This window comes from Poromitra crassiceps (genome assembly GCF_964638095.1).
Source record: "Poromitra crassiceps genome assembly, chromosome: 21".
NCBI lineage: Eukaryota > Metazoa > Chordata > Actinopteri > Beryciformes > Melamphaidae > Poromitra > Poromitra crassiceps.
In genome coordinates, this window is record NC_139638.1 from 2,551 (window position 1) to 74,639 (window position 72,089).

Consider the following 72,089-nt stretch of genomic DNA (forward strand, 5'->3'; position numbering starts at 1 on the left):
TAAACACTAAAGAGAGTAGAAGCAGCTCTAGAGGGACCACTTTTAATTACACCTGGGATACAATAGCTGGTATAATATAAGGTTTAATTTTTATTAAACAATAATGTGTTATGGGGAGGTGGATTGGATCGTTGGACAGGATACAGAAGGGTGCCATGCAATTCTGGATGGCATTTAGGCGTTGTAGGTATTATGCAATAAAACCACTTTTATGCATACAATCCACTACTAAATAATGATCAAGGTACAATAGTAATATTTATAAAACCCATGAGATCATAAAGCCATGAGAGGCCATAAGAAGAGTACTTTAAAAGGGAAAAAAACTACATAGCCTAATTTATTTCCAATGCGACACACTGGATGTTGGAGGTGCCACATTGCACATGGACACTCAGTTCATGGAGGTGACACTATCTGTGTAACAGTCAATACACCTAAAAAAAGCCAAGACAGGCCAGGATAGTGTATAGGAGTATTTTTCAATCATAAAAATAATTTTTTTTGTCACTACAGCAGTAGTGGGGCGAACATATTCGCCCTGCAATAGTCACCTTGGGGTGTCACATTGCACATGTGCACCAAATTCACTGAGGTGACATTATCTGTGTACAAGTCAATACACTTATAAAAACCAGGGACAGGCCGGGACAGTGCTTAGGAATATTTTTCAATCATAAAAATATTTTTTATTGTCACTATAACAGTAGGGAGAACGGATTTACCTTACAAAGGGTCACTTTGAGTGACATGTCGAGGCTTGCCCGAAGCCACGCCCAGTGGATGCTGCTATCCACTCGTCAGTGTGTTCCAAGACTCTGAACAGAGCACACGGCTGCTGCGATCTTTCTGAAAGCTCAATAGAGAGACACTCTTAGCTCAAGTTTAGAGATTTGTCAACCCTGTAGACATCTGAAGAAGGTTAAATATAACCGAAACGTTATGTTAGTGTTGACATTGTTATATATTAAAGCAGTATAGCAGCGGAAAACGTTGTTCAAGAAGCTAATATTAGCAGCGGGAAGCGCTGCTCAGGTGGCTGTTGAACAACGTTGGCTTTGCTTAGTTTGAGATAACGGACTAATTTAAACACCATTTAGTGTCATATAAAGCAGTTAGTTAGTCTCCTCTACTCGTCAAGGAGGGGGAGCAGGCCATAAATTATAATTAAATTCGGTGCAAAGTTGATATTAGAAGCAATTGGCGCAGCAGGCCAATACTTCTCTGAAAAAAGTGAATTTGAGACACTGTGAGAGTCTAAAATTAACGGACTAATTTAAACACGAATTGACAGGCTATATAGCACTCAGTTAGTCTTTTAAACTCACTTAAGATAAGAAGCAGAACAAAAACTACACTTGCACACTTTGTAAAGTGGATTTTACAGCAAGTTGTAGCAATTAGCTTTAAACACAAAGCTAACCAGCTTAAACAAAAGCTAGCATGGCAGAGTGTGCTTGGTCTGATGTCCAGGAGGAAGGCACACAGGTGCCAAGTCGTGGCACTCGCTTCAGAGGCAGTGCACTGAGATATCGAGAGCAAAGACCAGGAACACCTCCAACTCGTACTGTAGTGTACAGAGATCCTTTAGATCCACTAGATCAATCAAACAAATTAGGCCACAGGCCATTGATTGACCTGCCCAGACGGTTCCCGTCCAGTAATAGACTGGGCACAAAAGACATGTTAGGTGTAGAAGCATGTCGTGAAAAATATGGCTTATACAAGGCCCTAGACCGTCAGGAAAAGTCTCACAGACCAGCCAACAAAACAATAACAATTATGGAAGAGGGAGACTTGCACAGTGAAGAAACAGGAGGGTGTAGTGACAATGACATTTTGAACACACCACCTGGTACAGTGGAGACCTCTGACGTCAGTCCACATTCAGCAGACCCTGAATGGGATTTCAACGATCACACAGAGTGGCCCTTACCCAGTGAGGGACCACAGTCCTACCAGGAGACTCTCACACAAACAAGTGGAGAGTGCTACTCAGACCCAGACGATCAAACCTATTATGAGGACAACATTGAAAGACAAAGGGGAAAAGATGCTCAGATTAACAAACAGATTCAGGAACTTTTCATGACAGAAGATACTGACTTTAATAATAAATTAAAGGCGTTCTATAGAGTCATTAGAACTGCACATCACTACACTAATGTCATGAAGGAATTAGTTCCAGTGGGGATCAGGAAAATGACAACAACCTTGATCGATACGATCAAGCCCACTGCCCCATCTACTGAGCTCAAAAAACGCATTGAAACAAATGCTAGAAGGTGGGAGGAATCCACAATGGAGTGTCTACGCAGCCATTACCTAATAGAGCTGCAGAAAGAGATCCGAAATCTGCCAGACATGCTACCTTCAGAGTGGCACATGCCATTCAGAATAACATCCAAGTGGGCAAGAAGGAACCTGGGTGCCAGACTGCAGGAGACCACCTTACATAAGGTACAGGCCTTGTTTCGGACCAAATATGAGAGTGACACAACCAATTCAGAGGGGACACAAACGTCACAAGACAGCCACGTCACTGTGCCCCCACAAGAGGTTAGGACACAGACGGGTGAGGAGGACCCCGGTACTGTGCTACCAGAAGAATGTGAGTCGCAGACGGGTGAGGAGGACCCCGGTACTGCATCAACAGGAGAATGTAAGACACAGACGGGTGAGGAGGACCCCGGTACTGTGCTAGAATGTAAGATACAGGCGGGTGAGGATGACCCCGGTACTGCAATAACAGGAGAATGTAGGATACAGACGGGTGAGGAAGACCCCGGTACTGTGCTAGCAGAAGAATGTGAGACACAGACGGCAGCAGAAGGCCCCGTCGTAGTGCAACCACAAGAAGAAATGACAGACATGTCATTGATCAATCGTGCTGTGATGGTTGGCACACCACAGATTGACCTGGACACACCCCCAGGGCAGGGTGCAACAGAATTAGACCAAATCAAGACCATCTTAGAGTCAGGACCTGTAACACGAGGTCAGAAAGCCAAATCCGAGGCATTGGTCAAACAAACCAGTCTTGTTAGACTCACACAAGACTGGTCCATGGATGAAGAACTGGTTGTCACTCAACGTCCGAACAGGCATAACTCTACCAATATGAAACACAGGAAATGGAACCTTTCAGTCAGGAAGAGATGGTTAGTCATAGGTGACTCCAATCTTCAAAACATCCAGTCCTACATATGCCCAGAGATGCAAGTAGACTGCTTCCCGGGGGCTGGCTTTGGTCATGTACCAGCCCTGGTCTCAGGAGCAATAGTCGAAATTGAAGTTGATAAGATCATACTGGCATTCGGCATCAATTACCACACTTGGACCGACAAATCTACTATGTATAGACAAGTTATACAGGCGGTCACAAGCACACAACAGTACTTCCCACAAGCCAGAGTCTGGGTCCCACTGTTAAATTATTCTGAACAACTTTCAGACCAATCAAAAGACATATTGGACTATCTCAATGACATCATTAGAGACAGACTCTGTCCAATCCCCAAACTTCCATCTACTCTATTCTCCACAGATAGAGATGACATCTACTGGACCAAAAATACAGCAAAGAGAATGCTGTATCACTGGATCAAATACATTGCTTAAAGCTACAAGGCGGTCATACATACAACACATAATACAGGTGTGTTGTATCAAGAGACTTCAGAGCCATTTAAAGGCTAGTTTGATACGATAGGGGACTGTTGACAGACCTCACAGTCACCCGTCATGACTCTAAACTGGAGCCCCAGTTTTCGAGGTAGAGTTACAATAATCTGATCAACCAACAGACAATTTCTGCTGAAAGGGACTTCAACAGGGGCAGGGAACTGATTCATGGGACATTCGGTTGCCAACAAGAAGCGAGTGCAACTGTGCCCTGACCTGTGTCGGGGTACCACCCCCCTTTTCCCCTAAACTAGCCAGTGCCTATTGGTGGCCGAATGGTCAGTGCCCTGCTTCTTGTTTCCCCAGACAATTGTTCTAGTTGAAAATACTGACAGAACAGTGGATCATTTCTCAAAAAAACACATGAAACACAAACTGTGAATCACATCAAGTACAAGAAACCTACATTGGGCTTTCCATAGGATATTGAGAACAACTACACATTTAACTTGTCAGTGGATGTTTAAACCACACCACTAAGTAACCACATTACTGGATTTGAAGGCCAAAATTGGCAACCACTGTAATATACTCACCTCGAATATAAAACCTAAATAACATGGATCACACAGTGACCACAAGACTTAGTGGATCACACAATGACCACAAGACTTAAAAACATATTTATATAAACCTAAAAGGATCACACTCTTGACCACAGGACTCTTTAAACATTCATCACTGTACCAACTGAATGATGGCAAGATGAGTGATGACACAACCATGTGGATCCCTCAGCCACCAACACCTCCCCTCCTTTTAAAACCCAGCTCCTCCCACTTTTTGTATATAGGATTCAAACTTTTCATTCCTGAAACAACCATTTTATTTGTCCCCGATCTAAGACCTATGTTGCCCAACAGTTTTGACCAGCCATAACCCAGGATACTTGCCAAGCGACCTTTGACCCCATACTTACCCATCATGTCTCAATCTAACCCTCTCGCCATCTTCTATCCCCTAGGACCCTAATTACAGGCCTAGTCTTACTAAAGAACAACATGCCCGATATGGCAAACCCTAAGACTCTGACCTCTGAGCTTAAACCCAGGACAGAGCACACAGGGTTAAACCCAACCCACCTATTCTACACACCTTAACCGTTCCAACCCCACAGGGATTCTGATCTCTCTCCTGAACCTAACCACTTCATACATAACCTCAACCTAACCAGGAGGTTAAATACTTACCTGAACAAAAACCCACAAGAGAGAAAGTAGAGTTAACCCCAACCTACCCTCTATACACAACCTAACCATTACAGGGTATGACCTAATCCTAATTTAGAAACCAATACTTACCTGAGACAATGTTGCCTGGGGGAGCTTCAATCGTGGGGGACAGACCCTGTGGGAACAGACAGAGACATGATGAGAAATACAATCACAGTTTAAAAAGGCAAATATAATTTACCCCTTAAAAATGCTTAATCTAGCATTGAACACCAGATGACCAAAGGGAAGACCTTAGGTCACTTAAACACCAAAATCAGGTGTGAGTAACCCCTGGGGGGATCATTAGAAAGAAGATATGTTATTAATTGTTGAAAAAAACAATGATAACCTGCTTCGATAGGCTAATTAGAGCAAACAAGGGCAGAAGGCCCCAATTGAAGCCTGACTGGCTATAAACACTAAAGAGAGTAGAAGCAGCTCTAGAGGGACCACTTTTAATTACACCTGGGATACAATAGCTGGTATAATATAAGGTTTAATTTTTATTAAACAATAATGTGTTATGGGGAGGTGGATTGGATCGTTGGACAGGATACAGAAGGGTGCCATGCAATTCTGGATGGCATTTAGGCGTTGTAGGTATTATGCAATAAAACCACTTTTATGCATACAAATCCACTACTAAATAATGATCAAGGTACAATAGTAATATTTATAAAACCCATGAGATCATAAAGCCATGAGAGGCCATAAGAAGAGTACTTTAAAAGGGAAAAAAACTACATAGCCTAATTTATTTCCAATGCGACACACTGGATGTTGGAGGTGCCACATTGCACATGGACACTCAGTTCATGGAGGTGACACTATCTGTGTACAGTCAATACACCTAAAAAAAGCCAAGACAGGCCAGGATAGTGTATAGGAGTATTTTTCAATCATAAAAATAATTTTTTTTGTCACTACAGCAGTAGTGGGGCGAACATATTCGCCCTGCAATAGTCACCTTGGGGTGTCACATTGCACATGTGCACCAAATTCACTGAGGTGACATTATCTGTGTACAAGTCAATACACTTATAAAAACCAGGACAGGCCGGGACAGTGCTTAGGAATATTTTTCAATCATAAAAATATTTTTTATTGTCACTATAACAGTAGGGAGAACGGATTTACCTTACAAAGGGTCACTTTGAGTGACATGTCGAGGCTTGCCCGAAGCCACGCCCAGTGGATGCTGCTATCCACTCGTCAGTGTGTTCCAAGACTCTGAACAGAGCACACGGCTGCTGCGATCTTTCTGAAAGCTCAATAGAGAGACACTCTTAGCTCAAGTTTAGAGATTTGTCAACCCTGTAGACATCTGAAGAAGGTTAAATATAACCGAAACGTTATGTTAGTGTTGACATTGTTATATATTAAAGCAGTATAGCAGCGGAAAACGTTGTTCAAGAAGCTAATATTAGCAGCGGGAAGCGCTGCTCAGGTGGCTGTTGAACAACGTTGGCTTTGCTTAGTTTGAGATAACGGACTAATTTAAACACCATTTAGTGTCATATAAAGCAGTTAGTTAGTCTCCTCTACTCGTCAAGGAGGGGGAGCAGGCCATAAATTATAATTAAATTCGGTGCAAAGTTGATATTAGAAGCAATTGGCGCAGCAGGCCAATACTTCTCTGAAAAAAGTGAATTTGAGACACTGTGAGAGTCTAAAATTAACGGACTAATTTAAACACGAATTGACAGGCTATATAGCACTCAGTTAGTCTTTTAAACTCACTTAAGATAAGAAGCAGAACAAAAACTACACTTGCACACTTTGTAAAGTGGATTTTACAGCAAGTTGTAGCAATTAGCTTTAAACACAAAGCTAACCAGCTTAAACAAAAGCTAGCATGGCAGAGTGTGCTTGGTCTGATGTCCAGGAGGAAGGCACACAGGTGCCAAGTCGTGGCACTCGCTTCAGAGGCAGTGCACTGAGATATCGAGAGCAAAGACCAGGAACACCTCCAACTCGTACTGTAGTGTACAGAGATCCTTTAGATCCACTAGATCAATCAAACAAATTAGGCCACAGGCCATTGATTGACCTGCCCAGACGGTTCCCGTCCAGTAATAGACTGGGCACAAAAGACATGTTAGGTGTAGAAGCATGTCGTGAAAAATATGGCTTATACAAGGCCCTAGACCGTCAGGAAAAGTCTCACAGACCAGCCAACAAAACAATAACAATTATGGAAGAGGGAGACTTGCACAGTGAAGAAACAGGAGGGTGTAGTGACAATGACATTTTGAACACACCACCTGGTACAGTGGAGACCTCTGACGTCAGTCCACATTCAGCAGACCCTGAATGGGATTTCAACGATCACACAGAGTGGCCCTTACCCAGTGAGGGACCACAGTCCTACCAGGAGACTCTCACACAAACAAGTGGAGAGTGCTACTCAGACCCAGACGATCAAACCTATTATGAGGACAACATTGAAAGACAAAGGGGAAAAGATGCTCAGATTAACAAACAGATTCAGGAACTTTTCATGACAGAAGATACTGACTTTAATAATAAATTAAAGGCGTTCTATAGAGTCATTAGAACTGCACATCACTACACTAATGTCATGAAGGAATTAGTTCCAGTGGGGATCAGGAAAATGACAACAACCTTGATCGATACGATCAAGCCCACTGCCCCATCTACTGAGCTCAAAAAACGCATTGAAACAAATGCTAGAAGGTGGGAGGAATCCACAATGGAGTGTCTACGCAGCCATTACCTAATAGAGCTGCAGAAAGAGATCCGAAATCTGCCAGACATGCTACCTTCAGAGTGGCACATGCCATTCAGAATAACATCCAAGTGGGCAAGAAGGAACCTGGGTGCCAGACTGCAGGAGACCACCTTACATAAGGTACAGGCCTTGTTTCGGACCAAATATGAGAGTGACACAACCAATTCAGAGGGGACACAAACGTCACAAGACAGCCACGTCACTGTGCCCCCACAAGAGGTTAGGACACAGACGGGTGAGGAGGACCCCGGTACTGTGCTACCAGAAGAATGTGAGTCGCAGACGGGTGAGGAGGACCCCGGTACTGCATCAACAGGAGAATGTAAGACACAGACGGGTGAGGAGGACCCCGGTACTGTGCTAGAATGTAAGATACAGGCGGGTGAGGATGACCCCGGTACTGCAATAACAGGAGAATGTAGGATACAGACGGGTGAGGAAGACCCCGGTACTGTGCTAGCAGAAGAATGTGAGACACAGACGGCAGCAGAAGGCCCCGTCGTAGTGCAACCACAAGAAGAAATGACAGACATGTCATTGATCAATCGTGCTGTGATGGTTGGCACACCACAGATTGACCTGGACACACCCCCAGGGCAGGGTGCAACAGAATTAGACCAAATCAAGACCATCTTAGAGTCAGGACCTGTAACACGAGGTCAGAAAGCCAAATCCGAGGCATTGGTCAAACAAACCAGTCTTGTTAGACTCACACAAGACTGGTCCATGGATGAAGAACTGGTTGTCACTCAACGTCCGAACAGGCATAACTCTACCAATATGAAACACAGGAAATGGAACCTTTCAGTCAGGAAGAGATGGTTAGTCATAGGTGACTCCAATCTTCAAAACATCCAGTCCTACATATGCCCAGAGATGCAAGTAGACTGCTTCCCGGGGGCTGGCTTTGGTCATGTACCAGCCCTGGTCTCAGGAGCAATAGTCGAAATTGAAGTTGATAAGATCATACTGGCATTCGGCATCAATTACCACACTTGGACCGACAAATCTACTATGTATAGACAAGTTATACAGGCGGTCACAAGCACACAACAGTACTTCCCACAAGCCAGAGTCTGGGTCCCACTGTTAAATTATTCTGAACAACTTTCAGACCAATCAAAAGACATATTGGACTATCTCAATGACATCATTAGAGACAGACTCTGTCCAATCCCCAAACTTCCATCTACTCTATTCTCCACAGATAGAGATGACATCTACTGGACCAAAAATACAGCAAAGAGAATGCTGTATCACTGGATCAAATACATTGCTTAAAGCTACAAGGCGGTCATACATACAACACATAATACAGGTGTGTTGTATCAAGAGACTTCAGAGCCATTTAAAGGCTAGTTTGATACGATAGGGGACTGTTGACAGACCTCACAGTCACCCGTCATGACTCTAAACTGGAGCCCCAGTTTTCGAGGTAGAGTTACAATAATCTGATCAACCAACAGACAATTTCTGCTGAAAGGGACTTCAACAGGGGGCAGGGAACTGATTCATGGGACATTCGGTTGCCAACAAGAAGCGAGTGCAACTGTGCCCTGACCTGTGTCGGGGTACCACCCCCCTTTTCCCCTAAACTAGCCAGTGCCTATTGGTGGCCGAATGGTCAGTGCCCTGCTTCTTGTTTCCCCAGACAATTGTTCTAGTTGAAAATACTGACAGAACAGTGGATCATTTCTCAAAAAAACACATGAAACACAAACTGTGAATCACATCAAGTACAAGAAACCTACATTGGGCTTTCCATAGGATATTGAGAACAACTACACATTTAACTTGTCAGTGGATGTTTAAACCACACCACTAAGTAACCACATTACTGGATTTGAAGGCCAAAATTGGCAACCACTGTAATATACTCACCTCGAATATAAAACCTAAATAACATGGATCACACAGTGACCACAAGACTTAGTGGATCACACAATGACCACAAGACTTAAAAACATATTTATATAAACCTAAAAGGATCACACTCTTGACCACAGGACTCTTTAAACATTCATCACTGTACCAACTGAATGATGGCAAGATGAGTGATGACACAACCATGTGGATCCCTCAGCCACCAACACCTCCCCTCCTTTTAAAACCCAGCTCCTCCCACTTTTTGTATATAGGATTCAAACTTTTCATTCCTGAAACAACCATTTTATTTGTCCCCGATCTAAGACCTATGTTGCCCAACAGTTTTGACCAGCCATAACCCAGGATACTTGCCAAGCGACCTTTGACCCCATACTTACCCATCATGTCTCAATCTAACCCTCTCGCCATCTTCTATCCCCTAGGACCCTAATTACAGGCCTAGTCTTACTAAAGAACAACATGCCCGATATGGCAAACCCTAAGACTCTGACCTCTGAGCTTAAACCCAGGACAGAGCACACAGGGTTAAACCCAACCCACCTATTCTACACACCTTAACCGTTCCAACCCCACAGGGATTCTGATCTCTCTCCTGAACCTAACCACTTCATACATAACCTCAACCTAACCAGGAGGTTAAATACTTACCTGAACAAAAACCCACAAGAGAGAAAGTAGAGTTAACCCCAACCTACCCTCTATACACAACCTAACCATTACAGGGTATGACCTAATCCTAATTTAGAAACCAATACTTACCTGAGACAATGTTGCCTGGGGGAGCTTCAATCGTGGGGGACAGACCCTGTGGGAACAGACAGAGACATGATGAGAAATACAATCACAGTTTAAAAAGGCAAATATAATTTACCCCTTAAAAATGCTTAATCTAGCATTGAACACCAGATGACCAAAGGGAAGACCTTAGGTCACTTAAACACCAAAATCAGGTGTGAGTAACCCCTGGGGGGATCATTAGAAAGAAGATATGTTATTAATTGTTGAAAAAAACAATGATAACCTGCTTCGATAGGCTAATTAGAGCAAACAAGGGCAGAAGGCCCCAATTGAAGCCTGACTGGCTATAAACACTAAAGAGAGTAGAAGCAGCTCTAGAGGGACCACTTTTAATTACACCTGGGATACAATAGCTGGTATAATATAAGGTTTAATTTTTATTAAACAATAATGTGTTATGGGGAGGTGGATTGGATCGTTGGACAGGATACAGAAGGGTGCCATGCAATTCTGGATGGCATTTAGGCGTTGTAGGTATTATGCAATAAAACCACTTTTATGCATACAAATCCACTACTAAATAATGATCAAGGTACAATAGTAATATTTATAAAACCCATGAGATCATAAAGCCATGAGAGGCCATAAGAAGAGTACTTTAAAAGGGAAAAAAACTACATAGCCTAATTTATTTCCAATGCGACACACTGGATGTTGGAGGTGCCACATTGCACATGGACACTCAGTTCATGGAGGTGACACTATCTGTGTACAGTCAATACACCTAAAAAAAGCCAAGACAGGCCAGGATAGTGTATAGGAGTATTTTTCAATCATAAAAATAATTTTTTTTGTCACTACAGCAGTAGTGGGGCGAACATATTCGCCCTGCAATAGTCACCTTGGGGTGTCACATTGCACATGTGCACCAAATTCACTGAGGTGACATTATCTGTGTACAAGTCAATACACTTATAAAAACCAGGACAGGCCGGGACAGTGCTTAGGAATATTTTTCAATCATAAAAATATTTTTTATTGTCACTATAACAGTAGGGAGAACGGATTTACCTTACAAAGGGTCACTTTGAGTGACATGTCGAGGCTTGCCCGAAGCCACGCCCAGTGGATGCTGCTATCCACTCGTCAGTGTGTTCCAAGACTCTGAACAGAGCACACGGCTGCTGCGATCTTTCTGAAAGCTCAATAGAGAGACACTCTTAGCTCAAGTTTAGAGATTTGTCAACCCTGTAGACATCTGAAGAAGGTTAAATATAACCGAAACGTTATGTTAGTGTTGACATTGTTATATATTAAAGCAGTATAGCAGCGGAAAACGTTGTTCAAGAAGCTAATATTAGCAGCGGGAAGCGCTGCTCAGGTGGCTGTTGAACAACGTTGGCTTTGCTTAGTTTGAGATAACGGACTAATTTAAACACCATTTAGTGTCATATAAAGCAGTTAGTTAGTCTCCTCTACTCGTCAAGGAGGGGGAGCAGGCCATAAATTATAATTAAATTCGGTGCAAAGTTGATATTAGAAGCAATTGGCGCAGCAGGCCAATACTTCTCTGAAAAAAGTGAATTTGAGACACTGTGAGAGTCTAAAATTAACGGACTAATTTAAACACGAATTGACAGGCTATATAGCACTCAGTTAGTCTTTTAAACTCACTTAAGATAAGAAGCAGAACAAAAACTACACTTGCACACTTTGTAAAGTGGATTTTACAGCAAGTTGTAGCAATTAGCTTTAAACACAAAGCTAACCAGCTTAAACAAAAGCTAGCATGGCAGAGTGTGCTTGGTCTGATGTCCAGGAGGAAGGCACACAGGTGCCAAGTCGTGGCACTCGCTTCAGAGGCAGTGCACTGAGATATCGAGAGCAAAGACCAGGAACACCTCCAACTCGTACTGTAGTGTACAGAGATCCTTTAGATCCACTAGATCAATCAAACAAATTAGGCCACAGGCCATTGATTGACCTGCCCAGACGGTTCCCGTCCAGTAATAGACTGGGCACAAAAGACATGTTAGGTGTAGAAGCATGTCGTGAAAAATATGGCTTATACAAGGCCCTAGACCGTCAGGAAAAGTCTCACAGACCAGCCAACAAAACAATAACAATTATGGAAGAGGGAGACTTGCACAGTGAAGAAACAGGAGGGTGTAGTGACAATGACATTTTGAACACACCACCTGGTACAGTGGAGACCTCTGACGTCAGTCCACATTCAGCAGACCCTGAATGGGATTTCAACGATCACACAGAGTGGCCCTTACCCAGTGAGGGACCACAGTCCTACCAGGAGACTCTCACACAAACAAGTGGAGAGTGCTACTCAGACCCAGACGATCAAACCTATTATGAGGACAACATTGAAAGACAAAGGGGAAAAGATGCTCAGATTAACAAACAGATTCAGGAACTTTTCATGACAGAAGATACTGACTTTAATAATAAATTAAAGGCGTTCTATAGAGTCATTAGAACTGCACATCACTACACTAATGTCATGAAGGAATTAGTTCCAGTGGGGATCAGGAAAATGACAACAACCTTGATCGATACGATCAAGCCCACTGCCCCATCTACTGAGCTCAAAAAACGCATTGAAACAAATGCTAGAAGGTGGGAGGAATCCACAATGGAGTGTCTACGCAGCCATTACCTAATAGAGCTGCAGAAAGAGATCCGAAATCTGCCAGACATGCTACCTTCAGAGTGGCACATGCCATTCAGAATAACATCCAAGTGGGCAAGAAGGAACCTGGGTGCCAGACTGCAGGAGACCACCTTACATAAGGTACAGGCCTTGTTTCGGACCAAATATGAGAGTGACACAACCAATTCAGAGGGGACACAAACGTCACAAGACAGCCACGTCACTGTGCCCCCACAAGAGGTTAGGACACAGACGGGTGAGGAGGACCCCGGTACTGTGCTACCAGAAGAATGTGAGTCGCAGACGGGTGAGGAGGACCCCGGTACTGCATCAACAGGAGAATGTAAGACACAGACGGGTGAGGAGGACCCCGGTACTGTGCTAGAATGTAAGATACAGGCGGGTGAGGATGACCCCGGTACTGCAATAACAGGAGAATGTAGGATACAGACGGGTGAGGAAGACCCCGGTACTGTGCTAGCAGAAGAATGTGAGACACAGACGGCAGCAGAAGGCCCCGTCGTAGTGCAACCACAAGAAGAAATGACAGACATGTCATTGATCAATCGTGCTGTGATGGTTGGCACACCACAGATTGACCTGGACACACCCCCAGGGCAGGGTGCAACAGAATTAGACCAAATCAAGACCATCTTAGAGTCAGGACCTGTAACACGAGGTCAGAAAGCCAAATCCGAGGCATTGGTCAAACAAACCAGTCTTGTTAGACTCACACAAGACTGGTCCATGGATGAAGAACTGGTTGTCACTCAACGTCCGAACAGGCATAACTCTACCAATATGAAACACAGGAAATGGAACCTTTCAGTCAGGAAGAGATGGTTAGTCATAGGTGACTCCAATCTTCAAAACATCCAGTCCTACATATGCCCAGAGATGCAAGTAGACTGCTTCCCGGGGGCTGGCTTTGGTCATGTACCAGCCCTGGTCTCAGGAGCAATAGTCGAAATTGAAGTTGATAAGATCATACTGGCATTCGGCATCAATTACCACACTTGGACCGACAAATCTACTATGTATAGACAAGTTATACAGGCGGTCACAAGCACACAACAGTACTTCCCACAAGCCAGAGTCTGGGTCCCACTGTTAAATTATTCTGAACAACTTTCAGACCAATCAAAAGACATATTGGACTATCTCAATGACATCATTAGAGACAGACTCTGTCCAATCCCCAAACTTCCATCTACTCTATTCTCCACAGATAGAGATGACATCTACTGGACCAAAAATACAGCAAAGAGAATGCTGTATCACTGGATCAAATACATTGCTTAAAGCTACAAGGCGGTCATACATACAACACATAATACAGGTGTGTTGTATCAAGAGACTTCAGAGCCATTTAAAGGCTAGTTTGATACGATAGGGGACTGTTGACAGACCTCACAGTCACCCGTCATGACTCTAAACTGGAGCCCCAGTTTTCGAGGTAGAGTTACAATAATCTGATCAACCAACAGACAATTTCTGCTGAAAGGGACTTCAACAGGGGGCAGGGAACTGATTCATGGGACATTCGGTTGCCAACAAGAAGCGAGTGCAACTGTGCCCTGACCTGTGTCGGGGTACCACCCCCCTTTTCCCCTAAACTAGCCAGTGCCTATTGGTGGCCGAATGGTCAGTGCCCTGCTTCTTGTTTCCCCAGACAATTGTTCTAGTTGAAAATACTGACAGAACAGTGGATCATTTCTCAAAAAAACACATGAAACACAAACTGTGAATCACATCAAGTACAAGAAACCTACATTGGGCTTTCCATAGGATATTGAGAACAACTACACATTTAACTTGTCAGTGGATGTTTAAACCACACCACTAAGTAACCACATTACTGGATTTGAAGGCCAAAATTGGCAACCACTGTAATATACTCACCTCGAATATAAAACCTAAATAACATGGATCACACAGTGACCACAAGACTTAGTGGATCACACAATGACCACAAGACTTAAAAACATATTTATATAAACCTAAAAGGATCACACTCTTGACCACAGGACTCTTTAAACATTCATCACTGTACCAACTGAATGATGGCAAGATGAGTGATGACACAACCATGTGGATCCCTCAGCCACCAACACCTCCCCTCCTTTTAAAACCCAGCTCCTCCCACTTTTTGTATATAGGATTCAAACTTTTCATTCCTGAAACAACCATTTTATTTGTCCCCGATCTAAGACCTATGTTGCCCAACAGTTTTGACCAGCCATAACCCAGGATACTTGCCAAGCGACCTTTGACCCCATACTTACCCATCATGTCTCAATCTAACCCTCTCGCCATCTTCTATCCCCTAGGACCCTAATTACAGGCCTAGTCTTACTAAAGAACAACATGCCCGATATGGCAAACCCTAAGACTCTGACCTCTGAGCTTAAACCCAGGACAGAGCACACAGGGTTAAACCCAACCCACCTATTCTACACACCTTAACCGTTCCAACCCCACAGGGATTCTGATCTCTCTCCTGAACCTAACCACTTCATACATAACCTCAACCTAACCAGGAGGTTAAATACTTACCTGAACAAAAACCCACAAGAGAGAAAGTAGAGTTAACCCCAACCTACCCTCTATACACAACCTAACCATTACAGGGTATGACCTAATCCTAATTTAGAAACCAATACTTACCTGAGACAATGTTGCCTGGGGGAGCTTCAATCGTGGGGGACAGACCCTGTGGGAACAGACAGAGACATGATGAGAAATACAATCACAGTTTAAAAAGGCAAATATAATTTACCCCTTAAAAATGCTTAATCTAGCATTGAACACCAGATGACCAAAGGGAAGACCTTAGGTCACTTAAACACCAAAATCAGGTGTGAGTAACCCCTGGGGGGATCATTAGAAAGAAGATATGTTATTAATTGTTGAAAAAAACAATGATAACCTGCTTCGATAGGCTAATTAGAGCAAACAAGGGCAGAAGGCCCCAATTGAAGCCTGACTGGCTATAAACACTAAAGAGAGTAGAAGCAGCTCTAGAGGGACCACTTTTAATTACACCTGGGATACAATAGCTGGTATAATATAAGGTTTAATTTTTATTAAACAATAATGTGTTATGGGGAGGTGGATTGGATCGTTGGACAGGATACAGAAGGGTGCCATGCAATTCTGGATGGCATTTAGGCGTTGTAGGTATTATGCAATAAAACCACTTTTATGCATACAAATCCACTACTAAATAATGATCAAGGTACAATAGTAATATTTATAAAACCCATGAGATCATAAAGCCATGAGAGGCCATAAGAAGAGTACTTTAAAAGGGAAAAAAACTACATAGCCTAATTTATTTCCAATGCGACACACTGGATGTTGGAGGTGCCACATTGCACATGGACACTCAGTTCATGGAGGTGACACTATCTGTGTACAGTCAATACACCTAAAAAAAGCCAAGACAGGCCAGGATAGTGTATAGGAGTATTTTTCAATCATAAAAATAATTTTTTTTGTCACTACAGCAGTAGTGGGGCGAACATATTCGCCCTGCAATAGTCACCTTGGGGTGTCACATTGCACATGTGCACCAAATTCACTGAGGTGACATTATCTGTGTACAAGTCAATACACTTATAAAAACCAGGACAGGCCGGGACAGTGCTTAGGAATATTTTTCAATCATAAAAATATTTTTTATTGTCACTATAACAGTAGGGAGAACGGATTTACCTTACAAAGGGTCACTTTGAGTGACATGTCGAGGCTTGCCCGAAGCCACGCCCAGTGGATGCTGCTATCCACTCGTCAGTGTGTTCCAAGACTCTGAACAGAGCACACGGCTGCTGCGATCTTTCTGAAAGCTCAATAGAGAGACACTCTTAGCTCAAGTTTAGAGATTTGTCAACCCTGTAGACATCTGAAGAAGGTTAAATATAACCGAAACGTTATGTTAGTGTTGACATTGTTATATATTAAAGCAGTATAGCAGCGGAAAACGTTGTTCAAGAAGCTAATATTAGCAGCGGGAAGCGCTGCTCAGGTGGCTGTTGAACAACGTTGGCTTTGCTTAGTTTGAGATAACGGACTAATTTAAACACCATTTAGTGTCATATAAAGCAGTTAGTTAGTCTCCTCTACTCGTCAAGGAGGGGGAGCAGGCCATAAATTATAATTAAATTCGGTGCAAAGTTGATATTAGAAGCAATTGGCGCAGCAGGCCAATACTTCTCTGAAAAAAGTGAATTTGAGACACTGTGAGAGTCTAAAATTAACGGACTAATTTAAACACGAATTGACAGGCTATATAGCACTCAGTTAGTCTTTTAAACTCACTTAAGATAAGAAGCAGAACAAAAACTACACTTGCACACTTTGTAAAGTGGATTTTACAGCAAGTTGTAGCAATTAGCTTTAAACACAAAGCTAACCAGCTTAAACAAAAGCTAGCATGGCAGAGTGTGCTTGGTCTGATGTCCAGGAGGAAGGCACACAGGTGCCAAGTCGTGGCACTCGCTTCAGAGGCAGTGCACTGAGATATCGAGAGCAAAGACCAGGAACACCTCCAACTCGTACTGTAGTGTACAGAGATCCTTTAGATCCACTAGATCAATCAAACAAATTAGGCCACAGGCCATTGATTGACCTGCCCAGACGGTTCCCGTCCAGTAATAGACTGGGCACAAAAGACATGTTAGGTGTAGAAGCATGTCGTGAAAAATATGGCTTATACAAGGCCCTAGACCGTCAGGAAAAGTCTCACAGACCAGCCAACAAAACAATAACAATTATGGAAGAGGGAGACTTGCACAGTGAAGAAACAGGAGGGTGTAGTGACAATGACATTTTGAACACACCACCTGGTACAGTGGAGACCTCTGACGTCAGTCCACATTCAGCAGACCCTGAATGGGATTTCAACGATCACACAGAGTGGCCCTTACCCAGTGAGGGACCACAGTCCTACCAGGAGACTCTCACACAAACAAGTGGAGAGTGCTACTCAGACCCAGACGATCAAACCTATTATGAGGACAACATTGAAAGACAAAGGGGAAAAGATGCTCAGATTAACAAACAGATTCAGGAACTTTTCATGACAGAAGATACTGACTTTAATAATAAATTAAAGGCGTTCTATAGAGTCATTAGAACTGCACATCACTACACTAATGTCATGAAGGAATTAGTTCCAGTGGGGATCAGGAAAATGACAACAACCTTGATCGATACGATCAAGCCCACTGCCCCATCTACTGAGCTCAAAAAACGCATTGAAACAAATGCTAGAAGGTGGGAGGAATCCACAATGGAGTGTCTACGCAGCCATTACCTAATAGAGCTGCAGAAAGAGATCCGAAATCTGCCAGACATGCTACCTTCAGAGTGGCACATGCCATTCAGAATAACATCCAAGTGGGCAAGAAGGAACCTGGGTGCCAGACTGCAGGAGACCACCTTACATAAGGTACAGGCCTTGTTTCGGACCAAATATGAGAGTGACACAACCAATTCAGAGGGGACACAAACGTCACAAGACAGCCACGTCACTGTGCCCCCACAAGAGGTTAGGACACAGACGGGTGAGGAGGACCCCGGTACTGTGCTACCAGAAGAATGTGAGTCGCAGACGGGTGAGGAGGACCCCGGTACTGCATCAACAGGAGAATGTAAGACACAGACGGGTGAGGAGGACCCCGGTACTGTGCTAGAATGTAAGATACAGGCGGGTGAGGATGACCCCGGTACTGCAATAACAGGAGAATGTAGGATACAGACGGGTGAGGAAGACCCCGGTACTGTGCTAGCAGAAGAATGTGAGACACAGACGGCAGCAGAAGGCCCCGTCGTAGTGCAACCACAAGAAGAAATGACAGACATGTCATTGATCAATCGTGCTGTGATGGTTGGCACACCACAGATTGACCTGGACACACCCCCAGGGCAGGGTGCAACAGAATTAGACCAAATCAAGACCATCTTAGAGTCAGGACCTGTAACACGAGGTCAGAAAGCCAAATCCGAGGCATTGGTCAAACAAACCAGTCTTGTTAGACTCACACAAGACTGGTCCATGGATGAAGAACTGGTTGTCACTCAACGTCCGAACAGGCATAACTCTACCAATATGAAACACAGGAAATGGAACCTTTCAGTCAGGAAGAGATGGTTAGTCATAGGTGACTCCAATCTTCAAAACATCCAGTCCTACATATGCCCAGAGATGCAAGTAGACTGCTTCCCGGGGGCTGGCTTTGGTCATGTACCAGCCCTGGTCTCAGGAGCAATAGTCGAAATTGAAGTTGATAAGATCATACTGGCATTCGGCATCAATTACCACACTTGGACCGACAAATCTACTATGTATAGACAAGTTATACAGGCGGTCACAAGCACACAACAGTACTTCCCACAAGCCAGAGTCTGGGTCCCACTGTTAAATTATTCTGAACAACTTTCAGACCAATCAAAAGACATATTGGACTATCTCAATGACATCATTAGAGACAGACTCTGTCCAATCCCCAAACTTCCATCTACTCTATTCTCCACAGATAGAGATGACATCTACTGGACCAAAAATACAGCAAAGAGAATGCTGTATCACTGGATCAAATACATTGCTTAAAGCTACAAGGCGGTCATACATACAACACATAATACAGGTGTGTTGTATCAAGAGACTTCAGAGCCATTTAAAGGCTAGTTTGATACGATAGGGGACTGTTGACAGACCTCACAGTCACCCGTCATGACTCTAAACTGGAGCCCCAGTTTTCGAGGTAGAGTTACAATAATCTGATCAACCAACAGACAATTTCTGCTGAAAGGGACTTCAACAGGGGGCAGGGAACTGATTCATGGGACATTCGGTTGCCAACAAGAAGCGAGTGCAACTGTGCCCTGACCTGTGTCGGGGTACCACCCCCCTTTTCCCCTAACCCAACCCTAACCCTAACCCTAACCCTACCACTAACCCTAACCCTAACCCTAACCCTAACCCTAACCCTAACCCTAACCCTAACCCTAACCCTAACCCTAACCCTAACCCTAACCCTAACCCTAACCCTAGTCTTTTAAACTCACTTAAGATAAGAAGCAGAACAAAAACTACACTTGCACACTTTGTAAAGTGGATTTTACAGCAAGTTGTAGCAATTAGCTTTAAACACAAAGCTAACCAGCTTAAACAAAAGCTAGCATGGCAGAGTGTGCTTGGTCTGATGTCCAGGAGGAAGGCACACAGGTGCCAAGTCGTGGCACTCGCTTCAGAGGCAGTGCACTGAGATATCGAGAGCAAAGACCAGGAACACCTCCAACTCGTACTGTAGTGTACAGAGATCCTTTAGATCCACTAGATCAATCAAACAAATTAGGCCACAGGCCATTGATTGACCTGCCCAGACGGTTCCCGTCCAGTAATAGACTGGGCACAAAAGACATGTTAGGTGTAGAAGCATGTCGTGAAAAATATGGCTTATACAAGGCCCTAGACCGTCAGGAAAAGTCTCACAGACCAGCCAACAAAACAATAACAATTATGGAAGAGGGAGACTTGCACAGTGAAGAAACAGGAGGGTGTAGTGACAATGACATTTTGAACACACCACCTGGTACAGTGGAGACCTCTGACGTCAGTCCACATTCAGCAGACCCTGAATGGGATTTCAACGATCACACAGAGTGGCCCTTACCCAGTGAGGGACCACAGTCCTACCAGGAGACTCTCACACAAACAAGTGGAGAGTGCTACTCAGACCCAGACGATCAAACCTATTATGAGGACAACATTGAAAGACAAAGGGGAAAAGATGCTCAGATTAACAAACAGATTCAGGAACTTTTCATGACAGAAGATACTGACTTTAATAATAAATTAAAGGCGTTCTATAGAGTCATTAGAACTGCACATCACTACACTAATGTCATGAAGGAATTAGTTCCAGTGGGGATCAGGAAAATGACAACAACCTTGATCGATACGATCAAGCCCACTGCCCCATCTACTGAGCTCAAAAAACGCATTGAAACAAATGCTAGAAGGTGGTAGGAATCCACAATGGAGTGTCTACGCAGCCATTACCTAATAGAGCTGCAGAAAGAGATCCGAAATCTGCCAGACATGCTACCTTCAGAGTGGCACATGCCATTCAGAATAACATCCAAGTGGGCAAGAAGGAACCTGGGTGCCAGACTGCAGGAGACCACCTTACATAAGGTACAGGCCTTGTTTCGGACCAAATATGAGAGTGACACAACCAATTCAGAGGGGACACAAACGTCACAAGACAGCCACGTCACTGTGCCCCCACAAGAGGTTAGGACACAGACGGGTGAGGAGGACCCCGGTACTGTGCTACCAGAAGAATGTGAGTCGCAGACGGGTGAGGAGGACCCCGGTACTGCATCAACAGGAGAATGTAAGACACAGACGGGTGAGGAGGACCCCGGTACTGTGCTAGAATGTAAGATACAGGCGGGTGAGGATGACCCCGGTACTGCAATAACAGGAGAATGTAGGATACAGACGGGTGAGGAAGACCCCGGTACTGTGCTAGCAGAAGAATGTGAGACACAGACGGCAGCAGAAGGCCCCGTCGTAGTGCAACCACAAGAAGAAATGACAGACATGTCATTGATCAATCGTGCTGTGATGGTTGGCACACCACAGATTGACCTGGACACACCCCCAGGGCAGGGTGCAACAGAATTAGACCAAATCAAGACCATCTTAGAGTCAGGACCTGTAACACGAGGTCAGAAAGCCAAATCCGAGGCATTGGTCAAACAAACCAGTCTTGTTAGACTCACACAAGACTGGTCCATGGATGAAGAACTGGTTGTCACTCAACGTCCGAACAGGCATAATTCTACCAATATGAAACACAGGAAATGGAACCTTTCAGTCAGGAAGAGATGGTTAGTCATAGGTGACTCCAATCTTCAAAACATCCAGTCCTACATATGCCCAGAGATGCAAGTAGACTGCTTCCCGGGGGCTGGCTTTGGTCATGTACCAGCCCTGGTCTCAGGAGCAATAGTCGAAATTGAAGTTGATAAGATCATACTGGCATTCGGCATCAATTACCACACTTGGACCGACAAATCTACTATGTATAGACAAGTTATACAGGCGGTCACAAGCACACAACAGTACTTCCCACAAGCCAGAGTCTGGGTCCCACTGTTAAATTATTCTGAACAACTTTCAGACCAATCAAAAGACATATTGGACTATCTCAATGACATCATTAGAGACAGACTCTGTCCAATCCCCAAACTTCCATCTACTCTATTCTCCACAGATAGAGATGACATCTACTGGACCAAAAATACAGCAAAGAGAATGCTGTATCACTGGATCAAATACATTGCTTAAAGCTACAAGGCGGTCATACATACAACACATAATACAGGTGTGTTGTATCAAGAGACTTCAGAGCCATTTAAAGGCTAGTTTGATACGATAGGGGACTGTTGACAGACCTCACAGTCACCCGTCATGACTCTAAACTGGAGCCCCAGTTTTCGAGGTAGAGTTACAATAATCTGATCAACCAACAGACAATTTCTGCTGAAAGGGACTTCAACAGGGGGCAGGGAACTGATTCATGGGACATTCGGTTGCCAACAAGAAGCGAGTGCAACTGTGCCCTGACCTGTGTCGGGGTACCACCCCCCTTTTCCCCTAAACTAGCCAGTGCCTATTGGTGGCCGAATGGTCAGTGCCCTGCTTCTTGTTTCCCCAGACAATTGTTCTAGTTGAAAATACTGACAGAACAGTGGATCATTTCTCAAAAAAACACATGAAACACAAACTGTGAATCACATCAAGTACAAGAAACCTACATTGGGCTTTCCATAGGATATTGAGAACAACTACACATTTAACTTGTCAGTGGATGTTTAAACCACACCACTAAGTAACCACATTACTGGATTTGAAGGCCAAAATTGGCAACCACTGTAATATACTCACCTCGAATATAAAACCTAAATAACATGGATCACACAGTGACCACAAGACTTAGTGGATCACACAATGACCACAAGACTTAAAAACATATTTATATAAACCTAAAAGGATCACACTCTTGACCACAGGACTCTTTAAACATTCATCACTGTACCAACTGAATGATGGCAAGATGAGTGATGACACAACCATGTGGATCCCTCAGCCACCAACACCTCCCCTCCTTTTAAAACCCAGCTCCTCCCACTTTTTGTATATAGGATTCAAACTTTTCATTCCTGAAACAACCATTTTATTTGTCCCCGATCTAAGACCTATGTTGCCCAACAGTTTTGACCAGCCATAACCCAGGATACTTGCCAAGCGACCTTTGACCCCATACTTACCCATCATGTCTCAATCTAACCCTCTCGCCATCTTCTATCCCCTAGGACCCTAATTACAGGCCTAGTCTTACTAAAGAACAACATGCCCGATATGGCAAACCCTAAGACTCTGACCTCTGAGCTTAAACCCAGGACAGAGCACACAGGGTTAAACCCAACCCACCTATTCTACACACCTTAACCGTTCCAACCCCACAGGGATTCTGATCTCTCTCCTGAACCTAACCACTTCATACATAACCTCAACCTAACCAGGAGGTTAAATACTTACCTGAACAAAAACCCACAAGAGAGAAAGTAGAGTTAACCCCAACCTACCCTCTATACACAACCTAACCATTACAGGGTATGACCTAATCCTAATTTAGAAACCAATACTTACCTGAGACAATGTTGCCTGGGGGAGCTTCAATCGTGGGGGACAGACCCTGTGGGAACAGACAGAGACATGATGAGAAATACAATCACAGTTTAAAAAGGCAAATATAATTTACCCCTTAAAAATGCTTAATCTAGCATTCAACACCAGATGACCAAAGGGAAGACCTTAGGTCACTTAAACACCAAAATCAGGTGTGAGTAACCCCTGGGGGGATCATTAGAAAGAAGATATGTTATTAATTGTTGAAAAAAACAATGATAACCTGCTTCGATAGGCTAATTAGAGCAAACAAGGGCAGAAGGCCCCAATTGAAGCCTGACTGGCTATAAACACTAAAGAGAGTAGAAGCAGCTCTAGAGGGACCACTTTTAATTACACCTGGGATACAATAGCTGGTATAATATAAGGTTTAATTTTTATTAAACAATAATGTGTTATGGGGAGGTGGATTGGATCGTTGGACAGGATACAGAAGGGTGCCATGCAATTCTGGATGGCATTTAGGCGTTGTAGGTATTATGCAATAAAACCACTTTTATGCATACAAATCCACTACTAAATAATGATCAAGGTACAATAGTAATATTTATAAAACCCATGAGATCATAAAGCCATGAGAGGCCATAAGAAGAGTACCTTAAAAGGAAAAAAACTACATAGCCTAATTTATTTCCAATGCGACACACTGGATGTTGGAGGTGCCACATTGCACATGGACACTCAGTTCATGGAGGTGACACTATCTGTGTACAGTCAATACACCTAAAAAAAGCCAAGACAGGCCAGGATAGTGTATAGGAGTATTTTTCAATCATAAAAATAATTTTTTTTGTCACTACAGCAGTAGTGGGGCGAACATATTCGCCCTGCAATAGTCACCTTGGGGTGTCACATTGCACATGTGCACCAAATTCACTGAGGTGACATTATCTGTGTACAAGTCAATACACTTATAAAAACCAGGACAGGCCGGGACAGTGCTTAGGAATATTTTTCAATCATAAAAATATTTTTTATTGTCACTATAACAGTAGGGAGAACGGATTTACCTTACAAAGGGTCACTTTGAGTGACATGTCGAGGCTTGCCCGAAGCCACGCCCAGTGGATGCTGCTATCCACTCGTCAGTGTGTTCCAAGACTCTGAACAGAGCACACGGCTGCTGCGATCTTTCTGAAAGCTCAATAGAGAGACACTCTTAGCTCAAGTTTAGAGATTTGTCAACCCTGTAGACATCTGAAGAAGGTTAAATATAACCGAAACGTTATGTTAGTGTTGACATTGTTATATATTAAAGCAGTATAGCAGCGGAAAACGTTGTTCAAGAAGCTAATATTAGCAGCGGGAAGCGCTGCTCAGGTGGCTGTTGAACAACGTTGGCTTTGCTTAGTTTGAGATAACGGACTAATTTAAACACCATTTAGTGTCATATAAAGCAGTTAGTTAGTCTCCTCTACTCGTCAAGGAGGGGGAGCAGGCCATAAATTATAATTAAATTCGGTGCAAAGTTGATATTAGAAGCAATTGGCGCAGCAGGCCAATACTTCTCTGAAAAAAGTGAATTTGAGACACTGTGAGAGTCTAAAATTAACGGACTAATTTAAACACGAATTGACAGGCTATATAGCACTCAGTTAGTCTTTTAAACTCACTTAAGATAAGAAGCAGAACAAAAACTACACTTGCACACTTTGTAAAGTGGATTTTACAGCAAGTTGTAGCAATTAGCTTTAAACACAAAGCTAACCAGCTTAAACAAAAGCTAGCATGGCAGAGTGTGCTTGGTCTGATGTCCAGGAGGAAGGCACACAGGTGCCAAGTCGTGGCACTCGCTTCAGAGGCAGTGCACTGAGATATCGAGAGCAAAGACCAGGAACACCTCCAACTCGTACTGTAGTGTACAGAGATCCTTTAGATCCACTAGATCAATCAAACAAATTAGGCCACAGGCCATTGATTGACCTGCCCAGACGGTTCCCGTCCAGTAATAGACTGGGCACAAAAGACATGTTAGGTGTAGAAGCATGTCGTGAAAAATATGGCTTATACAAGGCCCTAGACCGTCAGGAAAAGTCTCACAGACCAGCCAACAAAACAATAACAATTATGGAAGAGGGAGACTTGCACAGTGAAGAAACAGGAGGGTGTAGTGACAATGACATTTTGAACACACCACCTGGTACAGTGGAGACCTCTGACGTCAGTCCACATTCAGCAGACCCTGAATGGGATTTCAACGATCACACAGAGTGGCCCTTACCCAGTGAGGGACCACAGTCCTACCAGGAGACTCTCACACAAACAAGTGGAGAGTGCTACTCAGACCCAGACGATCAAACCTATTATGAGGACAACATTGAAAGACAAAGGGGAAAAGATGCTCAGATTAACAAACAGATTCAGGAACTTTTCATGACAGAAGATACTGACTTTAATAATAAATTAAAGGCGTTCTATAGAGTCATTAGAACTGCACATCACTACACTAATGTCATGAAGGAATTAGTTCCAGTGGGGATCAGGAAAATGACAACAACCTTGATCGATACGATCAAGCCCACTGCCCCATCTACTGAGCTCAAAAAACGCATTGAAACAAATGCTAGAAGGTGGTAGGAATCCACAATGGAGTGTCTACGCAGCCATTACCTAATAGAGCTGCAGAAAGAGATCCGAAATCTGCCAGACATGCTACCTTCAGAGTGGCACATGCCATTCAGAATAACATCCAAGTGGGCAAGAAGGAACCTGGGTGCCAGACTGCAGGAGACCACCTTACATAAGGTACAGGCCTTGTTTCGGACCAAATATGAGAGTGACACAACCAATTCAGAGGGGACACAAACGTCACAAGACAGCCACGTCACTGTGCCCCCACAAGAGGTTAGGACACAGACGGGTGAGGAGGACCCCGGTACTGTGCTACCAGAAGAATGTGAGTCGCAGACGGGTGAGGAGGACCCCGGTACTGCATCAACAGGAGAATGTAAGACACAGACGGGTGAGGAGGACCCCGGTACTGTGCTAGAATGTAAGATACAGGCGGGTGAGGATGACCCCGGTACTGCAATAACAGGAGAATGTAGGATACAGACGGGTGAGGAAGACCCCGGTACTGTGCTAGCAGAAGAATGTGAGACACAGACGGCAGCAGAAGGCCCCGTCGTAGTGCAACCACAAGAAGAAATGACAGACATGTCATTGATCAATCGTGCTGTGATGGTTGGCACACCACAGATTGACCTGGACACACCCCCAGGGCAGGGTGCAACAGAATTAGACCAAATCAAGACCATCTTAGAGTCAGGACCTGTAACACGAGGTCAGAAAGCCAAATCCGAGGCATTGGTCAAACAAACCAGTCTTGTTAGACTCACACAAGACTGGTCCATGGATGAAGAACTGGTTGTCACTCAACGTCCGAACAGGCATAATTCTACCAATATGAAACACAGGAAATGGAACCTTTCAGTCAGGAAGAGATGGTTAGTCATAGGTGACTCCAATCTTCAAAACATCCAGTCCTACATATGCCCAGAGATGCAAGTAGACTGCTTCCCGGGGGCTGGCTTTGGTCATGTACCAGCCCTGGTCTCAGGAGCAATAGTCGAAATTGAAGTTGATAAGATCATACTGGCATTCGGCATCAATTACCACACTTGGACCGACAAATCTACTATGTATAGACAAGTTATACAGGCGGTCACAAGCACACAACAGTACTTCCCACAAGCCAGAGTCTGGGTCCCACTGTTAAATTATTCTGAACAACTTTCAGACCAATCAAAAGACATATTGGACTATCTCAATGACATCATTAGAGACAGACTCTGTCCAATCCCCAAACTTCCATCTACTCTATTCTCCACAGATAGAGATGACATCTACTGGACCAAAAATACAGCAAAGAGAATGCTGTATCACTGGATCAAATACATTGCTTAAAGCTACAAGGCGGTCATACATACAACACATAATACAGGTGTGTTGTATCAAGAGACTTCAGAGCCATTTAAAGGCTAGTTTGATACGATAGGGGACTGTTGACAGACCTCACAGTCACCCGTCATGACTCTAAACTGGAGCCCCAGTTTTCGAGGTAGAGTTACAATAATCTGATCAACCAACAGACAATTTCTGCTGAAAGGGACTTCAACAGGGGGCAGGGAACTGATTCATGGGACATTCGGTTGCCAACAAGAAGCGAGTGCAACTGTGCCCTGACCTGTGTCGGGGTACCACCCCCCTTTTCCCCTAAACTAGCCAGTGCCTATTGGTGGCCGAATGGTCAGTGCCCTGCTTCTTGTTTCCCCAGACAATTGTTCTAGTTGAAAATACTGACAGAACAGTGGATCATTTCTCAAAAAAACACATGAAACACAAACTGTGAATCACATCAAGTACAAGAAACCTACATTGGGCTTTCCATAGGATATTGAGAACAACTACACATTTAACTTGTCAGTGGATGTTTAAACCACACCACTAAGTAACCACATTACTGGATTTGAAGGCCAAAATTGGCAACCACTGTAATATACTCACCTCGAATATAAAACCTAAATAACATGGATCACACAGTGACCACAAGACTTAGTGGATCACACAATGACCACAAGACTTAAAAACATATTTATATAAACCTAAAAGGATCACACTCTTGACCACAGGACTCTTTAAACATTCATCACTGTACCAACTGAATGATGGCAAGATGAGTGATGACACAACCATGTGGATCCCTCAGCCACCAACACCTCCCCTCCTTTTAAAACCCAGCTCCTCCCACTTTTTGTATATAGGATTCAAACTTTTCATTCCTGAAACAACCATTTTATTTGTCCCCGATCTAAGACCTATGTTGCCCAACAGTTTTGACCAGCCATAACCCAGGATACTTGCCAAGCGACCTTTGACCCCATACTTACCCATCATGTCTCAATCTAACCCTCTCGCCATCTTCTATCCCCTAGGACCCTAATTACAGGCCTAGTCTTACTAAAGAACAACATGCCCGATATGGCAAACCCTAAGACTCTGACCTCTGAGCTTAAACCCAGGACAGAGCACACAGGGTTAAACCCAACCCACCTATTCTACACACCTTAACCGTTCCAACCCCACAGGGATTCTGATCTCTCTCCTGAACCTAACCACTTCATACATAACCTCAACCTAACCAGGAGGTTAAATACTTACCTGAACAAAAACCCACAAGAGAGAAAGTAGAGTTAACCCCAACCTACCCTCTATACACAACCTAACCATTACAGGGTATGACCTAATCCTAATTTAGAAACCAATACTTACCTGAGACAATGTTGCCTGGGGGAGCTTCAATCGTGGGGGACAGACCCTGTGGGAACAGACAGAGACATGATGAGAAATACAATCACAGTTTAAAAAGGCAAATATAATTTACCCCTTAAAAATGCTTAATCTAGCATTCAACACCAGATGACCAAAGGGAAGACCTTAGGTCACTTAAACACCAAAATCAGGTGTGAGTAACCCCTGGGGGGATCATTAGAAAGAAGATATGTTATTAATTGTTGAAAAAAACAATGATAACCTGCTTCGATAGGCTAATTAGAGCAAACAAGGGCAGAAGGCCCCAATTGAAGCCTGACTGGCTATAAACACTAAAGAGAGTAGAAGCAGCTCTAGAGGGACCACTTTTAATTACACCTGGGATACAATAGCTGGTATAATATAAGGTTTAATTTTTATTAAACAATAATGTGTTATGGGGAGGTGGATTGGATCGTTGGACAGGATACAGAAGGGTGCCATGCAATTCTGGATGGCATTTAGGCGTTGTAGGTATTATGCAATAAAACCACTTTTATGCATACAAATCCACTACTAAATAATGATCAAGGTACAATAGTAATATTTATAAAACCCATGAGATCATAAAGCCATGAGAGGCCATAAGAAGAGTACCTTAAAAGGAAAAAAACTACATAGCCTAATTTATTTCCAATGCGACACACTGGATGTTGGAGGTGCCACATTGCACATGGACACTCAGTTCATGGAGGTGACACTATCTGTGTACAGTCAATACACCTAAAAAAAGCCAAGACAGGCCAGGATAGTGTATAGGAGTATTTTTCAATCATAAAAATAATTTTTTTTGTCACTACAGCAGTAGTGGGGCGAACATATTCGCCCTGCAATAGTCACCTTGGGGTGTCACATTGCACATGTGCACCAAATTCACTGAGGTGACATTATCTGTGTACAAGTCAATACACTTATAAAAACCAGGACAGGCCGGGACAGTGCTTAGGAATATTTTTCAATCATAAAAATATTTTTTATTGTCACTATAACAGTAGGGAGAACGGATTTACCTTACAAAGGGTCACTTTGAGTGACATGTCGAGGCTTGCCCGAAGCCACGCCCAGTGGATGCTGCTATCCACTCGTCAGTGTGTTCCAAGACTCTGAACAGAGCACACGGCTGCTGCGATCTTTCTGAAAGCTCAATAGAGAGACACTCTTAGCTCAAGTTTAGAGATTTGTCAACCCTGTAGACATCTGAAGAAGGTTAAATATAACCGAAACGTTATGTTAGTGTTGACATTGTTATATATTAAAGCAGTATAGCAGCGGAAAACGTTGTTCAAGAAGCTAATATTAGCAGCGGGAAGCGCTGCTCAGGTGGCTGTTGAACAACGTTGGCTTTGCTTAGTTTGAGATAACGGACTAATTTAAACACCATTTAGTGTCATATAAAGCAGTTAGTTAGTCTCCTCTACTCGTCAAGGAGGGGGAGCAGGCCATAAATTATAATTAAATTCGGTGCAAAGTTGATATTAGAAGCAATTGGCGCAGCAGGCCAATACTTCTCTGAAAAAAGTGAATTTGAGACACTGTGAGAGTCTAAAATTAACGGACTAATTTAAACACGAATTGACAGGCTATATAGCACTCAGTTAGTCTTTTAAACTCACTTAAGATAAGAAGCAGAACAAAAACTACACTTGCACACTTTGTAAAGTGGATTTTACAGCAAGTTGTAGCAATTAGCTTTAAACACAAAGCTAACCAGCTTAAACAAAAGCTAGCATGGCAGAGTGTGCTTGGTCTGATGTCCAGGAGGAAGGCACACAGGTGCCAAGTCGTGGCACTCGCTTCAGAGGCAGTGCACTGAGATATCGAGAGCAAAGACCAGGAACACCTCCAACTCGTACTGTAGTGTACAGAGATCCTTTAGATCCACTAGATCAATCAAACAAATTAGGCCACAGGCCATTGATTGACCTGCCCAGACGGTTCCCGTCCAGTAATAGACTGGGCACAAAAGACATGTTAGGTGTAGAAGCATGTCGTGAAAAATATGGCTTATACAAGGCCCTAGACCGTCAGGAAAAGTCTCACAGACCAGCCAACAAAACAATAACAATTATGGAAGAGGGAGACTTGCACAGTGAAGAAACAGGAGGGTGTAGTGACAATGACATTTTGAACACACCACCTGGTACAGTGGAGACCTCTGACGTCAGTCCACATTCAGCAGACCCTGAATGGGATTTCAACGATCACACAGAGTGGCCCTTACCCAGTGAGGGACCACAGTCCTACCAGGAGACTCTCACACAAACAAGTGGAGAGTGCTACTCAGACCCAGACGATCAAACCTATTATGAGGACAACATTGAAAGACAAAGGGGAAAAGATGCTCAGATTAACAAACAGATTCAGGAACTTTTCATGACAGAAGATACTGACTTTAATAATAAATTAAAGGCGTTCTATAGAGTCATTAGAACTGCACATCACTACACTAATGTCATGAAGGAATTAGTTCCAGTGGGGATCAGGAAAATGACAACAACCTTGATCGATACGATCAAGCCCACTGCCCCATCTACTGAGCTCAAAAAACGCATTGAAACAAATGCTAGAAGGTGGTAGGAATCCACAATGGAGTGTCTACGCAGCCATTACCTAATAGAGCTGCAGAAAGAGATCCGAAATCTGCCAGACATGCTACCTTCAGAGTGGCACATGCCATTCAGAATAACATCCAAGTGGGCAAGAAGGAACCTGGGTGCCAGACTGCAGGAGACCACCTTACATAAGGTACAGGCCTTGTTTCGGACCAAATATGAGAGTGACACAACCAATTCAGAGGGGACACAAACGTCACAAGACAGCCACGTCACTGTGCCCCCACAAGAGGTTAGGACACAGACGGGTGAGGAGGACCCCGGTACTGTGCTACCAGAAGAATGTGAGTCGCAGACGGGTGAGGAGGACCCCGGTACTGCATCAACAGGAGAATGTAAGACACAGACGGGTGAGGAGGACCCCGGTACTGTGCTAGAATGTAAGATACAGGCGGGTGAGGATGACCCCGGTACTGCAATAACAGGAGAATGTAGGATACAGACGGGTGAGGAAGACCCCGGTACTGTGCTAGCAGAAGAATGTGAGACACAGACGGCAGCAGAAGGCCCCGTCGTAGTGCAACCACAAGAAGAAATGACAGACATGTCATTGATCAATCGTGCTGTGATGGTTGGCACACCACAGATTGACCTGGACACACCCCCAGGGCAGGGTGCAACAGAATTAGACCAAATCAAGACCATCTTAGAGTCAGGACCTGTAACACGAGGTCAGAAAGCCAAATCCGAGGCATTGGTCAAACAAACCAGTCTTGTTAGACTCACACAAGACTGGTCCATGGATGAAGAACTGGTTGTCACTCAACGTCCGAACAGGCATAATTCTACCAATATGAAACACAGGAAATGGAACCTTTCAGTCAGGAAGAGATGGTTAGTCATAGGTGACTCCAATCTTCAAAACATCCAGTCCTACATATGCCCAGAGATGCAAGTAGACTGCTTCCCGGGGGCTGGCTTTGGTCATGTACCAGCCCTGGTCTCAGGAGCAATAGTCGAAATTGAAGTTGATAAGATCATACTGGCATTCGGCATCAATTACCACACTTGGACCGACAAATCTACTATGTATAGACAAGTTATACAGGCGGTCACAAGCACACAACAGTACTTCCCACAAGCCAGAGTCTGGGTCCCACTGTTAAATTATTCTGAACAACTTTCAGACCAATCAAAAGACATATTGGACTATCTCAATGACATCATTAGAGACAGACTCTGTCCAATCCCCAAACTTCCATCTACTCTATTCTCCACAGATAGAGATGACATCTACTGGACCAAAAATACAGCAAAGAGAATGCTGTATCACTGGATCAAATACATTGCTTAAAGCTACAAGGCGGTCATACATACAACACATAATACAGGTGTGTTGTATCAAGAGACTTCAGAGCCATTTAAAGGCTAGTTTGATACGATAGGGGACTGTTGACAGACCTCACAGTCACCCGTCATGACTCTAAACTGGAGCCCCAGTTTTCGAGGTAGAGTTACAATAATCTGATCAACCAACAGACAATTTCTGCTGAAAGGGACTTCAACAGGGGGCAGGGAACTGATTCATGGGACATTCGGTTGCCAACAAGAAGCGAGTGCAACTGTGCCCTGACCTGTGTCGGGGTACCACCCCCCTTTTCCCCTAACCCTAACCCTAACCCTAACCCTAACCCTAAAAAAAAAAAAAAAAAAAAAAAAAAGTTAAAATAGTTAGCAAAAAAACCACTTCCTGTTTTTGGCCTTCAAAATAAAAGAAAATGACCAAAACAGGAAGTAGAATTTCCCTTGCTCGGATCAAGCTAAAAAGTAGTTATTCAAGTTCCCCGTAATATTCCCAGTCGTTAGAGTGGTTACTTGGCTATGAAAAAAATAAAAAATTTCAAAATAAAATTAAAAAAAAAAAAAAAAAAAAAAAGTTAAAATAGTTAGCAAAAAAACCACTTCCTGTTTTTGGCCTTCAAAATAAAAGAAAATGACCAAAACAGGAAGTAGAATTTCCCTTGCTCGGATCAAGCTAAAAAGTAGTTTTTCAAGTTCCCCGTAATATTCCCAGTCGTTAGAGTGGTTACTTGGCTATGAAAAAAACAAAAAATTTCAAAATAAAATTAAAAAAAAAAAAAAAAAAAAAAAAAACGCGTTTGGGCCATTTTGGGCCATTTCCCTTGCTTTTTGGCCAAAATGAAGTCGTTTTTCGAGCTCCTCGCCAAAAATGGAGTCCTTAGAGTACCTACATGGCTATAAAAAAAAAAAAAAAATTTAATGAAAAAAAAAAACAAAAAAAACACCAAGTACTTCAAAACTCCCAAATCGCATGAAACGTGCTCCTAACACAACCCCACAAAAAAACACTCAAAACCCTAACCACCCAAACACTTGGTAAAATTTCAACACTTTTCAAAAAAAAAAAAAAAAAAAAAAACACCAAGTACTTTTCCCATACAAAAAAAAAAAAAACCTCTCTTAGCCGTTTCACCAAACGACTCCAATCAACCCAATTCATGCTCATATGACACCCCCCCAACAACCCTCCCTCAAAACAGCCTAGGGTTGGCCAAAATGCCATGTTCAAAGCCTATTTACACCCACTTCCGGTCACTTCCGGCGGAAGCCCCGCCCATATTCGGGACCAGCGCATAAAACTACATAAGACTACATGTCTAACTTCCTAACCCTAGTTCCAACTTAGCCCTTCACAATGGGTCAACGGTCTACAACCCTAACAACCTAGTGCAAATTTCAGCTAGGGTTGTCAATTAACTCCCCTGGACCACCTGGAGCTATAATTTCAATTGGAGCATGTAGCCCTCCTATAGGAGAGCAGATCCTGAGAAAAGATTAGCACAAGTCCCCTCCCCCTAGGCAGGGGGGCGGTCCAATCGTTTAAAAATGTTGAAACTAGGGGTGCTAATAACTCCTAAAGTAAAAGTACTAGAAGGCTGTCCTTTCTTGGGGGAACTCCTCTCACACCCCTCTTCCCGCCCACAAAAAATGGGAGGTCAAAACGCCCCCTAAAAATCGGAAGTCGCGTTTCGGCCATTTCCCTTGCTTTTTGGCCAAAATGAACTCGGTTTTCGGGCTCCTCGCCAAAAATGGAGTCCTTAGAGTACCTACATGGCTATAAAAAAAAAAAAAAAAATTTTGAAAAAAAAAAAAAAAAAAAAAAAAAAAAATCAAACCTGAATAACTCCTAGGGGAAGTCACTTAAAATTCTAATTTTTTTTGTGGGAACTCCTCTCACACTCCTCTTTCAGCCCACAAAAAATGGGAGGTCAAAACGGAACTTTTTTCTTTACAAAAAAAATGTTGTATCTTTATATTCACTAAAATTCAGTAATTGAAGCTACAACCAAAATGACGGTTTGAGCATGTACTAGGGGTTGTCAACATACACTGTAGCCAAAATTTCGGCTCAAGGTTGAGTGGAACTGTGTCCCTGGCCCAAAAAGAGATGTAAATTTTGCAGGATTTCCTAATTTCCTGCGTTTTCTTTTTTTTTTCAACTCTGCGGGACCACAGCTCGCTCAGCGTAGCTCCGATTAGCCTACCCTTTGCTGAGAGTAGGCTTTAGACTGTCTCCTACGTGTCCAGCAACTTTGAAAGGGCTAGCTTCAATTACTGATTTTTAGTGAATTGTTGCATCCGACATCCGTCTTTTTTTTTTTTTTCCAAAAAACCAAAGTTATTCCAAATGACACCAAACTCGTTCAGGCGTATCTTCTCATCATGATGAAGAATCCCTGTAACTTTGGTGTCATTTTTTTTTTTTTTTTGACCAAAGTTTTTCCAAATGACACCAAACTCGTTCAGGCGTATCTTCTCATCATGATGAAGCTTCCCTGTAACTTTGGTGTCATTTGGAGCACTCCTAAAATTTGCCAAAATTCGGATCCAGGTAAAACCTATTTTTTCGGGCTCCTCGCCAAAAATGGAGTCTGTAGAGTACCTACATGGCTATACTTAATTTTCCCACCAAAAAAAAAAAAAAAAAAAAAAAAAAAAAAACATAAGTACTTTTCCTTTTCCGGCGATAGTACCATTCGACTCCAAATGACCTGAAACGCACTCCTATCACATCCCCTGAGGAAGGATTTTGGCTGAAACACTTAGTAAAAAAAACTAGGGTTTCACTAGGGTTTACATAGCAAACTTCCGGTGGGCGTGGCCTAACCAAAGTAGGCGGGATCTGTAGCCACGCCCCCAAGGAGTTCGAATGTGGAAGAAAATAGGCTCCGCCCCCTTTCCCTGGCTTCCGGCGGGGGGGGGAGGAGCCAAAAAAGTGTAACTCCGCCCCCGAAGGTCGTAGAGCCTCGGGGGTGTGGTTTTAGTGGGGTACCTCGATCTCCTAAGTTTGGTAGGGTACTTTGCTAAAGTGGGAGGAGCTACTTTTTTTTATTTGCATACTTGCATAAATTTGCATAAATTAGGTTTAACATGGGAAAGATAGGGATGGCCCGCGGGCCATCGTGGCAAAACCCCCCTTATCCTAACCCTAACCCTAACCCTAACCCTAACCCTAACCCTAACCCTAACCCTAACCCTAACCCTAACCCCTAACCCTAACCCTAACCCTAACCCTAACCCTAACCCTAACCCTAACCCTAACCCTACTGATCAATCTATGGAATTAACATATAGGGTAACAACTGCGGACAACATGGCACCCCACACATACATAGAACCAGCTGACCAAAAAGGGTAGAGAGTACAATAGCCACAGTGTCATTTGTCAGAGATGTAAGCCCTCTGGACATCCACATCGACCATGACACGCCCCTAGGAGATCAATAAACTGAGTCAACTGATCAGTTTAAATATGACAGCTCTGTAACACATGGCCAGAGACTGGAAATATGTGGGAGAAACTAGACTCCCACAGACAGCAAGGCCCTGTAAAAGCCTGCAGCTCAATTAATGTCTGTCAGTGATGGAGCCCTCCTGGACATCCATACTGACCATGACACACCCTAGGAGGCCAACAAACTAGACCAGTCTGTCTAGTCAAAAGATTCACTCAGATGTGGCGTACTCATAGCCTAACTTAAATTAGAACAACATACACAATAAGAGTGTATTAGAGGCCTTGAGGGCATGACTTTTTGGTATATACCACAGTCACAAATCGCAGTATGGGGAATACACTCAATGCGTGTAAGACATTGCGCAGTATGGGGAACACACTCAATGCGTTTGAGACATTGAAATGTCTTTCAAATGGTAATTCGGGAAGACCATTTTTTTCACTTCATCTCAGTAACAAGAGAGCCGTCCATGGGAGTTGCATAGCGAGCAGGGACCTGGTGATGGGACACTCAGGGCAGTGTTATCGAGAGCGTGCCATAGACCGAGGCCTTTGACACTCGGTCACAACTTTTCCCCAAAACCTAACCCGGCCAGATCCTGACACTGTGCCGAGTGGCCAGGCCCCTGCTTTCTATCACCCAGGACCCAATCTTGAATGCTTTATGATGAAGATATGCAGTGGATGCAATTATAACACCAACCTGGTGTACAAAAAGTTGTTAAACTACTTAAAAACAACAAAGACCCTCACTTAAAGGTCATAACAAGGCCTTTGATGCTGACTAACTGCATAGTACAGTCATGTCTGGCAAAGGTCATGGTATGACCTTGCTGTGGAGGCCAGAACCAGGTCTCCACAATTTGATGCTGATTTTTAAACTGCATAACATTGGACATGTCTGACATGCAGAAAAGCCCTGCCTGGCTCCCACTTACACACTTAAAAGCCATGTTAGGCCTTGTCTCAACCACTAGATGGAACTATAAACCTCTCCTACGATTTAAGTTGGTTTTGCCCCCTTATTTAATATCCCTGTTACAAGGCTTAACACCTAGTTTGAAAGGCCAGGAATGTAATCAGGAGTCTCAGTTTGAAGGCCCAATATTGGTGTCACTGTCTTGACCCTGGGGTCACGGGGTGTACGAGGAGTCCCTCCTGAGCATTGGAGGGGACTTCATGGTTTGGATACCATGAAAGTGTGCTTGAGTGCTTGGAGGTGGCACACTGGTGTATCCTGTGATTCAAAGGTGTCCAGGCATTGACCCAAGGAGGCATCACATGAGAAACACTGTTCTTGTTACTGAGCTTGTTTTAAAGCACACAATGTAAACAGAACAGCCACAGCAGTGCTTAAGCCTAGTCGAGCACTTTGAAGGCCATACTTTAGCCCAATATAACACTGCTTATATATGTCATAACAAATGCCTAACCTAACCTAGTGCTTTGTGTAACAGTCATAGCAGTGACAAGCCTAATCGAGCAATTTGAAGGCCGTACCTCAGCCTAAATATAACACTGCTTATGCATGTAAACACATACGCCTAAATCTAACCTAGGCATCTTGTATAGACATAACCATCACCTATCCCTTAACCCATAACCTAACCACGCCCTTTAGTGCCTGAACTTAACCAATCACCTTATTGTGCAGTTAACTAACCCCATCCTATTATAAATACACACCTTAACCCCTCCAATTCACGTTTTAATTAGATCTAGGCCCTAAACCGAACCAAGTTTACCCCTAAAGAAAATTGTCACCCTGGCCTAACCCTAAAATTAATTGGGACCTTGAACATACAACATAGATCAATTGACTGGAGGAAATCAAATTGTAATAGCATGCCTTAATTAGAAGGCCCAATATTGCTGTCACTGTCTTGACCCTGGGGTCATAGGATATACGGGGAGTCACTCCTGAGCATTAATGGGGGCTTCATGGTTGCAGTGATGGACTACATGTGGGTTAAGACCCTGTTGCCCCGAAGTGGCACGATGTACCCGGCCTGATATCATGAAAGTGTACCTGAGTGCTTGTGGGTGACACACTTACGGATCCTGTGATTCAAAGGTGTTCAAACATTGATCCAAGAAGGCATCACATGCTGAGGGCCAGTAAATGCCAGGATGTAAAATATGGTGAAATGTGATTTTGATTGCTCACCTGATGCAAGGGGGACTCAACCACATGGTGGATTTGTCCCATGGCACAGGCTCACAATCAGAACACACAGGGATATGTATGGACTTGTTTATTTGGAAGGGGCGGCATGGCAGGCTGCCGACCTTGCAGGGTGGCACCCCAAAACTGAAACAGACCACGAAAGGTCGAGGGAATGGAATTTTTGAACCATTTCTTTTTGTTTCATACTTACTTTTATTTAAAGTAATTTATTTTCTATTCAGAAAATTTTATGAGAGGTTAATAGTATGAGAAAGTGCGTCACTTAGGTGCCAGAGTAAAATACTTTCTCTGGGGTGGGAGCTTAACCACGCCCCTCCAGCCAGTGAAGCGGCTCGCTCTGCGAGGAGCTCACTGTGCTGGAGACAACCGAACAGACCGCATCGCTGCAAAAGCTCTTTGTTCACTCAAGCCTCATTGAAGACCCACTAAGTCACATTTTTTGATCACAGTCAACTTGATAACACCTGATGAGATCCTTGATGATCGAAACGCGTCGTGTTACAGATTAAGTTGACGATTTCTATGACCTAAGTTCCTTATTGGACGCGTTCAAGAAAGACACGCGGACCAAGATAAAGAGCACATTTTTCCTCTGGATTAGCAGAGGAAAAGCCCCTGTCAGGGCTAAGAAGACACACTGCGGCAATAAATAGCATTCAATGTTAGCATTCCATGATGAACAGCTGGTTAACGCCAGCGTGCCATGTAGAACAGCTACTTTGGAAAAAACCAACTTGGGAAACATCTGATTCAATATTGGCGTGCCATGTTGAACAGCTGGTGTACGCCAGCGTTCCATGTAGAACAGCTATTTTGAAAAAACCAACTTGGCAAACATCTGCTTTATTAAAAGAGGGCAAGACGTCTTTATGAAGAGACGGCTGACTGTCTTAATAAAATAGCAGTCATTGGAACAGCATCAAACCGCCTGGGCAGGCATGTTTAAGAACAGAGACAGATCTATTGCACACCTGGGATCTGGGGTAGCTTCACACCCGCCCAGGGTGTATACTAGAAGCCCAGATATATGCCCAGTGCCACATCCACTGCAGAAGGCCTCCCATGATAGCCAGGCACCCATCAGTGAACCTGGGCAAGAATAATACTAGAAGCAACCACAGTACTAATGTGGATCTCAATGTGTGTAAATTTGGAATAAAATTGGAAGGTCCTGCGGGACCAATGAAGGGGTAACATGATGAATGAGGTGCCATTCTCCTATGATATAACTCCTGAAAGTCATCCATAAGAAATCATTTGTGAGAGAGCTGATGCTACCGCATTAAGTAGCATTAAATAAACATGTAAGTCTACTGATCAATCTATGGAATTAACATATAGGGTAACAACTGCGGACAACATGGCACCCCACACATACATAGAACCAGCTGACCAAAAAGGGTAGAGAGTACAATAGCCACAGTGTCATTTGTCAGAGATGTAAGCCCTCTGGACATCCACATCGACCATGACACGCCCCTAGGAGATCAATAAACTGAGTCAACTGATCAGTTTAAATATGACAGCTCTGTAACACATGGCCAGAGACTGGAAATATGTGGGAGAAACTAGACTCCCACAGACAGCAAGGCCCTGTAAAAGCCTGCAGCTCAATTAATGTCTGTCAGTGATGGAGCCCTCCTGGACATCCATACTGACCATGACACACCCTAGGAGGCCAACAAACTAGACCAGTCTGTCTAGTCAAAAGATTCACTCAGATGTGGCGTACTCATAGCCTAACTTAAATTAGAACAACATACACAATAAGAGTGTATTAGAGGCCTTGAGGGCATGACTTTTTGGTATATACCACAGTCACAAATCGCAGTATGGGGAATACACTCAATGCGTGTAAGACATTGCGCAGTATGGGGAACACACTCAATGCGTTTGAGACATTGAAATGTCTTTCAAATGGTAATTCGGGAAGACCATTTTTTTCACTTCATCTCAGTAACAAGAGAGCCGTCCATGGGAGTTGCATAGCGAGCAGGGACCTGGTGATGGGACACTCAGGGCAGTGTTATCGAGAGCGTGCCATAGACCGAGGCCTTTGACACTCGGTCACAACTTTTCCCCAAAACCTAACCCGGCCAGATCCTGACACTGTGCCGAGTGGCCAGGCCCCTGCTTTCTATCACCCAGGACCCAATCTTGAATGCTTTATGATGAAGATATGCAGTGGATGCAATTATAACACCAACCTGGTGTACAAAAAGTTGTTAAACTACTTAAAAACAACAAAGACCCTCACTTAAAGGTCATAACAAGGCCTTTGATGCTGACTAACTGCATAGTACAGTCATGTCTGGCAAAGGTCATGGTATGACCTTGCTGTGGAGGCCAGAACCAGGTCTCCACAATTTGATGCTGATTTTTAAACTGCATAACATTGGACATGTCTGACATGCAGAAAAGCCCTGCCTGGCTCCCACTTACACACTTAAAAGCCATGTTAGGCCTTGTCTCAACCACTAGATGGAACTATAAACCTCTCCTACGATTTAAGTTGGTTTTGCCCCCTTATTTAATATCCCTGTTACAAGGCTTAACACCTAGTTTGAAAGGCCAGGAATGTAATCAGGAGTCTCAGTTTGAAGGCCCAATATTGGTGTCACTGTCTTGACCCTGGGGTCACGGGGTGTACGAGGAGTCCCTCCTGAGCATTGGAGGGGACTTCATGGTTTGGATACCATGAAAGTGTGCTTGAGTGCTTGGAGGTGGCACACTGGTGTATCCTGTGATTCAAAGGTGTCCAGGCATTGACCCAAGGAGGCATCACATGAGAAACACTGTTCTTGTTACTGAGCTTGTTTTAAAGCACACAATGTAAACAGAACAGCCACAGCAGTGCTTAAGCCTAGTCGAGCACTTTGAAGGCCATACTTTAGCCCAATATAACACTGCTTATATATGTCATAACAAATGCCTAACCTAACCTAGTGCTTTGTGTAACAGTCATAGCAGTGACAAGCCTAATCGAGCAATTTGAAGGCCGTACCTCAGCCTAAATATAACACTGCTTATGCATGTAAACACATACGCCTAAATCTAACCTAGGCATCTTGTATAGACATAACCATCACCTATCCCTTAACCCATAACCTAACCACGCCCTTTAGTGCCTGAACTTAACCAATCACCTTATTGTGCAGTTAACTAACCCCATCCTATTATAAATACACACCTTAACCCCTCCAATTCACGTTTTAATTAGATCTAGGCCCTAAACCGAACCAAGTTTACCCCTAAAGAAAATTGTCACCCTGGCCTAACCCTAAAATTAATTGGGACCTTGAACATACAACATAGATCAATTGACTGGAGGAAATCAAATTGTAATAGCATGCCTTAATTAGAAGGCCCAATATTGCTGTCACTGTCTTGACCCTGGGGTCATAGGATATACGGGGAGTCACTCCTGAGCATTAATGGGGGCTTCATGGTTGCAGTGATGGACTACATGTGGGTTAAGACCCTGTTGCCCCGAAGTGGCACGATGTACCCGGCCTGATATCATGAAAGTGTACCTGAGTGCTTGTGGGTGACACACTTACGGATCCTGTGATTCAAAGGTGTTCAAACATTGATCCAAGAAGGCATCACATGCTGAGGGCCAGTAAATGCCAGGATGTAAAATATGGTGAAATGTGATTTTGATTGCTCACCTGATGCAAGGGGGACTCAACCACATGGTGGATTTGTCCCATGGCACAGGCTCACAATCAGAACACACAGGGATATGTATGGACTTGTTTATTTGGAAGGGGCGGCATGGCAGGCTGCCGACCTTGCAGGGTGGCACCCCAAAACTGAAACAGACCACGAAAGGTCGAGGGAATGGAATTTTTGAACCATTTCTTTTTGTTTCATACTTACTTTTATTTAAAGTAATTTATTTTCTATTCAGAAAATTTTATGAGAGGTTAATAGTATGAGAAAGTGCGTCACTTAGGTGCCAGAGTAAAATACTTTCTCTGGGGTGGGAGCTTAACCACGCCCCTCCAGCCAGTGAAGCGGCTCGCTCTGCGAGGAGCTCACTGTGCTGGAGACAACCGAACAGACCGCATCGCTGCAAAAGCTCTTTGTTCACTCAAGCCTCATTGAAGACCCACTAAGTCACATTTTTTGATCACAGTCAACTTGATAACACCTGATGAGATCCTTGATGATCGAAACGCGTCGTGTTACAGATTAAGTTGACGATTTCTATGACCTAAGTTCCTTATTGGACGCGTTCAAGAAAGACACGCGGACCAAGATAAAGAGCACATTTTTCCTCTGGATTAGCAGAGGAAAAGCCCCTGTCAGGGCTAAGAAGACACACTGCGGCAATAAATAGCATTCAATGTTAGCATTCCATGATGAACAGCTGGTTAACGCCAGCGTGCCATGTAGAACAGCTACTTTGGAAAAAACCAACTTGGGAAACATCTGATTCAATATTGGCGTGCCATGTTGAACAGCTGGTGTACGCCAGCGTTCCATGTAGAACAGCTATTTTGAAAAAACCAACTTGGCAAACATCTGCTTTATTAAAAGAGGGCAAGACGTCTTTATGAAGAGACGGCTGACTGTCTTAATAAAATAGCAGTCATTGGAACAGCATCAAACCGCCTGGGCAGGCATGTTTAAGAACAGAGACAGATCTATTGCACACCTGGGATCTGGGGTAGCTTCACACCCGCCCAGGGTGTATACTAGAAGCCCAGATATATGCCCAGTGCCACATCCACTGCAGAAGGCCTCCCATGATAGCCAGGCACCCATCAGTGAACCTGGGCAAGAATAATACTAGAAGCAACCACAGTACTAATGTGGATCTCAATGTGTGTAAATTTGGAATAAAATTGGAAGGTCCTGCGGGACCAATGAAGGGGTAACATGATGAATGAGGTGCCATTCTCCTATGATATAACTCCTGAAAGTCATCCATAAGAAATCATTTGTGAGAGAGCTGATGCTACCGCATTAAGTAGCATTAAATAAACATGTAAGTCTACTGATCAATCTATGGAATTAACATATAGGGTAACAACTGCGGACAACATGGCACCCCACACATACATAGAACCAGCTGACCAAAAAGGGTAGAGAGTACAATAGCCACAGTGTCATTTGTCAGAGATGTAAGCCCTCTGGACATCCACATCGACCATGACACGCCCCTAGGAGATCAATAAACTGAGTCAACTGATCAGTTTAAATATGACAGCTCTGTAACACATGGCCAGAGACTGGAAATATGTGGGAGAAACTAGACTCCCACAGACAGCAAGGCCCTGTAAAAGCCTGCAGCTCAATTAATGTCTGTCAGTGATGGAGCCCTCCTGGACATCCATACTGACCATGACACACCCTAGGAGGCCAACAAACTAGACCAGTCTGTCTAGTCAAAAGATTCACTCAGATGTGGCGTACTCATAGCCTAACTTAAATTAGAACAACATACACAATAAGAGTGTATTAGAGGCCTTGAGGGCATGACTTTTTGGTATATACCACAGTCACAAATCGCAGTATGGGGAATACACTCAATGCGTGTAAGACATTGCGCAGTATGGGGAACACACTCAATGCGTTTGAGACATTGAAATGTCTTTCAAATGGTAATTCGGGAAGACCATTTTTTTCACTTCATCTCAGTAACAAGAGAGCCGTCCATGGGAGTTGCATAGCGAGCAGGGACCTGGTGATGGGACACTCAGGGCAGTGTTATCGAGAGCGTGCCATAGACCGAGGCCTTTGACACTCGGTCACAACTTTTCCCCAAAACCTAACCCTAACCCTAACCCTAACCCTAACCCTAACCCTAACCCTAACCCTAACCCTAACCCTAACCCTAACCCTAACCCTAACCCTGCAGTGTTATCGAGAGCGTGCCATAGACCGAGGCCTTTAGCCTCGGTCACAACTTTTCCCCCAAACCTAACCCTAACCCTAACCCTAACCCTAACCCTAACCCTAACCCTAACCCTAACCCTAACCCTAACCCTAACCCCAAGAGAGCCGTCCATGGGAGTTGCATAGGGAGCAGGGACCTGGTGATGGGACGCTCAGGGCAGTGTTATCGAGAGCGTGCCATAGACCGAGGCCTTTAGCCTCGGTCAGGACCAGAAGAAATAGCCCTTCTAAGGGCTAAAAAAGCTCTTATCAGAGCTAAGAAGAAGCGGCAATTTAGCAGAGAAAGCTGGGTAGAGTAGCTGCAATTGTGCGACCACCTGTGACCCAGAGCTAGAACAAGCAGGGGCAGGGGAGACGCCATTTTGTGCTTCAAAAAAGAAGCAACTAGCAGCCAGGTAGGCCCGTGTCGGCAAACAAATCTGCACAGCGTCCACATTGAGACGCCTGACTGTCTGAATAAATAGCAGTCATTAAACAGCATCAAACAAAAAAGCCTGGGCAGTCATGTCTAAAAAGAGGGGCAGATCACTCACACGCCTGGGGTCTAGGGTAGTTACACATCCGCCCAGGGTGTCTCATAGAAGCCCTAACATACGCCCAGAGCAAAATCCACTGCAACAGAGGCCTCCCAACAGCCAGGCGTCCAACATAGAGCCTAGGCAACAGCAACCCAGCCCATACAGGGCTTTAGAGTTTAGGGATGAGTCCGTATCAGGACCAGAATCCGAACAGAACCTGACAGTGAGAGGTAGAGCACCAGCGGCACCTAGGCTAGTGGCTGCATGTGATGGCACTGGTTGCTATTCAGATATATGCACCAAATGTAGGCCACCATACACGGGTGACATAGTTAAGGACGACCCCCAGTCACAAAATCCAGACTGGGGGGATGAGACATACTACCCATGGCAGCCCCCACAGCAAGATACTGTGGCCCTAGCCGACGATACTCAAAGACACCTTAGTGTGGAGGAGGGCCAATACACAGGCCCTTGGGACTGGCATACTACAGAGCCCTGTCGTCTCCCCACAGACCAGCACCAGGCGCCCGAGGGGCACGATAGGCCTGAGTGTGTAGGCAATAGTGGGAATTACATGGAGGAGGGGTCAGACCCTCAACATAGGGACAAAGCTAAGGTCATGCTAGCTATTATTAGGGCCTCTCACCATTTAGCATTTGTGACCCAGGACACTCCTCCACCAGGGATCAGCAAAATTACTGGAACACTCATTGCCGCAGTCCGACCATTTGGTCCCACCCCAGAGTTAGACCAAATCTTAGAGGGACATGCGAGACAATGGGAAATGGCTACTTTAAGGAGCCTGCGGAGCCACTATATGGCCAGGATGCAGGCTGAGATTAACACCATGCCACATATGACAGATTCAGAGTGGCATGGGCCTTTTGAAACAGCAACAAGATGGGCACACAAAGCCATGGCCTCACTGCAGTCACATACTGTAAAAACAGCTGAGGCCATGATAGAGGCCAAGGTTAAAGGTGAAACAGCGGCGGTGTCATCTGTGGGTTACGCTACGCCCCCACAACAAGCAGCAGTTATACATAAGCCTGCATAATGCTTAATGTCAGGGATGCTACTCAGAGAGACATCCATACTGACCGTGACACACCCCTCGTCCGAATGTGACAGCTCTGCAACACAGAGTCAGAGACTGGAAGTAGGGGCCTGGGCCTGTGACCTCACTCGTACATAGTGCAGAGGTCAAACACACCTGCTCAGTCAGGTGGCGCACCGCCCCACCTAAGAACCAGAAACCCACTAGGCATGCCTCCACACCAAACAAATATAGGGATTGGGTTCTAACCACTAACACACAGTGGTTGCTCCTAGGGGATTCGAACCTGAAAAACATACACAGGTTCAGATGCCCCCAACTGCAGATTGACAGTTACCCTGGTGCCCATTTTGGCCATGTTCCTGCTCTTATGACCCATACAACTGTCTGTACAGAGGTCACAAAGGTCATCCTGGCCGTGGGGATTAATTGCCATGCCTGGATAGGACAGATCTACCCTGCACAGACAGATGATTCAAGCGGTCACAGCCTTACAAGAGCGCTTTCCCCTGGCAAGAATAATGGGTCCCGTTGGTGAATTATTCACAGCATCTGCCCTATCAATCGGCTGAGATGCCTTGAATACTTGAACCACATCATAGGAGAGAGACTGAGAACAATACCCCTGTTGCCATCCCAGCAGTTTATGACACAGGGGGACAATATTCACTGGACAGCAGACACAGCTCAAGCGAATGTTAGAACATTGGTTGAGACACACTCAATAAGAAGGACATACATCCTCTTACTAAAAGGATATACATCCACTAAAAAGCCAATGTTCTCTCATTCTATCTCTACCTCTCAGGCACAACACACACAGTCACGGTGGTGACAGGTAAAGTGTGTTGGAGTCACTCACAGGCCTCTATGAGAAACAGACCAACACTAGGCACAAGTCTAATTGTTTCTCAGAGGGGCACACTTATTTGGTATACACCACAGTTACAAGCCGCAGTATGCGTAGTCTTTAATGGTATTTAGGGGAGCCATTTCTCACTTCATCTCAGTAACAAGAGAGCCGTCCATGGGAGTTGCATAGGGAGCAGGGACCTGGTGATGGGACGCTCAGGGCAGTGTTATCGAGAGCGTGCCATAGACCGAGGCCTTTAGCCCTCGGTCACAACTTTTCCCCCAAACCTAACCCGGCCAGATCCTGACATTGTGCCGAGTGGCCAGGCCCCTGTTTTCTATCACCCAGGACCCAATCTTGAATGCTTTATGATGAAGATGCAGTGGATACAATTATAACACCAACCTGGTGTACAAAAAGTTGTTAAACTACTTAAAAACAACAAAGACCCTCACTTAAAGGTCATAACAAGGCCTTTGATGCTGACTAACTGCATAGTACAGTCATGTCTGGCAAAGGTCATGGTATGACCTTGCTGTGGAGGCCAGAACCAGGTCTCCACAATTTGATGCTGATTTTTAAACTGCATAACATTGGACATGTCTGACATGCAGAAAAGCCCTGCCTGGCTCCCACTTACACACTTAAAAGCCATGTTAGGCCTTGTCTCAACCACTAGATGGAACTATAAACCTCTCCTACGATTTAAGTTGGTTTTGCCCCCTTATTTAATATCCCTGTTACAAGGCTTAACACCTAGTTTGAAAGGCCAGGAATGTAATCAGGAGTCTCAGTTTGAAGGCCCAGTATTGGTGTCACTGTCTTGACCCTGGGGTCGCGGGGTGCACGAGGAGTCCCTCCTGAGCATTGGAGGGGACTTCATGGTTTGGATACCATGAGAGTGTGCTTGAGTGCTTGGAGGTGGCACACTGGTGTATCCTGTGATTCAAAGGTGTCCAGGCATTGACCCAAGCAGGCATCACATGAGAAACACTGTTCTTGTTGCTGAGCTTGTTTTAAAGCACACAATGTAAACAGAACAGCCACAGCAGTGCTTAAGCCTGGTCGAGCACTTTGAAGGCCATACTTTAGCCCAATATAACACTGCTTATATATGTCATAACAGATGCCTAGCCTAGTGCTTTGTGTAACAGTCATAGCAGTGACAAGCCAAATCGAGCAATTTGAAGGCCGTACTTCAGCCTAAATATAACACTGCTTATGCATGTAAACACATATGCCTAAACCTAACCTAGGCATTTTGTATAGACATAACCATCGCCTATCCCTTAACCCATAACCTAACCACGCCCTTTAGTGCCTGAACTTAACCAATCACCTTATTGTGCAGTTAACTAACCCCATCCTATTATAAATACACACCTTAACCCCTCCAATTCACGTTTAATTAGATCTAGGCCCTAAACCGAACCAAGTTTACCCCTAAAGAAAATTGTCACCCTGGCCTAACCCTAAATTTAATTGGGACATTGAACATACAACATAGATCAATTAGAGTGGAGGAAATCAAATTGTAATAGCATGCCTTAATTTGAAGGCCCAATATTGCTGTCACTGTCTTGACCCTGGGGTCATGGGGTGTGTGAGAGGTCTCCCCTGAGCATTGATGGGGACTTCATGGTTTGGACACCATGAGGGTGTACCGGGGTGCTTGTGGGTGACATACTTACACATCCTGTGATCCAGAGGTGTTCAAACATTGATCCAAGAAGGCATTACATGCTGAGGGCCAGTAAATGCCAGGATGTAGAATGTGGTTAAGTGTGATTTTGATTGTTCACCTGATGCAAGGGGGACTCAACCACATGGTGGATTTGTCCCATGGCACAGGCTCACAATCAAAACACACACAGGGATATGCATGGACTTGTATTGCGAGGGGCGGCATGGCAGGCGTCCGACCTTGCAGGGTGGCACCCCAAAACTGGAACAGACCACGAAAGGTCGAGGGAATGGAATTTTTGAACCATTTCTTTTTGTTTCATACTTACTTTTATTCAAAGTAATTTATTTTCTATTCAGAAAATTTTATGAGAGGTTAATAGTATGAGAAAGTGCGTCACTTAGGTGCCAGAGTAAAATACTTTCTCTGGGGTGGGAGCTTAACCACGCCCCTCCAGCCAGTGAAGCGGCTCGCTCTGCGATGAGCTCACTGTGCTGGAGACAACCGAACAGACCGCATCGCTGCAAAAGCTCTTTTTTCACTCAAGCCTCATTGAAGACCCACTAAGTCACATTTTTTGATCACAGTCAACTTGAAAACACCTGATGAGATCCTTGATGATCGAAACGCGTCGTGTTACAGATTAAGTTGACGATTTTCTATGACCTAAGTTCCTTATTGGACGCGTTCAAGAAAGACACGCGGACCAAAATCAAGAGCAAGCAGCAAAAAGGTCCTTATCAGGACCAGAAGAAATAGCCCTTCTAAGGGCTAAAAAAGCTCTTATCAGAGCTAAGAAGAAGCGGCAATTTAGCAGAGAAAGCTGGGTAGAGTAGCTGCAATTGTGCGACCACCTGTGACCCAGAGCTAGAACAAGCAGGGGCAGGGGAGACGCCATTTTGTGCTTCAAAAAAGAAGCAACTAGCAGCCAGGTAGGCCCGTGTCGGCAAACAAATCTGCACAGCGTCCACATTGAGACGCCTGACTGTCTGAATAAATAGCAGTCATTAAACAGCATCAAACAAAAAAGCCTGGGCAGTCATGTCTAAAAAGAGGGGCAGATCACTCACACGCCTGGGGTCTAGGGTAGTTACACATCCGCCCAGGGTGTCTCATAGAAGCCCTAACATACGCCCAGAGCAAAATCCACTGCAACAGAGGCCTCCCAACAGCCAGGCGTCCAACATAGAGCCTAGGCAACAGCAACCCAGCCCATACAGGGCTTTAGAGTTTAGGGATGAGTCCGTATCAGGACCAGAATCCGAACAGAACCTGACAGTGAGAGGTAGAGCACCAGCGGCACCTAGGCTAGTGGCTGCATGTGATGGCACTGGTTGCTATTCAGATATATGCACCAAATGTAGGCCACCATACACGGGTGACATAGTTAAGGACGACCCCCAGTCACAAAATCCAGACTGGGGGGATGAGACATACTACCCATGGCAGCCCCCACAGCAAGATACTGTGGCCCTAGCCGACGATACTCAAAGACACCTTAGTGTGGAGGAGGGCCAATACACAGGCCCTTGGGACTGGCATACTACAGAGCCCTGTCGTCTCCCCACAGACCAGCACCAGGCGCCCGAGGGGCACGATAGGCCTGAGTGTGTAGGCAATAGTGGGAATTACATGGAGGAGGGGTCAGACCCTCAACATAGGGACAAAGCTAAGGTCATGCTAGCTATTATTAGGGCCTCTCACCATTTAGCATTTGTGACCCAGGACACTCCTCCACCAGGGATCAGCAAAATTACTGGAACACTCATTGCCGCAGTCCGACCATTTGGTCCCACCCCAGAGTTAGACCAAATCTTAGAGGGACATGCGAGACAATGGGAAATGGCTACTTTAAGGAGCCTGCGGAGCCACTATATGGCCAGGATGCAGGCTGAGATTAACACCATGCCACATATGACAGATTCAGAGTGGCATGGGCCTTTTGAAACAGCAACAAGATGGGCACACAAAGCCATGGCCTCACTGCAGTCACATACTGTAAAAACAGCTGAGGCCATGATAGAGGCCAAGGTTAAAGGTGAAACAGCGGCGGTGTCATCTGTGGGTTACGCTACGCCCCCACAACAAGCAGCAGTTATACATAAGCCTGCAGCAGTATTAATGCTTAATGTCAGGGATGCTACTCAGAGAGACATCCATACTGACCGTGACACACCCTCGTCCGAATGTGACAGCTCTGCAACACAGAGTCAGAGACTGGAAGTAGGGCCTGGGCCTGTGACCTCACTCGTACATAGTGCAGAGGTCAAACACACCTGCTCAGTCAGGTGGCGCACCGCCCCACCTAAGAACCAGAAACCCACTAGGCATGCCTCCACACCAAACAAATATAGGGATTGGGTTCTAACCACTAACACACAGTGGTTGCTCCTAGGGGATTCGAACCTGAAAAACATACACAGGTTCAGATGCCCCCAACTGCAGATTGACAGTTACCCTGGTGCCCATTTTGGCCATGTTCCTGCTCTTATGACCCATACAACTGTCTGTACAGAGGTCACAAAGGTCATCCTGGCCGTGGGGATTAATTGCCATGCCTGGATAGACAGATCTACCCTGCACAGACAGATGATTCAAGCGGTCACAGCCTTACAAGAGCGCTTTCCCCTGGCAAGAATATGGGTCCCGTTGGTGAATTATTCACAGCATCTGCCCTATCAATCGGCTGAGATGCTTGAATACTTGAACCACATCATAGGAGAGAGACTGAGAACAATACCCCTGTTGCCATCCCAGCAGTTTATGACACAGGGGGACAATATTCACTGGACAGCAGACACAGCTCAGCGAATGTTAGAACATTGGTTGAGACACACTCAATAAGAAGGACATACATCCTCTTACTAAAAGGATATACATCCACTAAAAAGCCAATGTTCTCTCATTCTATCTCTACCTCTCAGGCACAACACACACAGTCACGGTGGTGACAGGTAAAGTGTGTTGGAGTCACTCACAGGCCTCTATGAGAAACAGACCAACACTAGGCACAAGTCTAATTGTTTCTCAGAGGGCACACTTATTTGGTATACACCACAGTTACAAGCCGCAGTATGCGTAGTCTTTAATGGTATTTAGGGGAGCCATTTCTCACTTCATCTCAGTAACAAGAGAGCCGTCCATGGGAGTTGCATAGGGAGCAGGGACCTGGTGATGGGACGCTCAGGGCAGTGTTATCGAGAGCGTGCCATAGACCGAGGCCTTTAGCCTCGGTCACAACTTTTCCCCCAAACCTAACCCGGCCAGATCCTGACATTGTGCCGAGTGGCCAGGCCCCTGTTTTCTATCACCCAGGACCCAATCTTGAATGCTTTATGATGAAGATGCAGTGGATACAATTATAACACCAACCTGGTGTACAAAAAGTTGTTAAACTACTTAAAAACAACAAAGACCCTCACTTAAAGGTCATAACAAGGCCTTTGATGCTGACTAACTGCATAGTACAGTCATGTCTGGCAAAGGTCATGGTATGACCTTGCTGTGGAGGCCAGAACCAGGTCTCCACAATTTGATGCTGATTTTTAAACTGCATAACATTGGACATGTCTGACATGCAGAAAAGCCCTGCCTGGCTCCCACTTACACACTTAAAAGCCATGTTAGGCCTTGTCTCAACCACTAGATGGAACTATAAACCTCTCCTACGATTTAAGTTGGTTTTGCCCCCTTATTTAATATCCCTGTTACAAGGCTTAACACCTAGTTTGAAAGGCCAGGAATGTAATCAGGAGTCTCAGTTTGAAGGCCCAGTATTGGTGTCACTGTCTTGACCCTGGGGTCGCGGGGTGCACGAGGAGTCCCTCCTGAGCATTGGAGGGGACTTCATGGTTTGGATACCATGAGAGTGTGCTTGAGTGCTTGGAGGTGGCACACTGGTGTATCCTGTGATTCAAAGGTGTCCAGGCATTGACCCAAGCAGGCATCACATGAGAAACACTGTTCTTGTTGCTGAGCTTGTTTTAAAGCACACAATGTAAACAGAACAGCCACAGCAGTGCTTAAGCCTGGTCGAGCACTTTGAAGGCCATACTTTAGCCCAATATAACACTGCTTATATATGTCATAACAGATGCCTAGCCTAGTGCTTTGTGTAACAGTCATAGCAGTGACAAGCCAAATCGAGCAATTTGAAGGCCGTACTTCAGCCTAAATATAACACTGCTTATGCATGTAAACACATATGCCTAAACCTAACCTAGGCATTTTGTATAGACATAACCATCGCCTATCCCTTAACCCATAACCTAACCACGCCCTTTAGTGCCTGAACTTAACCAATCACCTTATTGTGCAGTTAACTAACCCCATCCTATTATAAATACACACCTTAACCCCTCCAATTCACGTTTAATTAGATCTAGGCCCTAAACCGAACCAAGTTTACCCCTAAAGAAAATTGTCACCCTGGCCTAACCCTAAATTTAATTGGGACATTGAACATACAACATAGATCAATTAGAGTGGAGGAAATCAAATGGTAATAGCATGCCTTAATTTGAAGGCCCAATATTGCTGTCACTGTCTTGACCCTGGGGTCATGGGGTGTGTGAGAGGTCTCCCCTGAGCATTGATGGGGACTTCATGGTTTGGACACCATGAGGGTGTACCGGGGTGCTTGTGGGTGACATACTTACACATCCTGTGATCCAGAGGTGTTCAAACATTGATCCAAGAAGGCATTACATGCTGAGGGCCAGTAAATGCCAGGATGTAGAATGTGGTTAAGTGTGATTTTGATTGTTCACCTGATGCAAGGGGGACTCAACCACATGGTGGATTTGTCCCATGGCACAGGCTCACAATCAAAACACACACAGGGATATGCATGGACTTGTATTGCGAGGGGCGGCATGGCAGGCGTCCGACCTTGCAGGGTGGCACCCCAAAACTGGAACAGACCACGAAAGGTCGAGGGAATGGAATTTTTGAACCATTTCTTTTTGTTTCATACTTACTTTTATTCAAAGTAATTTATTTTCTATTCAGAAAATTTTATGAGAGGTTAATAGTATGAGAAAGTGCGTCACTTAGGTGCCAGAGTAAAATACTTTCTCTGGGGTGGGAGCTTAACCACGCCCCTCCAGCCAGTGAAGCGGCTCGCTCTGCGATGAGCTCACTGTGCTGGAGACAACCGAACAGACCGCATCGCTGCAAAAGCTCTTTTTTCACTCAAGCCTCATTGAAGACCCACTAAGTCACATTTTTTGATCACAGTCAACTTGAAAACACCTGATGAGATCCTTGATGATCGAAACGCGTCGTGTTACAGATTAAGTTGACGATTTTCTATGACCTAAGTTCCTTATTGGACGCGTTCAAGAAAGACACGCGGACCAAAATCAAGAGCAAGCAGCAAAAAGGTCCTTATCAGGACCAGAAGAAATAGCCCTTCTAAGGGCTAAAAAAGCTCTTATCAGAGCTAAGAAGAAGCGGCAATTTAGCAGAGAAAGCTGGGTAGAGTAGCTGCAATTGTGCGACCACCTGTGACCCAGAGCTAGAACAAGCAGGGGCAGGGGAGACGCCATTTTGTGCTTCAAAAAAGAAGCAACTAGCAGCCAGGTAGGCCCGTGTCGGCAAACAAATCTGCACAGCGTCCACATTGAGACGCCTGACTGTCTGAATAAATAGCAGTCATTAAACAGCATCAAACAAAAAAGCCTGGGCAGTCATGTCTAAAAAGAGGGGCAGATCACTCACACGCCTGGGGTCTAGGGTAGTTACACATCCGCCCAGGGTGTCTCATAGAAGCCCTAACATACGCCCAGAGCAAAATCCACTGCAACAGAGGCCTCCCAACAGCCAGGCGTCCAACATAGAGCCTAGGCAACAGCAACCCAGCCCATACAGGGCTTTAGAGTTTAGGGATGAGTCCGTATCAGGACCAGAATCCGAACAGAACCTGACAGTGAGAGGTAGAGCACCAGCGGCACCTAGGCTAGTGGCTGCATGTGATGGCACTGGTTGCTATTCAGATATATGCACCAAATGTAGGCCACCATACACGGGTGACATAGTTAAGGACGACCCCCAGTCACAAAATCCAGACTGGGGGGATGAGACATACTACCCATGGCAGCCCCCACAGCAAGATACTGTGGCCCTAGCCGACGATACTCAAAGACACCTTAGTGTGGAGGAGGGCCAATACACAGGCCCTTGGGACTGGCATACTACAGAGCCCTGTCGTCTCCCCACAGACCAGCACCAGGCGCCCGAGGGGCACGATAGGCCTGAGTGTGTAGGCAATAGTGGGAATTACATGGAGGAGGGGTCAGACCCTCAACATAGGGACAAAGCTAAGGTCATGCTAGCTATTATTAGGGCCTCTCACCATTTAGCATTTGTGACCCAGGACACTCCTCCACCAGGGATCAGCAAAATTACTGGAACACTCATTGCCGCAGTCCGACCATTTGGTCCCACCCCAGAGTTAGACCAAATCTTAGAGGGACATGCGAGACAATGGGAAATGGCTACTTTAAGGAGCCTGCGGAGCCACTATATGGCCAGGATGCAGGCTGAGATTAACACCATGCCACATATGACAGATTCAGAGTGGCATGGGCCTTTTGAAACAGCAACAAGATGGGCACACAAAGCCATGGCCTCACTGCAGTCACATACTGTAAAAACAGCTGAGGCCATGATAGAGGCCAAGGTTAAAGGTGAAACAGCGGCGGTGTCATCTGTGGGTTACGCTACGCCCCCACAACAAGCAGCAGTTATACATAAGCCTGCAGCAGTATTAATGCTTAATGTCAGGGATGCTACTCAGAGAGACATCCATACTGACCGTGACACACCCTCGTCCGAATGTGACAGCTCTGCAACACAGAGTCAGAGACTGGAAGTAGGGCCTGGGCCTGTGACCTCACTCGTACATAGTGCAGAGGTCAAACACACCTGCTCAGTCAGGTGGCGCACCGCCCCACCTAAGAACCAGAAACCCACTAGGCATGCCTCCACACCAAACAAATATAGGGATTGGGTTCTAACCACTAACACACAGTGGTTGCTCCTAGGGGATTCGAACCTGAAAAACATACACAGGTTCAGATGCCCCCAACTGCAGATTGACAGTTACCCTGGTGCCCATTTTGGCCATGTTCCTGCTCTTATGACCCATACAACTGTCTGTACAGAGGTCACAAAGGTCATCCTGGCCGTGGGGATTAATTGCCATGCCTGGATAGACAGATCTACCCTGCACAGACAGATGATTCAAGCGGTCACAGCCTTACAAGAGCGCTTTCCCCTGGCAAGAATATGGGTCCCGTTGGTGAATTATTCACAGCATCTGCCCTATCAATCGGCTGAGATGCTTGAATACTTGAACCACATCATAGGAGAGAGACTGAGAACAATACCCCTGTTGCCATCCCAGCAGTTTATGACACAGGGGGACAATATTCACTGGACAGCAGACACAGCTCAGCGAATGTTAGAACATTGGTTGAGACACACTCAATAAGAAGGACATACATCCTCTTACTAAAAGGATATACATCCACTAAAAAGCCAATGTTCTCTCATTCTATCTCTACCTCTCAGGCACAACACACACAGTCACGGTGGTGACAGGTAAAGTGTGTTGGAGTCACTCACAGGCCTCTATGAGAAACAGACCAACACTAGGCACAAGTCTAATTGTTTCTCAGAGGGCACACTTATTTGGTATACACCACAGTTACAAGCCGCAGTATGCGTAGTCTTTAATGGTATTTAGGGGAGCCATTTCTCACTTCATCTCAGTAACAAGAGAGCCGTCCATGGGAGTTGCATAGGGAGCAGGGACCTGGTGATGGGACGCTCAGGGCAGTGTTATCGAGAGCGTGCCATAGACCGAGGCCTTTAGCCTCGGTCACAACTTTTCCCCCAAACCTAACCCGGCCAGATCCTGACATTGTGCCGAGTGGCCAGGCCCCTGTTTTCTATCACCCAGGACCCAATCTTGAATGCTTTATGATGAAGATGCAGTGGATACAATTATAACACCAACCTGGTGTACAAAAAGTTGTTAAACTACTTAAAAACAACAAAGACCCTCACTTAAAGGTCATAACAAGGCCTTTGATGCTGACTAACTGCATAGTACAGTCATGTCTGGCAAAGGTCATGGTATGACCTTGCTGTGGAGGCCAGAACCAGGTCTCCACAATTTGATGCTGATTTTTAAACTGCATAACATTGGACATGTCTGACATGCAGAAAAGCCCTGCCTGGCTCCCACTTACACACTTAAAAGCCATGTTAGGCCTTGTCTCAACCACTAGATGGAACTATAAACCTCTCCTACGATTTAAGTTGGTTTTGCCCCCTTATTTAATATCCCTGTTACAAGGCTTAACACCTAGTTTGAAAGGCCAGGAATGTAATCAGGAGTCTCAGTTTGAAGGCCCAGTATTGGTGTCACTGTCTTGACCCTGGGGTCGCGGGGTGCACGAGGAGTCCCTCCTGAGCATTGGAGGGGACTTCATGGTTTGGATACCATGAGAGTGTGCTTGAGTGCTTGGAGGTGGCACACTGGTGTATCCTGTGATTCAAAGGTGTCCAGGCATTGACCCAAGCAGGCATCACATGAGAAACACTGTTCTTGTTGCTGAGCTTGTTTTAAAGCACACAATGTAAACAGAACAGCCACAGCAGTGCTTAAGCCTGGTCGAGCACTTTGAAGGCCATACTTTAGCCCAATATAACACTGCTTATATATGTCATAACAGATGCCTAGCCTAGTGCTTTGTGTAACAGTCATAGCAGTGACAAGCCAAATCGAGCAATTTGAAGGCCGTACTTCAGCCTAAATATAACACTGCTTATGCATGTAAACACATATGCCTAAACCTAACCTAGGCATTTTGTATAGACATAACCATCGCCTATCCCTTAACCCATAACCTAACCACGCCCTTTAGTGCCTGAACTTAACCAATCACCTTATTGTGCAGTTAACTAACCCCATCCTATTATAAATACACACCTTAACCCCTCCAATTCACGTTTAATTAGATCTAGGCCCTAAACCGAACCAAGTTTACCCCTAAAGAAAATTGTCACCCTGGCCTAACCCTAAATTTAATTGGGACATTGAACATACAACATAGATCAATTAGAGTGGAGGAAATCAAATGGTAATAGCATGCCTTAATTTGAAGGCCCAATATTGCTGTCACTGTCTTGACCCTGGGGTCATGGGGTGTGTGAGAGGTCTCCCCTGAGCATTGATGGGGACTTCATGGTTTGGACACCATGAGGGTGTACCGGGGTGCTTGTGGGTGACATACTTACACATCCTGTGATCCAGAGGTGTTCAAACATTGATCCAAGAAGGCATTACATGCTGAGGGCCAGTAAATGCCAGGATGTAGAATGTGGTTAAGTGTGATTTTGATTGTTCACCTGATGCAAGGGGGACTCAACCACATGGTGGATTTGTCCCATGGCACAGGCTCACAATCAAAACACACACAGGGATATGCATGGACTTGTATTGCGAGGGGCGGCATGGCAGGCGTCCGACCTTGCAGGGTGGCACCCCAAAACTGGAACAGACCACGAAAGGTCGAGGGAATGGAATTTTTGAACCATTTCTTTTTGTTTCATACTTACTTTTATTCAAAGTAATTTATTTTCTATTCAGAAAATTTTATGAGAGGTTAATAGTATGAGAAAGTGCGTCACTTAGGTGCCAGAGTAAAATACTTTCTCTGGGGTGGGAGCTTAACCACGCCCCTCCAGCCAGTGAAGCGGCTCGCTCTGCGATGAGCTCACTGTGCTGGAGACAACCGAACAGACCGCATCGCTGCAAAAGCTCTTTTTTCACTCAAGCCTCATTGAAGACCCACTAAGTCACATTTTTTGATCACAGTCAACTTGAAAACACCTGATGAGATCCTTGATGATCGAAACGCGTCGTGTTACAGATTAAGTTGACGATTTTCTATGACCTAAGTTCCTTATTGGACGCGTTCAAGAAAGACACGCGGACCAAAATCAAGAGCAAGCAGCAAAAAGGTCCTTATCAGGACCAGAAGAAATAGCCCTTCTAAGGGCTAAAAAAGCTCTTATCAGAGCTAAGAAGAAGCGGCAATTTAGCAGAGAAAGCTGGGTAGAGTAGCTGCAATTGTGCGACCACCTGTGACCCAGAGCTAGAACAAGCAGGGGCAGGGGAGACGCCATTTTGTGCTTCAAAAAAGAAGCAACTAGCAGCCAGGTAGGCCCGTGTCGGCAAACAAATCTGCACAGCGTCCACATTGAGACGCCTGACTGTCTGAATAAATAGCAGTCATTAAACAGCATCAAACAAAAAAGCCTGGGCAGTCATGTCTAAAAAGAGGGGCAGATCACTCACACGCCTGGGGTCTAGGGTAGTTACACATCCGCCCAGGGTGTCTCATAGAAGCCCTAACATACGCCCAGAGCAAAATCCACTGCAACAGAGGCCTCCCAACAGCCAGGCGTCCAACATAGAGCCTAGGCAACAGCAACCCAGCCCATACAGGGCTTTAGAGTTTAGGGATGAGTCCGTATCAGGACCAGAATCCGAACAGAACCTGACAGTGAGAGGTAGAGCACCAGCGGCACCTAGGCTAGTGGCTGCATGTGATGGCACTGGTTGCTATTCAGATATATGCACCAAATGTAGGCCACCATACACGGGTGACATAGTTAAGGACGACCCCCAGTCACAAAATCCAGACTGGGGGGATGAGACATACTACCCATGGCAGCCCCCACAGCAAGATACTGTGGCCCTAGCCGACGATACTCAAAGACACCTTAGTGTGGAGGAGGGCCAATACACAGGCCCTTGGGACTGGCATACTACAGAGCCCTGTCGTCTCCCCACAGACCAGCACCAGGCGCCCGAGGGGCACGATAGGCCTGAGTGTGTAGGCAATAGTGGGAATTACATGGAGGAGGGGTCAGACCCTCAACATAGGGACAAAGCTAAGGTCATGCTAGCTATTATTAGGGCCTCTCACCATTTAGCATTTGTGACCCAGGACACTCCTCCACCAGGGATCAGCAAAATTACTGGAACACTCATTGCCGCAGTCCGACCATTTGGTCCCACCCCAGAGTTAGACCAAATCTTAGAGGGACATGCGAGACAATGGGAAATGGCTACTTTAAGGAGCCTGCGGAGCCACTATATGGCCAGGATGCAGGCTGAGATTAACACCATGCCACATATGACAGATTCAGAGTGGCATGGGCCTTTTGAAACAGCAACAAGATGGGCACACAAAGCCATGGCCTCACTGCAGTCACATACTGTAAAAACAGCTGAGGCCATGATAGAGGCCAAGGTTAAAGGTGAAACAGCGGCGGTGTCATCTGTGGGTTACGCTACGCCCCCACAACAAGCAGCAGTTATACATAAGCCTGCAGCAGTATTAATGCTTAATGTCAGGGATGCTACTCAGAGAGACATCCATACTGACCGTGACACACCCTCGTCCGAATGTGACAGCTCTGCAACACAGAGTCAGAGACTGGAAGTAGGGCCTGGGCCTGTGACCTCACTCGTACATAGTGCAGAGGTCAAACACACCTGCTCAGTCAGGTGGCGCACCGCCCCACCTAAGAACCAGAAACCCACTAGGCATGCCTCCACACCAAACAAATATAGGGATTGGGTTCTAACCACTAACACACAGTGGTTGCTCCTAGGGGATTCGAACCTGAAAAACATACACAGGTTCAGATGCCCCCAACTGCAGATTGACAGTTACCCTGGTGCCCATTTTGGCCATGTTCCTGCTCTTATGACCCATACAACTGTCTGTACAGAGGTCACAAAGGTCATCCTGGCCGTGGGGATTAATTGCCATGCCTGGATAGACAGATCTACCCTGCACAGACAGATGATTCAAGCGGTCACAGCCTTACAAGAGCGCTTTCCCCTGGCAAGAATATGGGTCCCGTTGGTGAATTATTCACAGCATCTGCCCTATCAATCGGCTGAGATGCTTGAATACTTGAACCACATCATAGGAGAGAGACTGAGAACAATACCCCTGTTGCCATCCCAGCAGTTTATGACACAGGGGGACAATATTCACTGGACAGCAGACACAGCTCAGCGAATGTTAGAACATTGGTTGAGACACACTCAATAAGAAGGACATACATCCTCTTACTAAAAGGATATACATCCACTAAAAAGCCAATGTTCTCTCATTCTATCTCTACCTCTCAGGCACAACACACACAGTCACGGTGGTGACAGGTAAAGTGTGTTGGAGTCACTCACAGGCCTCTATGAGAAACAGACCAACACTAGGCACAAGTCTAATTGTTTCTCAGAGGGCACACTTATTTGGTATACACCACAGTTACAAGCCGCAGTATGCGTAGTCTTTAATGGTATTTAGGGGAGCCATTTCTCACTTCATCTCAGTAACAAGAGAGCCGTCCATGGGAGTTGCATAGGGAGCAGGGACCTGGTGATGGGACGCTCAGGGCAGTGTTATCGAGAGCGTGCCATAGACCGAGGCCTTTAGCCTCGGTCACAACTTTTCCCCCAAACCTAACCCGGCCAGATCCTGACATTGTGCCGAGTGGCCAGGCCCCTGTTTTCTATCACCCAGGACCCAATCTTGAATGCTTTATGATGAAGATGCAGTGGATACAATTATAACACCAACCTGGTGTACAAAAAGTTGTTAAACTACTTAAAAACAACAAAGACCCTCACTTAAAGGTCATAACAAGGCCTTTGATGCTGACTAACTGCATAGTACAGTCATGTCTGGCAAAGGTCATGGTATGACCTTGCTGTGGAGGCCAGAACCAGGTCTCCACAATTTGATGCTGATTTTTAAACTGCATAACATTGGACATGTCTGACATGCAGAAAAGCCCTGCCTGGCTCCCACTTACACACTTAAAAGCCATGTTAGGCCTTGTCTCAACCACTAGATGGAACTATAAACCTCTCCTACGATTTAAGTTGGTTTTGCCCCCTTATTTAATATCCCTGTTACAAGGCTTAACACCTAGTTTGAAAGGCCAGGAATGTAATCAGGAGTCTCAGTTTGAAGGCCCAGTATTGGTGTCACTGTCTTGACCCTGGGGTCGCGGGGTGCACGAGGAGTCCCTCCTGAGCATTGGAGGGGACTTCATGGTTTGGATACCATGAGAGTGTGCTTGAGTGCTTGGAGGTGGCACACTGGTGTATCCTGTGATTCAAAGGTGTCCAGGCATTGACCCAAGCAGGCATCACATGAGAAACACTGTTCTTGTTGCTGAGCTTGTTTTAAAGCACACAATGTAAACAGAACAGCCACAGCAGTGCTTAAGCCTGGTCGAGCACTTTGAAGGCCATACTTTAGCCCAATATAACACTGCTTATATATGTCATAACAGATGCCTAGCCTAGTGCTTTGTGTAACAGTCATAGCAGTGACAAGCCAAATCGAGCAATTTGAAGGCCGTACTTCAGCCTAAATATAACACTGCTTATGCATGTAAACACATATGCCTAAACCTAACCTAGGCATTTTGTATAGACATAACCATCGCCTATCCCTTAACCCATAACCTAACCACGCCCTTTAGTGCCTGAACTTAACCAATCACCTTATTGTGCAGTTAACTAACCCCATCCTATTATAAATACACACCTTAACCCCTCCAATTCACGTTTAATTAGATCTAGGCCCTAAACCGAACCAAGTTTACCCCTAAAGAAAATTGTCACCCTGGCCTAACCCTAAATTTAATTGGGACATTGAACATACAACATAGATCAATTAGAGTGGAGGAAATCAAATGGTAATAGCATGCCTTAATTTGAAGGCCCAATATTGCTGTCACTGTCTTGACCCTGGGGTCATGGGGTGTGTGAGAGGTCTCCCCTGAGCATTGATGGGGACTTCATGGTTTGGACACCATGAGGGTGTACCGGGGTGCTTGTGGGTGACATACTTACACATCCTGTGATCCAGAGGTGTTCAAACATTGATCCAAGAAGGCATTACATGCTGAGGGCCAGTAAATGCCAGGATGTAGAATGTGGTTAAGTGTGATTTTGATTGTTCACCTGATGCAAGGGGGACTCAACCACATGGTGGATTTGTCCCATGGCACAGGCTCACAATCAAAACACACACAGGGATATGCATGGACTTGTATTGCGAGGGGCGGCATGGCAGGCGTCCGACCTTGCAGGGTGGCACCCCAAAACTGGAACAGACCACGAAAGGTCGAGGGAATGGAATTTTTGAACCATTTCTTTTTGTTTCATACTTACTTTTATTCAAAGTAATTTATTTTCTATTCAGAAAATTTTATGAGAGGTTAATAGTATGAGAAAGTGCGTCACTTAGGTGCCAGAGTAAAATACTTTCTCTGGGGTGGGAGCTTAACCACGCCCCTCCAGCCAGTGAAGCGGCTCGCTCTGCGATGAGCTCACTGTGCTGGAGACAACCGAACAGACCGCATCGCTGCAAAAGCTCTTTTTTCACTCAAGCCTCATTGAAGACCCACTAAGTCACATTTTTTGATCACAGTCAACTTGAAAACACCTGATGAGATCCTTGATGATCGAAACGCGTCGTGTTACAGATTAAGTTGACGATTTTCTATGACCTAAGTTCCTTATTGGACGCGTTCAAGAAAGACACGCGGACCAAAATCAAGAGCAAGCAGCAAAAAGGTCCTTATCAGGACCAGAAGAAATAGCCCTTCTAAGGGCTAAAAAAGCTCTTATCAGAGCTAAGAAGAAGCGGCAATTTAGCAGAGAAAGCTGGGTAGAGTAGCTGCAATTGTGCGACCACCTGTGACCCAGAGCTAGAACAAGCAGGGGCAGGGGAGACGCCATTTTGTGCTTCAAAAAAGAAGCAACTAGCAGCCAGGTAGGCCCGTGTCGGCAAACAAATCTGCACAGCGTCCACATTGAGACGCCTGACTGTCTGAATAAATAGCAGTCATTAAACAGCATCAAACAAAAAAGCCTGGGCAGTCATGTCTAAAAAGAGGGGCAGATCACTCACACGCCTGGGGTCTAGGGTAGTTACACATCCGCCCAGGGTGTCTCATAGAAGCCCTAACATACGCCCAGAGCAAAATCCACTGCAACAGAGGCCTCCCAACAGCCAGGCGTCCAACATAGAGCCTAGGCAACAGCAACCCAGCCCATACAGGGCTTTAGAGTTTAGGGATGAGTCCGTATCAGGACCAGAATCCGAACAGAACCTGACAGTGAGAGGTAGAGCACCAGCGGCACCTAGGCTAGTGGCTGCATGTGATGGCACTGGTTGCTATTCAGATATATGCACCAAATGTAGGCCACCATACACGGGTGACATAGTTAAGGACGACCCCCAGTCACAAAATCCAGACTGGGGGGATGAGACATACTACCCATGGCAGCCCCCACAGCAAGATACTGTGGCCCTAGCCGACGATACTCAAAGACACCTTAGTGTGGAGGAGGGCCAATACACAGGCCCTTGGGACTGGCATACTACAGAGCCCTGTCGTCTCCCCACAGACCAGCACCAGGCGCCCGAGGGGCACGATAGGCCTGAGTGTGTAGGCAATAGTGGGAATTACATGGAGGAGGGGTCAGACCCTCAACATAGGGACAAAGCTAAGGTCATGCTAGCTATTATTAGGGCCTCTCACCATTTAGCATTTGTGACCCAGGACACTCCTCCACCAGGGATCAGCAAAATTACTGGAACACTCATTGCCGCAGTCCGACCATTTGGTCCCACCCCAGAGTTAGACCAAATCTTAGAGGGACATGCGAGACAATGGGAAATGGCTACTTTAAGGAGCCTGCGGAGCCACTATATGGCCAGGATGCAGGCTGAGATTAACACCATGCCACATATGACAGATTCAGAGTGGCATGGGCCTTTTGAAACAGCAACAAGATGGGCACACAAAGCCATGGCCTCACTGCAGTCACATACTGTAAAAACAGCTGAGGCCATGATAGAGGCCAAGGTTAAAGGTGAAACAGCGGCGGTGTCATCTGTGGGTTACGCTACGCCCCCACAACAAGCAGCAGTTATACATAAGCCTGCAGCAGTATTAATGCTTAATGTCAGGGATGCTACTCAGAGAGACATCCATACTGACCGTGACACACCCTCGTCCGAATGTGACAGCTCTGCAACACAGAGTCAGAGACTGGAAGTAGGGCCTGGGCCTGTGACCTCACTCGTACATAGTGCAGAGGTCAAACACACCTGCTCAGTCAGGTGGCGCACCGCCCCACCTAAGAACCAGAAACCCACTAGGCATGCCTCCACACCAAACAAATATAGGGATTGGGTTCTAACCACTAACACACAGTGGTTGCTCCTAGGGGATTCGAACCTGAAAAACATACACAGGTTCAGATGCCCCCAACTGCAGATTGACAGTTACCCTGGTGCCCATTTTGGCCATGTTCCTGCTCTTATGACCCATACAACTGTCTGTACAGAGGTCACAAAGGTCATCCTGGCCGTGGGGATTAATTGCCATGCCTGGATAGACAGATCTACCCTGCACAGACAGATGATTCAAGCGGTCACAGCCTTACAAGAGCGCTTTCCCCTGGCAAGAATATGGGTCCCGTTGGTGAATTATTCACAGCATCTGCCCTATCAATCGGCTGAGATGCTTGAATACTTGAACCACATCATAGGAGAGAGACTGAGAACAATACCCCTGTTGCCATCCCAGCAGTTTATGACACAGGGGGACAATATTCACTGGACAGCAGACACAGCTCAGCGAATGTTAGAACATTGGTTGAGACACACTCAATAAGAAGGACATACATCCTCTTACTAAAAGGATATACATCCACTAAAAAGCCAATGTTCTCTCATTCTATCTCTACCTCTCAGGCACAACACACACAGTCACGGTGGTGACAGGTAAAGTGTGTTGGAGTCACTCACAGGCCTCTATGAGAAACAGACCAACACTAGGCACAAGTCTAATTGTTTCTCAGAGGGCACACTTATTTGGTATACACCACAGTTACAAGCCGCAGTATGCGTAGTCTTTAATGGTATTTAGGGGAGCCATTTCTCACTTCATCTCAGTAACAAGAGAGCCGTCCATGGGAGTTGCATAGGGAGCAGGGACCTGGTGATGGGACGCTCAGGGCAGTGTTATCGAGAGCGTGCCATAGACCGAGGCCTTTAGCCTCGGTCACAACTTTTCCCCCAAACCTAACCCGGCCAGATCCTGACATTGTGCCGAGTGGCCAGGCCCCTGTTTTCTATCACCCAGGACCCAATCTTGAATGCTTTATGATGAAGATGCAGTGGATACAATTATAACACCAACCTGGTGTACAAAAAGTTGTTAAACTACTTAAAAACAACAAAGACCCTCACTTAAAGGTCATAACAAGGCCTTTGATGCTGACTAACTGCATAGTACAGTCATGTCTGGCAAAGGTCATGGTATGACCTTGCTGTGGAGGCCAGAACCAGGTCTCCACAATTTGATGCTGATTTTTAAACTGCATAACATTGGACATGTCTGACATGCAGAAAAGCCCTGCCTGGCTCCCACTTACACACTTAAAAGCCATGTTAGGCCTTGTCTCAACCACTAGATGGAACTATAAACCTCTCCTACGATTTAAGTTGGTTTTGCCCCCTTATTTAATATCCCTGTTACAAGGCTTAACACCTAGTTTGAAAGGCCAGGAATGTAATCAGGAGTCTCAGTTTGAAGGCCCAGTATTGGTGTCACTGTCTTGACCCTGGGGTCGCGGGGTGCACGAGGAGTCCCTCCTGAGCATTGGAGGGGACTTCATGGTTTGGATACCATGAGAGTGTGCTTGAGTGCTTGGAGGTGGCACACTGGTGTATCCTGTGATTCAAAGGTGTCCAGGCATTGACCCAAGCAGGCATCACATGAGAAACACTGTTCTTGTTGCTGAGCTTGTTTTAAAGCACACAATGTAAACAGAACAGCCACAGCAGTGCTTAAGCCTGGTCGAGCACTTTGAAGGCCATACTTTAGCCCAATATAACACTGCTTATATATGTCATAACAGATGCCTAGCCTAGTGCTTTGTGTAACAGTCATAGCAGTGACAAGCCAAATCGAGCAATTTGAAGGCCGTACTTCAGCCTAAATATAACACTGCTTATGCATGTAAACACATATGCCTAAACCTAACCTAGGCATTTTGTATAGACATAACCATCGCCTATCCCTTAACCCATAACCTAACCACGCCCTTTAGTGCCTGAACTTAACCAATCACCTTATTGTGCAGTTAACTAACCCCATCCTATTATAAATACACACCTTAACCCCTCCAATTCACGTTTAATTAGATCTAGGCCCTAAACCGAACCAAGTTTACCCCTAAAGAAAATTGTCACCCTGGCCTAACCCTAAATTTAATTGGGACATTGAACATACAACATAGATCAATTAGAGTGGAGGAAATCAAATGGTAATAGCATGCCTTAATTTGAAGGCCCAATATTGCTGTCACTGTCTTGACCCTGGGGTCATGGGGTGTGTGAGAGGTCTCCCCTGAGCATTGATGGGGACTTCATGGTTTGGACACCATGAGGGTGTACCGGGGTGCTTGTGGGTGACATACTTACACATCCTGTGATCCAGAGGTGTTCAAACATTGATCCAAGAAGGCATTACATGCTGAGGGCCAGTAAATGCCAGGATGTAGAATGTGGTTAAGTGTGATTTTGATTGTTCACCTGATGCAAGGGGGACTCAACCACATGGTGGATTTGTCCCATGGCACAGGCTCACAATCAAAACACACACAGGGATATGCATGGACTTGTATTGCGAGGGGCGGCATGGCAGGCGTCCGACCTTGCAGGGTGGCACCCCAAAACTGGAACAGACCACGAAAGGTCGAGGGAATGGAATTTTTGAACCATTTCTTTTTGTTTCATACTTACTTTTATTCAAAGTAATTTATTTTCTATTCAGAAAATTTTATGAGAGGTTAATAGTATGAGAAAGTGCGTCACTTAGGTGCCAGAGTAAAATACTTTCTCTGGGGTGGGAGCTTAACCACGCCCCTCCAGCCAGTGAAGCGGCTCGCTCTGCGATGAGCTCACTGTGCTGGAGACAACCGAACAGACCGCATCGCTGCAAAAGCTCTTTTTTCACTCAAGCCTCATTGAAGACCCACTAAGTCACATTTTTTGATCACAGTCAACTTGAAAACACCTGATGAGATCCTTGATGATCGAAACGCGTCGTGTTACAGATTAAGTTGACGATTTTCTATGACCTAAGTTCCTTATTGGACGCGTTCAAGAAAGACACGCGGACCAAAATCAAGAGCAAGCAGCAAAAAGGTCCTTATCAGGACCAGAAGAAATAGCCCTTCTAAGGGCTAAAAAAGCTCTTATCAGAGCTAAGAAGAAGCGGCAATTTAGCAGAGAAAGCTGGGTAGAGTAGCTGCAATTGTGCGACCACCTGTGACCCAGAGCTAGAACAAGCAGGGGCAGGGGAGACGCCATTTTGTGCTTCAAAAAAGAAGCAACTAGCAGCCAGGTAGGCCCGTGTCGGCAAACAAATCTGCACAGCGTCCACATTGAGACGCCTGACTGTCTGAATAAATAGCAGTCATTAAACAGCATCAAACAAAAAAGCCTGGGCAGTCATGTCTAAAAAGAGGGGCAGATCACTCACACGCCTGGGGTCTAGGGTAGTTACACATCCGCCCAGGGTGTCTCATAGAAGCCCTAACATACGCCCAGAGCAAAATCCACTGCAACAGAGGCCTCCCAACAGCCAGGCGTCCAACATAGAGCCTAGGCAACAGCAACCCAGCCCATACAGGGCTTTAGAGTTTAGGGATGAGTCCGTATCAGGACCAGAATCCGAACAGAACCTGACAGTGAGAGGTAGAGCACCAGCGGCACCTAGGCTAGTGGCTGCATGTGATGGCACTGGTTGCTATTCAGATATATGCACCAAATGTAGGCCACCATACACGGGTGACATAGTTAAGGACGACCCCCAGTCACAAAATCCAGACTGGGGGGATGAGACATACTACCCATGGCAGCCCCCACAGCAAGATACTGTGGCCCTAGCCGACGATACTCAAAGACACCTTAGTGTGGAGGAGGGCCAATACACAGGCCCTTGGGACTGGCATACTACAGAGCCCTGTCGTCTCCCCACAGACCAGCACCAGGCGCCCGAGGGGCACGATAGGCCTGAGTGTGTAGGCAATAGTGGGAATTACATGGAGGAGGGGTCAGACCCTCAACATAGGGACAAAGCTAAGGTCATGCTAGCTATTATTAGGGCCTCTCACCATTTAGCATTTGTGACCCAGGACACTCCTCCACCAGGGATCAGCAAAATTACTGGAACACTCATTGCCGCAGTCCGACCATTTGGTCCCACCCCAGAGTTAGACCAAATCTTAGAGGGACATGCGAGACAATGGGAAATGGCTACTTTAAGGAGCCTGCGGAGCCACTATATGGCCAGGATGCAGGCTGAGATTAACACCATGCCACATATGACAGATTCAGAGTGGCATGGGCCTTTTGAAACAGCAACAAGATGGGCACACAAAGCCATGGCCTCACTGCAGTCACATACTGTAAAAACAGCTGAGGCCATGATAGAGGCCAAGGTTAAAGGTGAAACAGCGGCGGTGTCATCTGTGGGTTACGCTACGCCCCCACAACAAGCAGCAGTTATACATAAGCCTGCAGCAGTATTAATGCTTAATGTCAGGGATGCTACTCAGAGAGACATCCATACTGACCGTGACACACCCTCGTCCGAATGTGACAGCTCTGCAACACAGAGTCAGAGACTGGAAGTAGGGCCTGGGCCTGTGACCTCACTCGTACATAGTGCAGAGGTCAAACACACCTGCTCAGTCAGGTGGCGCACCGCCCCACCTAAGAACCAGAAACCCACTAGGCATGCCTCCACACCAAACAAATATAGGGATTGGGTTCTAACCACTAACACACAGTGGTTGCTCCTAGGGGATTCGAACCTGAAAAACATACACAGGTTCAGATGCCCCCAACTGCAGATTGACAGTTACCCTGGTGCCCATTTTGGCCATGTTCCTGCTCTTATGACCCATACAACTGTCTGTACAGAGGTCACAAAGGTCATCCTGGCCGTGGGGATTAATTGCCATGCCTGGATAGACAGATCTACCCTGCACAGACAGATGATTCAAGCGGTCACAGCCTTACAAGAGCGCTTTCCCCTGGCAAGAATATGGGTCCCGTTGGTGAATTATTCACAGCATCTGCCCTATCAATCGGCTGAGATGCTTGAATACTTGAACCACATCATAGGAGAGAGACTGAGAACAATACCCCTGTTGCCATCCCAGCAGTTTATGACACAGGGGGACAATATTCACTGGACAGCAGACACAGCTCAGCGAATGTTAGAACATTGGTTGAGACACACTCAATAAGAAGGACATACATCCTCTTACTAAAAGGATATACATCCACTAAAAAGCCAATGTTCTCTCATTCTATCTCTACCTCTCAGGCACAACACACACAGTCACGGTGGTGACAGGTAAAGTGTGTTGGAGTCACTCACAGGCCTCTATGAGAAACAGACCAACACTAGGCACAAGTCTAATTGTTTCTCAGAGGGCACACTTATTTGGTATACACCACAGTTACAAGCCGCAGTATGCATAGTCTTTAATGGTATTTAGGGGAGCCATTTCTCACTTCATCTCAGTAACAAGAGAGCCGTCCATGGGAGTTGCATAGGGAGCAGGGACCTGGTGATGGGACGCTCAGGGCAGTGTTATCGAGAGCGTGCCATAGACCGAGGCCTTTAGCCTCGGTCACAACTTTTCCCCCAAACCTAACCCTAACCCTAACCCTAACCCTAACCCTAACCCTAACCCTAACCCTAACCCTAACCCTAACCCTAACCCTAACCCTAACCCCACAGCAAGACGTTGTGGATCCAGTCTATGACACTCTGAGGCATAGTCAAGCAGAGGAGGGTCAATACACAGGCCCTCGGGACTGGCAAAAAAACAGTCAGCCAGATCCCTGTCATCTCCCCAACTCAGACCAGCATCAGGTGCCTAAGCAGCATGATATACCTGATAGCATAGAGGTCAGTGGGGATAATAAGAAGGAGGAGTGGTCAGACCCACAACATGGGGATAAAGCAAAAGCCATGCTTAAAATCTTAAAGGCAGCCCACCACCTAGCCTATACAACTCAAGACGCTCCTCCACCAGGGATCAGCAAGATAACGAGACACATGATAGAGGCCATAAAACCCTTCAATCCAACCCCAGAGTTAAAACAAGAACTGCAGACACATGCTAGAACCTGGGAACAAGCCACAATTAGGAGTCTGAGGAGTCATTACATGACTGGGATGCAGGCAGAGATTAACACCATGCCTAAAATGACAATTGAACAGTGGCATGAGCCTTTTGAGACAGCAACCAATTGGGCAACCAAAGCCTTGGCCTCTCTGCAACCATACACACTCAAAACAGCAGAGGCCATGATAGAGGCTAAGGTCACCAGCGCAGCTGTGCAGGAGACTGGTATGCTCCCACAGCAAGCAGCACAGCATCAGGCTGCACTTAGTGAGGAGGCCAACAAAAGGTCCCCACAACAGACAGTAAAGATTAAGGCTGCAATCAGTGAGGAGGCTAACAGACCCCCACAAACAGCACAGATCAAAACTGCACTTAGTGTCAGGGATCAAGCCACAGTAGTCCCTGACCTTGACACGCCCTCGTCTGAAGTTGACAGCTCTGTGACCAGCCACAGACTGCAAGTAGGACCACGGCACTCGGCCTCGCGCTTACAAAGCAGGTCAGAGGTCAAACACACCTGCTCGGTCAGGTGGCGCACAGACCAGACTCATAGTCAGAAGCCCATTCAGCATGCCTCCACACCCACTAAATACAGGGATTGGACTCTAACCACCAACACACAGTGGTTGATTCTAGGGGATTCTGACTTGCGGAACATAGACAGGTTTAGATGCCCCCAGCTACAGATTGATAGCTACCCAGGTGCCCACTTTGGCCATATCCCAGCCCTCATGACTCATACAACTGTCTGTACAGAGGTCACAAAGGTCATCCTTGCTATGGGGACTAATTGCCATACCTGGATAGACAGATCCAAATTGTACAGACAGGTGATTGAAGCGGTACAAGCCCTACAAAATCGTTTCCCCCTGGCAAAAATATGGGTGCCCCTGTTAACGTATTCACAGCATCTGCCATGCCAATCTGCAGAGACACTGGAATACCTTAACCATATAATAAGAGAAAGACTCAGAGCCATACCCCAGCTGCCAGGCCAGCAATTCAAGACACATGGGGACCATGTCCACTGGACACATGGTACAGCTCATAGAATGTTAGAGCATTGGCTGAGACATATCCAATAAGACATATATGCACTTGCCAAGAGGATATGCATCCACAAACAAAAAAGGCCCAAACAAATGCTCTTA